The sequence below is a fragment of the Panicum virgatum genome, chromosome 2K, assembly GCF_016808335.1.
Source record: "Panicum virgatum strain AP13 chromosome 2K, P.virgatum_v5, whole genome shotgun sequence".
NCBI classification, from domain to species: Eukaryota; Viridiplantae; Streptophyta; class Magnoliopsida; order Poales; family Poaceae; genus Panicum; species Panicum virgatum.
Genome location: NC_053137.1, coordinates 40,723,828 through 40,794,496, shown reverse-complemented (window position 1 = coordinate 40,794,496; position 70,669 = coordinate 40,723,828). Strand labels below are relative to the sequence as shown.

Below are 70,669 nucleotides of genomic sequence, written 5' to 3'. Positions count from 1 at the left end.
GCTTCGCCTCTGGGCCGGGTACCCTTATGCAACGCCAAAAAAAAAACAAATAGCTTCTCAGCTAAGTTATTAATTAGCTGGGTTCCTTGTTCTGGAACTTGTTCACTGGGTTTAAGTACTCACTGCAGGTTACAGGCTGTCGGCAAAGCCCGTAATTTAGGATGCAAGTTTCATTGAGTCAACCCAACTACCCATCTATTGTCTTATTATTTGGTCAACAAATAGAATCTTCACATTCTCTCTCAAGACCTAGAAATTCTCACATTAATCGAAAAAAATAATCGAAAAAAGAAAAATTAAAATTACCCACAACTGCCATTACAAAAAAATTAGCCTAAAATATCCATATAATTATTTATAAATTATCTAGAGTGCCATTAAAATATATTTTTATTTATAAGTATAAATATATCCATCGTTTTGCATATCAAGCTACATATCGTACATATACTAACTACACAAACAATTAACATATTTTACCACACGTATATCTTATTATATTACCAAAATCCCAAATGCACATTCATGATTATATTATTATTAGTCAAAATAAACAAGATAATTCTAGGCTTTGCGCTATATTAGACTACCACCTGGCCTGCAGTGATCATGATGAGAGGGTGGCCAAAGTTGGGCCAGCGATGAGGATCACAGAGTTGGAGGCTAAGAGCAAGAGTCAGCGCCGCGCCGCAAGCTTCTTCATCCTCCGTGGAGTCTGTAGACTGTCCATCACCTACTGCCTATGGTGATGTCTGAACGTGCATTTCCGCAGGCCCAATGCAAGTACAAGGCCACTGCACGTCCAATCTAATCTTTTTTCGCAATCCTCCTGCATCCCTGTCCTTGCCGAGGGAGGGTTCTTGACATTACTCCAAAGGTTTGTTGCCCATATTGCTACAAGACACTACCGCACCTCACAATTAACACCACAAGTTCAAAAAAACTTAACGCTACAAGCATATCAGGAACCAGGATAATATCGAACATGCCATGATTGGTATAGTAAGCTCATCAGGCTTGAACATAAACATATGTTCCTAAAATTTTGAACAGAATCTTGTGGTCTGCACTATGAAGATTTGTTGGCTTCCAAAAAGTAAGAAATTTAGATCGATTATTCCCCAACACAAACTAGGCCATGGATGCATGGCGCCATGCAACAGACGACAGAATTAAACATAGTAGCAACAGGCGACCAAGAGGATCATAAAATAGGGAAGCTAGCAAAGGAATAACTGAGTCGGTTGAACTGAGCAATGGGCAACATCAAGGGCTGGCAGATAAGAAACATGTTACTAAGAATGGTAGTAGCTAAGGTCGAGGAGATAGGCAGTCGTGACACGATTAGGGTTGTGTGATTGCCATGCGGCCACATCACTAACAAAGAAAGATGTAGGCACCACTGCACTAGCAGCAGAGAAGCACTCTTGATTACTGAAGCAAGTAGCATGTGATGAGAAAGATTTAAGTTTATGAATAATAATTAGATAAAAAATACAAGATATATTTAGAATATCAATACTAGCCGTACAAATGCGCAAATCACCTCACTAGTTACCCATATATCAAAAGTAGTGTAGTTACCCTATAGAGCCGACTCACTAAATTTTTAGTGCTAGTTTGGGTATACTTTTTGGGTAATTGGGTAACCCAAAATTTCTCTACGCTCCTTTCGTCGAGGGTCCATGTCTCCCGTTTCCGTGTCTTCCTTCCTCCAACCGATCGCTTCGTTGAGTATATCTGGATCTCGCGTGCTCACGGCTCGCGGATCAGTCAAGCCATGGCGCTAGGTATGGTTCCGCGTTGGCTGCAGCCGCGGAGGCTGAGCTGAGAGCCAAGCGGTCAACCGGCCGAGGCGTCGCTGCAGCATCTAGAGACCGCTGCTAGCTTACTGCTCCTTGATTGTCTTTTATTTCTTCTGTTATCTTCCAATTCCAATGCTGATTTCACGCAGCGACACCTTCAGGCCTGCTTCATCCCGTCGAGAGGCCGCCTGGCCGACTTCGACGCGTGCGGCCGATGCCAGCGACAAGGTCGTGCTAGCAGGAGCACTCGAGAACGAGGATGAGGCCGTTGGCGTATCTGCGACTCCGCCGCCAGGAACATGGTGATCGAGCGTCGCCTATTGTTGGATGAGATGGTGTTTTTTGGGTCAATCTAAAATCCAAAACCCAAAGTTTCATTGGGTTAATCCAAAACACCAAAATAATTAACTGGGTAGATTGAGTCACAATTTGGATCAACCAATTGCGACCCACTCACTACGGGAGACTGGTACTTTGCCGTGTGTCTAGAGCACACGGCAAAACCCTAAAAACCCACGGGAAATGATTTGTTGTGTGCCGCACACGGTAAAAAAACACACGGCAAACAGCCGTCGGCAAAAAGCAATTTATCAAGAGTTTTCTGGCGGGCACTTAGCAAAAACTTTGCCGAGTGCTCTCTCAGCAAAAAAAAGAAAAGAAAGAAAACGGCCAAGTGACGGCGAGCCACCAGGTCGTCGCCGTCGAGTTCGACACGGCCCTTAATCCCGACTGGGACACCAGCAGCCAGCACGTTGGCATCGACGTCAACTCCATCAAGTCGGTGAGCTACGCAAACACGAGCTCGCCGGAGATGATGACGAACACCAACAAGAACAACCTCACGTCCGGTTCCAAGATGACGGCCACGGTGCGGTACGACAACGTGAGCAAGCTGCTAGCCGTCGATCTCTGGGTCGGCGACACCTTGTACCTTGTCAACGCCACCGTTGATCTGAAGAGTGAGTTGCCGGCGGAGGTGGCCGTCGGCTTCTCCGCGGGGACCGGTGACTACTACGAGGCGCACCGTGTACTGTCATGGTCGTTCAACTCAACGCTTGAAGCAGAAAAGGTGGCTCTGAATCCGACGACGTCGCCACCGGCTCCGGAAAAGACGAAAGATTCTTGCAAAGAATAATGGGACAGATGAGCAGGTAAACGTGATCTTCCTAAGATTACTACTCTAGCTTGCATGCTAAGTAAAGAAAAGTTCAAATGGTATCGTGTTCAAATGGTAGCGTGATGAGCAGGTAAACGTGATCTTCCTAAGATTACTACTCTAGCTTGCATGCTAACTAAAGAAAAGTTCAAATGGTATCGTGTTCAAATGGTAGCGTGTTCAGCGGATTAGTGTACTTTTGATTTCCTTTAGCAGCTTGTCAGACCACTTGAGAGTGCACGCTATCACGATATGGTTAGGCCTAGTTGGTATATGTAACTATTTGTGTACTAAAGTGAACTGTCACTGGGCCGGGTACCCTAGGCCTAATTATGATGCAACGCCAAAAAAAAAAACAAATAGCTTCTCAGCTATGTTATTAATTAGCTTCCTTGTTCCGGAACTTGTTCACTGGGTTTAAGTACTGGACTCATACAACATTGACAGCTAATTGGTTATGTTGACTTTATCAATAACAAGCTAGCTAGTGCGTACATACCTACGTTCATATAGTGGTGATCGTGTGTGTGCATGTATGTATTGTGTTTCTGAACAAAAGAATCCAGCTTAGTCTTATTACCTTGATTTATATATAACAATACTCAGCCCAGATACAAGGACTGACAAACTTTTGTTTGAACAATAAGGAACGATTACCTGTGTTCAGTATTTATACTTTAGCTCGAGAATATGGATTGTATTTGTTGCATTCACAAGCTCAACCTGAATGCAACAGCATGGAAATATTGTTAGGCATGATTAATTATTTCAGCACGAATCTACATAAATGGAAAAAATAGATTATTGGATTCCATAATCTGATGTGAGAAGCTCCCAGCCTGAAGCATTCCCGTTGAAACTGGGAATAAATCATGCGTGTCATCAAGTGAATAACAGTCTTACAACTGACTTTCTTTAAGGGTGTACATAGGGGACGACATAGCTAAGCACCAAGCATCAGTGACGAATCGATCAGGAGTAGGATCGGAGTCTATGGCGCAGTTGGCTGGGCTCCGTGGTTTCCTACTCCAGACACTGTGAGCTGGAGGGAGGAGGTCCTCTGCAATCGACTTCGGGCCCGTTTGGTGGAGCTTTGCCTCCGGCTCCTGCCCATGCCACATCAGCTTTGGAGCTGGAGTTCCACCAAACAACCTGGGCGGTGGAGCGGTTTTTGTTGTTGTGGTAGAGGAGCTGGAGTCGTTTTTTTGCCTTGCATGTTGGAGCCATAAAAAACTAGCTCCATGGCTCCGGCTCCGGCTCCACACGTGAAGCCCTCCGTGAGGAGCTCTGCCAAACGACCCCTTCATGGTGACTTTATCACCGACATGTGGACCCTAGCACCTTCAGACTCACATGTCAGTGGCAAATTCACAGCTTGCGTGATTATAGAGAATCTCAAACTAGCCGGAGCCCACATTTTCAGACTTCTCCGGCTTCTCCTTCTTGGTAGTTCATTTTTCATCTCTACTATTATCGTTTCCGGCCCTTTGCTAATGTGCGCGTGAGGCTACTCGCTATTACTGAACTCATCGTTCATATAATCCAGTGCCGCCGGATCGGGGAACTAACAACACGTGGATCCCGCTTCCGTTGCGTGTTTTCATGGGCAACAGATCACACCCTTGACGAGATTCGTAAAGAAGTCCAAGAAGCTAATAATAAGTAAAAAAATCCGACGAGTTGAAGCAATTAATGTTCAAAAAGTTTAAAGCCTAATAATAAAGACTAAAACTCCAAATCTATATAAATGTTTAATTTTGAAATGCATAATTTGAGTGGATATCGCGTATAGTTCCTCGGGACTAAGATAAGATCTAAAACTATTTCTCTAGTCACTTACTCCCTCCGAATCTAAGATACTTTGGTGTGTCTTAATCAAAGTAGTCTAATAAGTTTAATGAAATTTATAGAAAAGAATATTACTAACATCTAATGTTAACATATCAAATAAATGAATTATAAAAATATATTTTATAATAGATCTAATTATTCTCATTTAACATATAAAATATATGTTACTCTATGTTTAGTACGGCATGGTTTAGAAAAACTAAAAATGACTTGTATTTTAGGATGGATGGAGCATGTGGAAGGCCCAATATATTGATGAGGGCTTTTACTTTATGTGTGTCCCCCAATGAACCACGCACTTTCGTAAAATGAACAGGCAGATTTAAGACACCGTGTCTAGTGCTGGGTCGTATTAAACTTTTCCAAATGGGCAAATGGACATGTTCAAGTAGAACGTAACTATAAAGTTCGCTCGGGCAAAGTTTGCTATATATGAAGTTTCTTGTTTGCTTCCAACAGTAATGACCGTATAAGCAGAGCATTTCCAGCAGACTACCTATCCCTCTCTCTCCAATATCAAAAATTTGCCCTTTAGGTAATGGGAGGTGCTCCAGCAGACTACCAATCCCATTGTCAATACCAAAAAAAAATTGGTAATCGCCAAAACACACCTTCCTCTCCCTCAAATGTAGGGAGTTTCTCCCTCCACCATATCCTTTGAGTAATCTGCTATAACAGTTGCTACAAAAAATATAAAAAATATTATTGATAGTGGAGAGAGAAAATATAATATAAAAAATATTATTGGTAGTGGAGAGAGAAAATATATAGAGTACGAGAGATAAGTAGTCTGCTGCCCTAAGTTATTACTACCTCTAGCCGCAAAAAATATACTCCATGTCGGGCAAAGCAATGCCGCGAGCCCCAAGACTTTATTTCCTAACGAGCACAGTGGAGACCTTGACTTTGTTCAGTTTATACTATATATAGCCGATAAGAGGCAGAGGCAGAGGCAGCCATCCCAATGCCACGAGCAAAGGGTATTCCACTTGACCAATTGTACTCGTCCTTAGTTTCCAATTAAGCTCCAACAATGGCTGCCGCGAGCTCCTCCACCTTCACCCTCACTGTCCTCTGGCTCTACTGCTTGATCTGTGCCCATCACTTCCCTTTCGCTTCCTCGTTTCAATTCAGCCTCGACATTTCAAAGACCGGAGATCCCTGCGGCCGCGAGCTCGTGTGCACGGGCGCCGCGTCCTTCCTTACCACCTCGATCGAGCTGACAAGCAATGCCGGTGGCGAAGCTAGCAGATACAACCGAGGCCTGGTGTGGTTCGCCACCCCGGTGCGTCTCTGGAACGCCGACACCGGCGAAGTTGCAAGCTTCACCACCGCCTTCTCCTTCGAGATCAAGTCGATCAGGCGCAGCCCGGGCTGGGGCGACGGGATGGCCTTCTTCCTCGCGCGTTACGCCAGGGGGTACAGTGTCCTGGGCAACTCCCATGGCGCTGGGTTACTGGGCCTCTTCAACAACGGTAACCAGTTCGACGCGACCGTCGGCGGCGACGGTGGTCACGAGGTCGTCGCCGTCGAGTTCGACACGGCCCTTAATCCCGACTGGGACACCAGCAGCCAGCACGTTGGCATCGACGTCAACTCCATCAAGTCGGTGAGCTACACAAACACGAGCTCGCCGGAAATGATGACGAACACCAACAAGAACAACCTCACCTCCGGTTCCAAGATGACCGCCACGGTGCGGTACGACAACGTGAGCAAGCTGCTAGCCGTCGATCTCTGGGTCGGCCACACCTTGTACCTTGTCAACGCCACCGTTGATCTGAAGAGTGAGTTGCCGGCGGAGGTGGCCGTCGGCTTCTCCGCGGGGACCGGTGACTACTACGAGGCGCACCGTGTACTGTCATGGTCGTTCAACTCAACGCTTGAAGCAGAAAAGGTGGCTCTGAATCCGACGACGTCGTCACCGGCTCCGGCATCTCCAGCTCCTCCGATCCCCAAACTGGAGCCGTCGGAGAAATTACTGTCGAAGGTACTGATTCCTGTAGCGTCCGTGTCGGTCTGGGCAGTAGTGTTTCTCCTCCTATGGATGTGGTGGAAGCAGCCGGCCAGAAGAACAGGCGAGCCGAACGGCGATCCTGCCGGTTTCGACAACATGGGGATGGTCGGGCCAAGCCGATACGCCTACCAGGAGCTCGCCGCCGCGACCGACAACTTTGCAGAGGGGAATAAGCTCGGGCAAGGAGGTTTCGGCAGCGTCTACAAGGGACGCCTTCTGAACGACGGGCAGAAGGTGGCCATCAAGAGGTTCTCGTCGGGGTCGTCTTCTCAGGGCAGGAAGGAGTTCGAGGCCGAGGTGAGGATCATCAGCCGGCTCCGGCATCGGAACCTCGTGCAGCTGTTGGGCTGGTGCGACAGCCCCAAGAAGGGGCTCTTGCTCGTGTACGAGCTCGTGCCGCAAGGGAGCCTGGATAAGCACATCCATGACAACCCAAGGTTGTTAACTTGGTCCGAGAGGTACAAGATCATCCTGGGATTGGGGTCAGTGCTGCGCTACCTGCATCTGGACTGGGAGCAATGCGTGGTGCACGGTGACATCAAGCCCAACAACATCATGCTAGACTCCTCCTACAACACCAAGCTGGGAGACTTCGGGCTCGCCCGGCTCGTCGACCACGGCTCCGACCCCAAAACGACGGCGCTCCTTCAGGGCACCATGGGCTACGTCGACCCGGATTTCCTCAACACCAGCCGGCGGAGCACCCAGTCGGACGTCTACAGCTTCGGCATCGTCCTGCTGGAGATCGTCTCCGGCCGGAAGCCGGTGAGCCGGCAGGACCCGTCGTCCTTCGTGCTGCCCAAGTGGGTGTGGAGCCTCTACAGCCAGGGCGCTACGGCCGACGCCGCCGACCCACGGCTGAGGCCGTGCGCCGCCGCCGAGGAGCGGCAGATGGAGCGCGCCCTGGTCGTGGGGCTCTGGTGCGCGCATCGCGACCCGGCGGAGCGCCCCTCCGTCGCGCAGGCCATGCACGCGCTGCAGTCGGAGGACGCGAGCCTGCCCGCGCTCCCGGCGGACACGTACAACGTCGAGGCGGCACCACTGGGCTTCGCCGTGGCCGAGAGCGGCGGCTTCGTCAGCTCCTCATCCAGCGGCGGCGTCTGCTCTCCGGCGACCGCCACAAGGACATCTTCGTCGGAATAGCTCTCGCAAATTATTCTTTTGATGTTTTTTTCCGTCATATACTTGTGACTACGATTCGGCGTGTTGATTAAATTGCTTTCCGGGACATCTTAGTTGTCTGCATATTTCCACTGCTTTCAGGAGGAATTCAGGTGCTATGTATCCGTGTAATCATTTTTAGAACCATGTGTGTACGCAAAAATGATTGTACAAATCTAGTGTTTTATAAAATTTAGTTTGGTTTATTTGTTACCTTTTGTGCTTGCATTGAGAGTCATGCAACAAGTACCGGAAAACGAGCCAAAGATTCAGGCCAAAAGTACTAGCTCATATTGTAACCGGTACTAATACTAGGCATTGGTACCGGTTGCAACAACAGCCGGTACTCTTGGGCTGCGCCAAGCGCCGGAAAATTGCGCCGCGTTAGAAACCGGTACCAATTGAATATCAAAGACACCGGTTAAAATCATGAGCCGGTTCCGATTGGTCTATGCATTAATGGTACCGGGTAATGGCACGACCCGATGCCTTTGGAGCAGACATCGGCACCGGGTCATACCACAACCCGGGGCCAATGAAGGTGACAAGCCTTAGGTACCAGTTCAAACAACCACCCGGTACCAATCAACTCGCGATATTTTAAAGTCCGGCCCTCGACACCTGAGCTCTCATCTCTCTACCCCTCATTTCTCTCCCTCTCATCTCTCTCTACCTTATCCTCAGCGCCCAGCTCATCGCTGCTCCAGCAGGCCGGCCTGATGATGGGCTCCCTGCCCATGCCCGGGCTGCACCAGCAAGTGGCGGCTGCGGCCGTGCAGCAGCTGGACCAGAGCGGGGAGAATGACTGCGGCGAGGCCGCGGGGAGCAGCGGTGGCAGTGGTACTGGCAAGGAGAAGGCGCGGATCAGCGGCGCCGGGAGGTCGTCGTCATCGTCGGGGAGGAAGAAGGTGAGCAGGCCGCGGTTCGCGTTCCAGACGCGGAGCGCCAACGACATCCTGGACGTCGGCTACCGGTGGAGGAAGACAGCGCCCACCCCAGGTTCGTCATTCGGTTTCTCGATCCATCTCTTAATTACTACTTAGTTTCGCATCACTCGTTTTCATCCGAAGCGCGGGGACTAATGGGGTCGCAGTACTTGCTTGCTCTCCTCTCTCTCTCTTTCTCTCTCTCTCGTGCAACACTAATTGATTTGTGGCTGCAAGGGGCACCGGCCGCCGCCGTGAAGCGCGGGGACTGCCAGGCGCACGGGTAGCTGCCCGCTTGCCACCGCTGGTGGAGCGCGCGGGCCGCCGCGGGAGCCGTGGACCGCGTGGGCCGCCGCCGAGGAGCACGGGAGCCAGCTGTCGGAGCCGGCCGTGGTGATTTTTTCTTTCTTTTTCTTAGTTTTCAGATGCATGTGGGATTGTATAGCTTGTATCTATCTTGTGATTGATTCTTTGAATGATTTGTGGGATCTATGGATTTTGCATCAATCGATTCATATACTTTCGTTGATTCTTCGAATGATTTGGCATTACTGGTGAGCGATGCGAGGGGAACGAGAGGGGATGGGAGGGAATGGGCTTATTTTTTTTGTTTGCCAAAAATGCTTTGGTACCGGTTGGTCTTTCCAACCGGTACAAATGGATGCCTAAGGCACCGGGTGAAAAATCCGGTGTCCTAGACTAAGACCAATGGTCTCGGTTTGGGGGTACCGGTTGTAAAACCGGTGCCTAAGTCCCTCTTCAACCGGTTCTGAAGGCTCATTTTCTAGTAGTGTGATGAGTGTTATGCCCCGATACTGATACGTCTTTTTCCAATGGTAGTGACGGCAGCCACCGATCTCTTCCATCCCCTGCTTCCAGATCTTATGAGATGGGCTAGCTGCTGTGGCGTCATGGTCTCGGACCTCGCCAACTCCATGCTTGTGTATGCGCAAGCATATTCAGGGTTAGGGCCTTTGAAGCCATGGCCAAGTTTTTGGCCATATAGAGCATCTCCACCAATAGTTCCTACTTTCTAGTCTCTATTTTTCTGAGTAGGGGCTCCTCCTACTTTTTGGGACTATGATTTTTACCTTCAACTCCAGCAACATCCCCTACGTTTCAGCCCCTACTCTCCTATGATAGGCGGGAACCGCCCGTTAGGGTCTCATCCAAATTTTCTTACATTTTTTGCCAAGACGCCTAGAGGGGGGAAGGGGAGACAGTGGCCATACCAATGGTGGCGGGGGAGGTCACTACGGCTATGGTGCGCGTCGGAGGTCCTGATGCCGGCGCCGGAGCGCGGCGGGAGGGGCGAGGCGGCATGGAGGTTGGACACGCGGGTGTAGAATGGCCCGCTCGAGGGTGCGGGCGCAGGCGAGCGGCATTGGATCTAGGTGCCGGCTCGGCACTGCGGCAAGCCTCTACTCGCGGTCGCAGCGTCGTGGCGGCCGTGCGAATGCTTGCTCATGGGAGAGAAACAGTAGGGGGAAAAAGTAGGGGCCTCACTAACCACCCATGGGAGAAGGGGACGAGTAGGGGGATTTTGGTGCCTCCCTATTCTAGGGATCCAAGTAAGGAGATGGTTTTTTTTCTCTTAGCCCCTATTTTAAAAGTAGAGATCCAAGTAGAGACTCTACTGAAGTTGCTCTTTAAAAAGTAAAAACTAGAGGTCTTATCACGGCGAGGTGTAGCTGAGAAGTACTAGTACTTTATAATAGTTGAAGGTAGTATAGTCATTTCATCAAGCTTCTTAATTTTTTGTTCCACTTACACTAAATTTGCGATCTAGGAACTTATCCGAACAAGAATAGTTTTGTCAAGGTAGTTTCAGTTTCTAAAGAAGTTTGTTTTTTTACGCCACTAGTGGTATGCTGGTCTGATTGGAAAGCTGAAAAAGTACTAGACGGCTAGAGCGATCAAACTGTAATAGCTAACTCGATAGTATACCTGACCGTGGGTAGTTCGACCCGACAAACCCGAACCAACCTGTCCAAAAAAAATCCAACACGAACCGACGTGGAAAATGCGTGGGCTGGGCATGGGCCTATTTTTTGACATAGGCAAAAACTTGGGTTGGGCTCAACCTGCACATTTAGCCTGCGGGCCGATCCCATGATACGACTTTATACTGAAATACCCCCCCTGCTGTGAAGCCCATGAAACCCTAGTGGCTCAGCCCAATGAAGAGACACGTATAAATAGCTCATTCTAAATTCTAAATCTAATTTTCCAATCCTCCCTTTTCTCCCCGTAGCTATCCCCATCCTGTGGCCACCATCTCTCAAGCCCTTTCCCTTCCGGTCGTCCTCCTCCCTTCCCGCCTCCTATGCACCGGGCGCCTCGGCGAAGCGCAGGCAGACACGGTGGCTAATGGTCACGAAATGTCGGTACACAGGTCGGCCCGTGGACCGGCGGGCCATGCATCGGGCAAGCACGGGCTTGAATTTTCAGCCCAGTGCTTGGGATGTGTCGGATGCGGGCCGGCATAAAAGAACATCGGGTTTCTTTTTACCCAACATGAACCCAACCCTGCCCGACTAAAGATCAGGTCTAATAGGATATTCATTTTGTGACCCATGTACAGTGTCCTCAATCATTAGATGTGGGATGGAGAATGGCTCGTGGATCAATGCAACGATGACCGATAGAATGTGACATTGTTGACGAAAGCTCAGCTATCTTATCGAATCTATTATATTAATAAGAAAGTGTTAAAAGAACCCATCACATTTATTCGGAGGATCTAGAAATTCTCATGTTAATCTAAAAAATAGAAAGATTTGCACTGTTGGATTTTATGAAAATCCAACGGTCTAAACTAATTCAAGGGTCCATATCAAATATGATTAATAAATAGATATTTTGGATTAAAAAGTAAGAAAACTTAGGACATGACCAAAGAGTCCATGCCAAATACGATAAGTAAATAGCTAAATTTGGAATTAGAAAAATAAAAATATTAGGACTTAACTAAAAGGCCTATGTTGAATACAATTACTAAATAGCTAAAGTTGAAATTATAAAATAATAAAATTAGCATTAGCATTAGCATTAGCACTTGATTAAAAAGTTACTATTATCAAAAAGATAAGGAAATTAGCAATTGATCAAAGAATCCATATTGAATATGACTAATAAATAGATAAATAAAAAACTAAATATAGAAAAATTAGTAGTTGATTTGTATAGTGATTAAGAAGCCCTAAATAAATAGTAAGTCAAATGCAAATAATTAAATCCCAAATTTTAGTTAAAAATGGGACAACAGGTTCACAACATTTCATGTCAAATATAGTTAATAAATAGCTAAATTTAGAATACAATTAAAAAATAGTAGTTAATTGGAAAAAGACTAAATTACTCCACTCAACTATAGCCATTACCCCCTGAACTATGCCATTTAGTTCATTCTACACCATAATACAATTTGTACTTTTTGTTTCTTTATACACAAGTTGAATTTTATTTTCAAATTTTGCAGGATTGTAGTGTATCACAATGACTATTTAAAAAAATGTTAAAATTTTTTCTTTGTTATTTTTCATATAACTTTTAACTCCAATGATTAATTTATTATTAATTATCCTAACCTATCAAAATAATAATAAAAAATTATGATGTATTTTTTCTAACATGTTTTATGATATCTACTATCATCTTGTAAAATTTCAACTTGAAGCTCCACCAATGCATGGAGAAATAAAAAAGACAAATTGTATTAGGGGGTAATTTGAACCAAAAGGCATAGTTTGAGGGGTAAAATGAACCAAACGATAGTTTAGGGGGTTATCTAGACTTTTGACTATAGTTGAGGGGAGTAATTTAGACTTTTTTCTAGTTAATTTTTATAAGGTTTTTGAATTAAATGTTAAAAGAAGCTGTCACGGTCGCTGAGAGGATTTAAAATTATCATATTAATTGAAAAACAAATAGAAAAATGATGAGCTAGCCACGAAGAAGCTTAGCCGAATAGTAGCATGCTCTGCACAATTAGAAGATTGAAAAGTTGCTAAGAAGTGATTTTTATCTGGAAAATTATGAGCATATGACAGTCTCTAAACATGAAAAACGCATAGAAAACTAGTGTAACAAAATTAGAGGCATAACAATGATTGCATGGTGGTGCAGCTATGTCGTAGCCTCATAGGCACGACATAATCTTAGCCCAGTTACCAAGTTGATAGTTACTCTAACATGGATTGCATTGTCCCTGTAACCAAAGCATGGCGATCACCACTAGCGACAATGAGAAGAACCGAGACACTGATGCTTTGCGATGTAGCATTAATGTCATTTGTTAATGGTTGAGACCGAAAAAAATTTAGAAGAGAAGGAACGGTTGATGATACAGCCACTATGGAGCGATGATGCGAGACCTATGAAAATTGATGTTTGACATGCATGCCCATCCATTGCAAGCCATGGGTAGTGTTCAAAAGTAATGGCGTGTACTATGAGTGATGCATCAACGATTACCATGGTACAGTGGGCAAAGATTCTTGGGTAAATTTCTTATATGGCCCTAAGAGCAATGGCAGTTCCTTCTTTAGTCCTAAAAAGTTCAAACTCCCTTCTTTGATTCCATTTTTTATCTTCTATTCCCTCTTTGGCCCTACCGTACTGTCAGCTAACTCGCATGAACAGTAACTTATCATTTTTCAACTTTCTTTTCTTGACTAAAACGACCTCCAAAATTCATAATACTTCTTACAATGATACAACTATTGAGATGAATCCATTTTGCAAAAAGAAAAAAATATGTAGCATTTGCGACCCTAAAATTAAAATTCAACAAATTTGACTACTTTTCAAGACTATCTAATTTTTTATGGCATGAAACTACTATTCTAAAACTGAGAAAAAGTGCCTAAGATAAGATGTATTAATTTATAAAATTATCGTATCATAGGTTGCTTAGAGAATTTTAAAGTTCTATTAAAAATTATTTTTTGAAAGAAAGTTTAAATTTTTTTAAATAACTTCATAATTATATAAGTAACATACACTACAAGATAATTTATAAATTAATAAATCTTATCTCCCACGTGCTATTCTACACTCTAGGTATAGCTATACCCAACTAATTACTGAACAAATTTTCAGTAATAACTGTTGCGCGTGATTACCGAACACCATTTTATTGAATACGGTAATTCGGTTTAATAATTTCTGGTTAGTTCGGTCAGCAATTTGACTGCTAGGTGTAGAATAAACACTACACCTAAGGTGTGGAATAGTATTACTGATCTTATCTTAATATTCAGTATTTTTTATCACTTTTAGGACAATAGTTTCATGTCATAAAAAATCAGATAGTCTTAAAAAGTAGCCTAATTTGGTGAATTTTAGTTTTAGGATAGTAAATGCTACATAATTTCTTTTTACAAAATGGATTCATTTCCATTAGGTGTATCACTGTAAAATTTTTATGAATTTTGAAGGTGATTTGGAGGTCGTTTTAGTCAAGAAAGGGAAGTGGAAAACCACCTGTTACCCGTTCATGCAAGTTAACTGTAGGGTCAAAGAAGAGATAGAAGATAAAAACGGAGCCAAAGAAGGGAGTTTGAAGTTTTCAGAGCCAAAAGAAGGGACTGCCATTTCTTTCAGGGCTAGATTCTTAGGAGCATAATGGAAATAGTTATACCTAAGATAATATGAGAGCATGCATTACGGGGCTATGTCAAGGGGTGTTGGAGGATAATGAAAGTATATTATACTTCTGTGGTATATATATTTAACCACTTACCTAAATCTTTTCTACAAGTCTAGGGACAATTTATTTATCACGCACGGTAATTAGAACACTAAAAAATTGTACATCACAAGTATTTTTAAAAACATGTTGAAATAAAATATATAAATATTTAATTACTTTCAGTAAATTCTTAAAAGATGTATTTCTATATAAAGTATTAATTTTTCTTCTAAATTATTATAAAAAATACACCACAAAATGTAATAAAGAAAAAAAATAGAGATTGCACCCGTGTCTGAACCACGACCATTAGGGTAAAATAATTACAAAGATACAACTAAATAAAACTATTTTCATTTAACTTTTTGGAGTAAAAAATTAAAAGTTTAGGAAAAAAAACTAGGTACCCTCGCTATTTGCGTGGGGCACCCTTGCTAGTTTGAAAGATAAGGTTGTCACACTATGGGATTCAGCATGTTTGCCGTGTGCCACCTCACGGCAAAGGGCACACAGCAAACAAACGTCGACAAAGGCAGCTTTTGCCGCGTGCCTTTTATCAGGCACACGGCAAAGAGTTTGCCATGTGCTAGGTTGACCCACCACAAAAAAAAAGTGACACTGACAGCCACTCGACGGCGACGTCCTGTTTGCCGTGTGCCTGATGCCGAGGGCCATGGCAAAGTGTGTCAGCTATTTGCCGTGTGTCTTCTTGGCCGGGCACACGGCAAATAGAGAATTTTGCCGTGTGTCAGCTATTTGCCGTGTGTCTTCTTGGCCTGCACATGGCAAAAGTTGTGATTGCCGAGCGTTTTATGTTTGCCGTGTGTGTCCCAGGCGGCACATGGCAAACACGCTCTTTGCCGTGTGACGATATTATGCACATGGCAAAGGCCTAGGCACACGGCAAATTTGCTGTTTCCGGTAGTGTCATGACATAGGGTTTAGGTACGGTCGCTACCTTCCTTAACCGTTGATGTAAATTTTCTTCCTCCCCTTGATGGAAACCGTTCTTAGGCATGGTTGCTAAAAAAAGGTTGTCGTGATATATACGTCTTGCAAAGAAGCAGCGGATCGATGACGAACTGAACTTGACCAAAAAAGAGCAATTTAACGGGTGACTGTGGACAGCAAGGCAATAAACATTCTGTGTGCGAAGTTCATGCACGCTCGATCAATATTGTAGGATTGGGACGACATGGGAGAGAAATAAGGTGTCCCAGTTTCAAAACAGAGGTGCATATCCAAGTATCAAGATGCTTATAGTGTACGAAGGCATCGTCGTCACCACAACCACTAGTGAACCCTGCTGGTTTGTCCCGAAATGGAGATGTAATCCCCTCCTCAGACTCAAATCAAGCTTGAAGTAAGAAGAAGCAGATTTCAGCCGAACATCAGCAACTCCCGAGAGATGTAGTCGCCAGAGTTCCGGTGGAACATGTGGCGTAGCTGCCTAGCTGGTACTGTTACCCGCCGACGATGTAGGTGTTAGAATAAATTATCCATAAACAGAATCTTAGCTTAGTCTAATCATGATCACTAATCAAATTTAATGCGGAAATCATAAAACTTAGAACTAACCAGAGCCTTGCAATGCCATAGATGCCTCTGTTCTTGTAGATGTGTTGATGTAGGTGAAGTAGACTTGAATCTCCACCAGATTTAGGGCTTGCTTCTCTACTCGATGAAGAACGTGCCGTAGATGTAGATGAACAACAGGGCAAAGCTTCTGCTCCCCTTCAGCACGCTTAGTAATCAGATTTAGAGTGGCTAATCACGTTTAGGGTTTTTTAGATGATGAAAATGAGTCAGCCACCCCCTTAGATTTATAGTGCTACGGGTGCAAGGCCTTGCCCTCAGTTTGGAAACTAATCTGGGCCCACCGATTATAGCCCATTAACTTTCTTAATCACATTTAGGTGGATTAAACATTTTCCTAAAGTTGTTTGTTTTTCCTTAATAGTGAAGATCACTTTTCAAAACTCCAACATTCTCCCACTTGATCGAACGGTTAATAACTTATGTTCGCTTTAAACTTATATTCACACTCAGTACAACGGTAAGACCGGACCAATGCGTCGTCAGTAGTATTTAATTCACTACCGGGACTCCATTACCCACAGTTCACTGCAATACCTTGATAGAACGTTTATCTCTTATTTGGGAACGATCATGTACCCAGAATCAGCTCCAAGACTGCTCGCAAATCCCATACTTAATTTCGCGAAAATTTAAATGGGATGAGCGACAGGTCTTTAATAAGATTTGCTAGCATTAACTCAATCTTATTTCTTTAGCTTTAATAACTTGATCCTGGGACCTTTCTTTCACAACATAATATTTAATCATCAATAGTCTAGACATCATCAATAATTATGTTGTTACTTGAATGAATACCACAATCATAGCAGTACTAATTTGCTGTCCTTAAATTTTATACCGGAATATAACTCTTAAGCTTGATGAGTTAAAAACATACTTTATACAATCTCAGCTTTCATTAATGCTAAGTTTGCTTAGAGCTCTCAATATAATCGCTATGTTCTGCAAGAGTGAAGGATATAATCTAATGTGCACTTTTACATCAATACACTTATACAAAACTCTTAATGAATAGTTCATAATAAACCAGCATGCTAAAGTGTCTTTCTTCTTATCCAGTGGACCACCCTTGGATAACATTCAAAGACATAAAGTTTTCCGGCTTACAAAATGCCAAGTCAATTACTAAGAGACTCATGCATAAGCGTCAGATAGCTGAAGCATAAGGAACGTCTTCCTTTTCTTTATCTTAACTTTACTCTTAGGATATTAGACATAATTTGCTTCATTATGCAAATAGAACAGCGTATCTTAACATTATTCTTTTATTACTGTAGACAACTTATATCTTCAGCAATAATCCTAACATTTCCTTGGTCCAATCTTAGTGTATACTGGTGCCCAAAACATAAGAGGCTTTCACCAAGATTACTTTAAATCTGATTGAATGATATAAAAACTCTCAATCTTAGCGGGATATTGAGATGGCCACTTTCTTTAGTAGAGCATCATCCATTTAAAGTATTAGGATAATAACCTTTTCCACCTTTTGTATATATACCTTTATCCATGAACATTCTGCATCATGGTAAGCAAATTTTCTTTCGGAATCACACTCATATCATAGACCCTTTATAGTCTATTGATTTGACTCCATTAGAAATTTATACTAAAATTCATACTTATAGATTTAAGCTCATAGACTCAATTTATGGCCTCCTTAATAATGATCTTTAAAACAAATGAGGTTCTTTCTTTTATGCCAACATCAATAATCATTACATACCACATCTTGATGTTGAGGTTAATCAACTTATGAGAATTCTCAACAAATATATATGGTAATTTGAGATGGATGTGTATTTAACTAATGGCATAAATTAAAATATTATGAGAATAACATACTTGAATCATAGGTGCAAGAAACTAACCTTGCATCTATTCAAGATATCTCTTCCTCCTTTGTGAGCTCCCACTGACTCCCACTAATCTCTGCATTCTTTTAGGAACACAACAGTTGAGACAACTAGACCGGTAGGAATGGTATCCCTTAGACTTATTAAGGTATCTATAAATAGTATCTCTTCATGACTTATTATATTTTTTTATCTTTAACCATTGGTCAACTTCCTTTACTGATCAAGCCCACACCAACGATGGGTAGAAATGAACAAGAGCAGCAAAGCTTATGGTCAAATATTTACCAAACAGCGATGGCCATAAATGATAAATATAAGCCATACTTCAAATGTCTCGAGCTTTGCTGAACTAGTCAAACAGCGATGGCTAAATGAACTAGTGAACTAGAGCAACAAAACTTTGTGAACTTATCCATTAATCAGCGATGGCCTAGAATAACGAATAAGATCACACTCAAGTTTATTTGAGACATTTGGCAATTATGGAGTATTTCTCCTATCACAATGGTTTTTTTAGAGCGTTCTCTCGTTATATTCACCTTTTATATAAGCCGATTTTCTAATTCAGCTTTTCCTTCATTAATGGGCAAATGAAACATGGTGACACATTATAGATAATGACTGTAGTGTCTCTCATTATTATTTATGAAGCATTAAAACTAATGACCGGAGTATCTCTTATACTTGATGAGACATTCCAATTCTCCCCTTCAAAATATGGTTTTAACTAATAATATCACAGTTTCGACAAGGTCTCATCAACAACTAATTGAAGCATTACACAATATGCAAGAAATATATATGAAAATTCCTTGACAAGATAGTAAAATCAACAATGATGATGTCTTTATTATCTTGGACTTAACAAAAATGTTCAAAATCACTTATGACTGAAACAAATATGGCTTTGTTTAAGCTAAAATATATCATCAAATAAAGACTAGAGCCAAGCTAATAGCTAAAAGCTAATGCGAAGCTTCTAAAGTCTCTTGTTTTTCATCATCACTTGTCGATTTTTCTCCCTTTCGCTCCCCTTATCTTATGGTTCAGACTTAATAACTTGCAGGGAAATGCATCTCAATTAATCCACCAAGCTTAAGGGGAAAATTTAACTTAAGAGAACTTATGAGACAATTTTATTATCCTTATTTTTCAATCCATTCCTTAAAATCAGGGCATTGCTTCATAACGTGACCAGGTGAATGGCAAAACTTGCAATTTCGAGCTTTCAACTCTGTAGCCATATAATATATGCTACCACTTTGCCCATCATAATGTGAGGTACATGACTTATTTATGAGGAAATTTGCATAATCAACCTTATAATTTTCCTCAATGGAGTGTAGAAACTCCTTAGCACTTAATTCCTACAAGGAAATACTCTTCTTATGGCAACTGAGGTCGATTGCTTTATAATCATTTTTTCAAGCTTATTGGAATGTTTCCATTTCTCCATGTTGGAGTTGTACTTCCTTATTTAATTTGCTCATCATAACCCTCAGCATTTGTCGAAGGAGCAACTGGTTCATCCTCACAAAGTGTGTAGTCAAGGTCCAGAACCTTGAGAACAGCACGCACCTCTTTATTCCACTTGGGAAAATTGGTGCCATTAAAGGGCTCAATGGTGCTTAGCAAGCCCTCATAATTCACTGAAAAATCATAAAATTGAAATCTCAATAATCTTATACAATATGATGCACATAAAGGCACAAGATTAACCCTACGATGGTCTGATTAAAATCGTGCTATAAGTTTCAATTTGCATCACCGATGGGGAAAACAAACAAAACTTATCATTAACTCATAATTAAAACAACGACGGTTGAAGTTAATTACAAGTGTACTCTAACCAAACTTCCCGATGGTTTCATTTGATTTGATTAGACAACATCTTAATTGTACATGGTGGAAAAACATATAATTTTTTTCAGTTTAAACAATGCAAACTAATGCAACAGTCATCATTAAGGCATAATAAAACATTAAGGGAATAAACTTATTCTGGAATTGTAGAGCTCAAAACAGTGAAAATGACACATAAAGCATAATGAAGCAAATTGCACTGTAAATAATAAGGCTCATAAAACCTTAAACTTTGCCTTGTATAATCAGCGCATAAAACATCATTAAACTTAATTGCACTGTAATGATAAGGCTCATAATCTTTGGATTTTCTCTCATTTAGCAAGCACATTAAACATTATAAAATTAATAGTGCTGAAATAAAGAGACTCATTGATATCCCAAAAATTGAACTTATTATCAGTGATAAATTTCCCACAATTATTCTTAAAATTATCCTCATAACATCAAGATTATGAGAAATAACACTATTCATAATTGAGAAATATCTACTATAAATAAATTAAGCAATAAACTTATTTGCGAAATTATAAACAATAGAACTCAAATATGAAATAAATATTTAAACAACTTAATGTTCAATTAAGACAAATACTTATGGGAACTTAAAAAGCATGAAACATGAATATTAAATTTGCAATATAGCAAATAAATAAGGCTTCAAGACTTTTAACGGCAATAAGAAAATAAAACCTCAAAACATTAAAATAGTAATGAGAAGAAGGACACAGTTAACGCGCGATGGGTCGCGCTAAGGTGAAGCGCGCGACCCTCTCACTCACCATATCTCTGCGGACCGCCTGCACCTCCCTCCACCTCATGCATCTTTCCCTGACCTTGCCTGATTTCGCTGCCACTCACGTATAAGATGCATGTGGGGATTTTTAACATGCGCTTGTTCATTAAAATTTTTTTATCTCCTTCATATGATCTCTATTTTGAATACGAATTGCACCATTGTATTCTACGTGACGAGATGAACAAAACTAGATTCCACTTGCATATATTTTAAAGATGTTTTACACTAGTAGCAACTTATGTGTAAATTTAAGTTTCATAATATTGAAGGATTTGCTACAATTTACATATATAAGTTGCTAGCATGTATATGTATCAATTTTTGCTAGTGTATATATGTATCAACTTACGTGCATAGCATGTAAGAACTATTAGCTTTTTTGGCTATAAAATACATACTAATCATAATATCTCCATCTTATAAGTTGCTACTGTAGTTATGTCTGTTGCTATAGTATTTTCAGAAAGATCTTAATAGATAAAAAGTTATATAATATAAGATGTCATATTATCTGTGTAGATAAAAAGTTATATAATATAAGAGCATCTCCAGCAGTTTGCCAAATCGAGTTGCCATCTTTGATTTTTGGCAAAAATGTTAAAAATACTCCTCCAACAGCTTGGCAAAAGACTTGGCAATTTTTGGCAACTTGGAAAAAACCAGCCTCCAGCGCGTAAATATACGCGCGCAGCGCGCGGTTGGCATCGTGGTTTCTAGTCAGGTGGGAGGGTGAAAAAAGAAATAAATAACAGAGAAGGGTTCCTGATTTAAGTTTTCAAGAGGTGGAAGGGCATAAATATAATTTTGTTTCTCTCTCAGGGTTCCTGATGTAAGTTAGATCTGGATTTGGCAAGTGAATTATGCCAAATTGTTGGAGATAAGCTCTTTTTTTACTTGGCATATCTTTTTAGACATTGGTAAAACACAAGATATGCCAAGTAAAATATGGCAAACTCTTGGAGATGCTCTAAGATGTCATATTATCTGTGTATAACTAGCTATTTGTTTTACACATAAGTTACTGCAAAATCGAAAAGTTCCATACATATATAAGATAAAAGTTGCCACAAAAATATTTATAATTTATTAAAAAATAAAGTTGCCACAAAAGCATAATTTGTTATAAGCACAAGTTGTAACAAAAATAGAATATATCGTATACATAAGTTGGCAAAAACATAGGATGTCATACACATAAGTAGTAAAAAAGAGTAAGTTGTTGTACATATAAGTTTATATACAATTATCATAAAAATTATTACACATTTTTATAAAAGTTGCTAAAAACAGAATCTATTATACACATGAGTTGCCACACATATAAAATATAAGTTACTACAAATAAAATATATCATACACTCATACACCACAAAACAAAAGTTGTTATTCACATAAGTTGTTACTACAGTGAACCAATATATACACATAAGTTGCTACAGAAAGAGAGCCAATCGTCATATAAGTTAATACTACTTCATAAATATCATCAAAATATATGTAAGTGGGGTTTAGTTTTGTTCGTCTTGTCACATAGAACACAATGGTGTAATCGATTCTTAAGACGGAGGTAATATAAAGAAGATAAAATATTTATATGGACATGCATCTTTTAAAAAAAATATGTAAGGGAAGGGAGGGAGAGGGAAGGACACGCGGGAGATGCCACGTGCATAGCAGGCCGCTCTCTTGCTTTGACGTGTTTTGCTTGGACACGAGGGCTAATGAATGTGACTCTCTTGTAATGGGCTATCAGCGGAGGAAGCCCAGACGGATCTGCTGGGCTCAAGAGTCGCGCTGTCGCGCACCTGCGCGACTAATCGCGGGTTAGATTTTTCCTGAGAAGAAGGCTTTAAGACTTGAAACTGGGCTAAGAAACTCATAAAACAGGTCCAAATAACAAAACTGGCCCGTTAACTACCAAATGCGTGCGGCCGAAATGCGCGCAGCAGCGGCTCAGCCCGGCCCGTTAGTGGCCTGGCCCATTACAGGAGCCAAAACCCTAAATCAGATCGATCTGGGTCGCTCGTTTTGATCTGATGGCTGAAAACTTAAGGTCATCAGGATAAAAGACAGGAGCCCGGTCGGAAAACCCTAAATCACTCTCACTTCCCTTTTTCTCTTTCTCAGGCCGACAGCCGCCACCTCTAGCTCATGCGCCAGCTCTGCAGGTCTGGCCGCCGTGGCCTCATGGCCGTGACGTGCTGTCGCCGGGGCAGCGCCGCCGCTTGCACCGGCCCGCCTGCACAGCTTGGTGCGGCGGGTCACCGGGCGCTGGCCGGAGCCTCTGCGCCATGCCGCGAGCGCTGCGTGCTCCGCGCGGGCCGCAAAGCCCTTCCGCGGCCGCCTCACGCGCGCGGGGCTGTGCACCGCCTAGGCCTGCAGCATGTGCGGGCCCGGCTGCCGCCTGGCTTGCCTGCCTGCCGCCGCTTATGCGCCTCCGTGGGCATGCGTGATGGCCGAGCTCCGAGTCTCCGTGGCTGAGTGTGATGGCCGCTTGTGTCGAGAGGTCCATGCGCCAAAGCACTGTGCGCCAGCCGCCGCCGTCGAGCACCACAGCGGGCCCTCTCGCCGACGTCACATGCGACCAGGTCGCGCGCGGCTCTGTCGAGGGGCTCCGCTGGGGCGCAAATCATGGCCTGGATGGTTCGCTGTACATCGGTGCTGGCGCGCCGGCATCTAATGGCGGCCATGCAACAGGTCTCTCCGGCAGCCAGTCACGAAGACAACTCATGCCGCTACAGCCATCGGAGATGTAAATAAGTTTCCTCAACTCATGATGATTAGGGTCAGATTATTCAAATCGGCATTTCCTTCACGAACTTTGCAATTCGAGTTTGTTCCCCTCCTTCTCAATGCTAACGAGTGCTTAATATTGGGGAATCAAATCTTAATTGCTTGGCGTTAGACAAGGATTCGTGAAACTTCGGGAATTATTTGGGGGAAAAACTTAGCCACCGAAAACCCTAACATTAATTGCATAATTTCATTAAGTTAATCATGAAATTAACCTCCTCATGCCTCGGTCTAGTCATAACTTAGCATTAACATAATTATTTAGATCTAATCCGAAGTACTTAGTCTAATCAGATTAAGATTTGCATTAAACAGGATCTAATCCGAACATAATTTAGGCTAATGACTTCATAAACATGCATCATAATCTGATTCACCCATGAAAACCTTATTGCAGAAGCTTAGTAGATCCAATCTACTAATTTCATGACACTGATTTGCACATTACATTATCAAATTAGGGCTTAAAGGTACATAAAAACCAATCTGCAATGCACTAAACACATGATTATGCATAAACAGATCTAATCTAATATTAACAGAGGCTTAAAACTTGATGGCTCTGCATATTAGGATCATGATAGAACTAGGATGGCTCTTGATACCGATTGTTAGAATAAATTATCCTTAAACAGGATCTTAGCTTAGCCTAATCATGATCACTAATCAAACATAATGCGGAAATCATAAAACTTAGAACTAACCAGAGCCTTGCAATGCCATAGATGCCTCTGTTCTTATAGATGTGTTGATGTAGGTGAAGTAGACTTGAATCTCCACCAGATTTAGGGCTTGCTTCTCTACTCGATGAAGAACGTGCCGTAGATGAACAGCAGGGCAAAGCTTCTGCTCCCCTTCAGTTAGAGTGGCTAATCACGTTTAGGGTTTTTCAGATGATGAAAATGAGTCAGCCACCCCCTTAGATTTATAGTGCTGCTGGTGCAGGGCCTTGCCCTCAGTTTGGAAACTAATCTGGGCCCACCGATTACAGTCCATTAATTTTCTTAAGGGGACCTCTAATTTAGAGGTCGCCCGTAAACTGGCTTCTGTACGGTCGATTTTGTAAGCACACTGGATTCCTTCCGTCCGGCCAATCCTAGGCTTCCTAGCATGTGCCCAGTGCTGCAGTCCGTACCGTCTCCAGAGTTCTAGATGCTCACGTCACCTTGTCTCGCTTCCCCCTCTCTAGCGAAATGATATATAGTGCTATATTTATATATTATAAAAAGGACTAACTTAATCTATACAAATAAATAACTGAACCAGACTTATACAAACAATTCTAAATAAAACTTTTACAAACAAATTTGAAAGAAAAAACTCTAAACAGAAAGCTTTCATAAAAGTTTGGACTAGAATATTTTGAGATCAAAAATTTTTGGAGAGAAAAGTCGTGGTGCAATATTTTTGTACAAGAAAAAAACTGGAAGCTAAAAAAATCCAATCAAAAGATTCTGAGATATAGAAATTGGAGATAAATGTTTTGACACAAAATTTTAAGATAAAAAAATTTAAAAGAAACAAAAAAGTTGAATACAAAAAAAATAGAACACATAAAAGTTTGGACTAGAATATTTTGACATCGATAAATTTTGACGAGAAAAGTCGTGGTGCAAAATTTTTGTACAAGAAAAAACTAGGGAGACAAAAAAGTCCAAGCAAAAGATTCTGAGATTGAAAAATTGGAGATAAATGTGACACAAAATTTCGAGATAAAAAATTCGAACACATAAAATTTATAAAAGAAAATGTGAAAATTGAAGCTGGGAAGAGCACGGTACATATGTAGAGTGGAGCCACTAGCACCCCACGTGCGTGGGCAGCGCGTCGACCGCGCGGAGCGCTCCGTGCGGTCGACCGCCAAACCAGCATGGGGTTTTCTTAATTACGTTTAGATGGATTAAATGTTTTTCTAATGTTGTTTGTTTTTCCTTAACAGTGAAGATCACTTTCCAAAACTCCAACAGCAGGAAGCCTGCTCGATGCTGTGACAGCAGGAAGACTGCGGTCATAGTTTCGCCGGAGGCCACCACCGCCGGTGGAGTATTGGAGTACATCTGCGATTGGACTCGGGACAACTCGCCGAGAAGTGGCGCCGTCGTCGCGCGCCTATCTTCCGGAGACTCGCTGCCGAGACGACCTCCCCAGCACTGTCAGGTGGCCGTGGCCTGGAGGATGAACTGGTAACGGCGCATCCGTGTGCTCCAGGACCCACATGGCGTGCGCTATGGACGGCCGCTCGCTCCGCGCCGGCTGCGTGCACCAGAGACCGACGACGAGCACGCGCTCCATCTGCTGGTCGCTGTTGGACTCTACAGCGGCGGACCTCAGCGCTGGGCTCGCAGCCTCAAGAACTCTTGTGTTCTGGCCTGCGTACAGCTCCCACACCCAGGATGGCAGCGGCTTCGAATTCCTCCATGGTCCAAGGCCAGTGACCATCTCCAGCAGGACAATGCTAAAGCTGTAGACATCGGACTCCACGCACCTCTTGCCGGTCTCCACAAACTCCGGCTCGATGTATCCTTTCGTTCCCATGACAGTTTCTGTTGTTTGCGCCTCGGCCCTGTGGTCGAGGAGGCGGGCGAGCCCGAAGTCTCCAAGCTTGGCGTTGAGCTCCTCGTCGACCATTATGTTGCTTGGCTTGATGTCCCCGTGCACCACATATTTGGTGCCACTGTTCTCCGTGTAGGTAGACTAATGCCTTCCCAAGACCGATGATGATCCTGAACCTATATGTTCATCATGAACGTACAATAGAATTGAGTCATTGATCAGTTATACTTGTAGTACTATTTATATATAAATAACATTGCTAGCTTGATACGAAAACAAGTCCGAATTAGCACAACATGCAGTGACAGGACGAACAGAAGAGGGAAAGAGAGTTTCAGACAGTGTCGTCACATCCGGTTGATTAAAACCCACTGCCCTTCCGCCTCCTCCCCGCATCCCACGGGAAAAAGCAGACGCGTGTCGCACCCCCGCGAGCTTCGGCTCTTTTGCAAAAAAGTCCTCAGTTTTTCTTAAAATCACAAATAAATCCAGATCGTCCCGACAGTACAGTACTCATGCTCATATATTTATCATTTAGGTCCTCCAACTAATATTTATGTTGACACAGAGAAGAAACAATTGGATGATGCTGTCGCATTTGCAAAAACCTCCCCGCGAGGTAAATTTTCAGTTTACCCCTCCCGCAGCCTCCCGCAACCTCGATCCCCTTTCCAGCTTTCCTCGTCGCGTCTCCCCGCCGCTCTCTCCCTCCCTCTCCGGCTCCCCGCCGCCGCCTCCTTTCTCTTCGGCTCGCCTCCCCGCCCCTCACGCCTCCGCGCGGCATGGGCCGGCGTGGATCTGGCGGCGGGTTGCGGCCTACCTCCCGCGGCTGCTCGTCGGTGGGCGCACCCTCGAAGTCGTCGTCCTCCTCCTCTGCTCCACCCTCGGCGCCTCCCACTGGCCGCGGCCCCCGCTTGCTCCCTCGGGCGTTGAGGCGGGCGCCGCCTCCCCGGCAGCCTTGGCAGCCGCCTGCTCCTCGGGAACCGGCGAGGAGGGGCGCGTCGCCTTCTTCGGCGTGGATCCGGCGGGCTGCAGCCTACCTCCCGCGGCTGCTCGTCGGTGAGCGTGCCCTTGGCCTCCTCCTCCCTCGGTGCCTCCCCGCCGGCCGTGGCCCCTGCTGCACGCGCGCATCCAAGGAAGATGCAAAACGGGTTGAAAGAAGTTGAACGGGATGTCGTCCGCGCCGCCGGCCACCACCTCGGCCTCGCCACCACCCAGGCCGACCCTCATGAGTCCCGGCGTGGAGTGGAACTGCAGGCCCAGTTTGACCTATCGGAGGCCTCAAGTTCACTGTCGCTTGCTCCAAGCTGCAAAATTTGGCCACAAATTTTGGTTTCAGTGTTCAGATACTGAGATATAGCAGAGAATTAGAGATGAGATGTAGGACGATTTGTATGGGTCTTTGCCGACTTTCATACCTCAGCTGTGCATCTCCTATGTGTCTTCTTGCTCACTCTCGCCATGCGTTTGTTGCAGCTTCGGAGGGAGAGGATAGCTGACAAGATGAAGGCGTTGCTGGAGCTGGTCCCTAACGCCAACAAGGAAGACCAAATTTTCCCCTATCTTTTCTTTTCTCCTTTCTTTTTCTCCTTTTGCCCATTCTTTTGAACGAAGTAGCAGGAAGCTTTCCTTGAGATGTGGTGAGGGTGCACTCATTTCTTTTTCTTTTTTCTTTTTTGCGCTGTGTTGTGATGTAGCATTACGTTTTTCCTTAAATTTAGTATTTGGCTGATACACTATCTTGACTTGTTATAGTATAATGTGCTATGCTCTCCTATGTGTAACATTGGTAAAATAAAAGGTGCATTACGGAATAGAAAAACATGGTAGTTGGGGCATATTGTGCATTTGGCCACTTCACTGCTTGGCTGATGCCACACGTGTCGGACCTCCATTGGGAGGATGTGTTTTAGTAATTAGTAGCTTCTAAAGATGGTCTAGCACTTTATTTTCTTTTTTAAAAAAAGTTGGTCAGTAGTAAAAAATCTGCTGCCAGTAAGGCCGCAAAACTATTACATGGCATTATCTAGGGGAATGTTGATCACTGGAAGCCACAAGATTCCTATGAGGGGAATGGTAGGTTAACTGGCTAGACTTTAGTGTAGGATTTGTCCAGTGCGGTCAAGGTTAACTATTACATGACATTTTATCTAGGGGGGTGTTGATCACTGGAAGCCACAATTAAAATTCCAAACATTTCTTTGGGCTTGCATCTTAGGTGGCTGCATTGCTTGAGCTTCTACCAAAAGGAAGAGGCTACTCGAATAAAAATTGGAGAGGATTATTGTTTCATTCAATTGGAAGATTGGGTTTCTTTACCTCTCCTTTTATGATGTGATGTGATCTACAATTTGTTGGAAGCAAATTGATTTTTTTCTTGATTTGTTTGTGACCTTTTTGGTTTCAATAAAGGAAGAGGAAGAAATTGAAATGTGTTTGGAAATTATTTTCAACAGTATTCCTCTCACCCCCAGCAAACACTAGATTTTTTGTTTCTTGTTTTGTCTTGCTGGCTAAGGTGTAATTTCATTGTGCATTCTGTCAGATGTGAATTGTGCCATGGTCAAGCAGAGGGATTTCATTCTAGATTCTGCAAGGGAGAAAGGTTGTTTTCAGTGACCAGGGACATCTCTTTAACATTGTTTAGCACATTCATACTCATATAATAATATGATTTGCAGGTTTTATCAGAAGAAGGCCATGTAGAGAAGGAATTAGTACTTCAGAAGAAGGTTAACTCGATTGGAGACAGATAGCCACAAATCGTCTGTGGATCAGATCATCGGATGGAGTGGATGCCGGAATTGGTGAGACGTCAACAAGGTCCAGGAGTATCAGGCTAGGCCTCTTTGCTCCATCAAGGATCACAAGGCTTTGAGGTATGACCTTTTACCTCCTCTTTTTTATATTCTTAACATGTTTATAAGGAGTAAAGATGGAACTCAGACCAGTTTCAGTGATCCTATATTCCTATATGGGTCATCTGATTTGAATTCTAGCTGAAAAATAGCAAACTGAGAGGAAACAAATTGAAACTTACCTATATTTGTTTGTTAAAATGACAATTGTGTACAGTCGTTTGTCAATGGTGTTCAAACTACAATTTTTTTTGCTAAATTCAGACAATGCAGTTGACAGTACTGCTACATTGGATTTGATCAATACAGTACATGACTATGTATCGTTGATATTTAATGGTTTGACCTTTCTCAAAACTACAAAGTCTTCATTTCTCTTTTTGTTAAATGAAATGATACTTTTTTATTTTTTATCTAATTATCATGCAAATCGGAAACTTTAGGATACACGTTTTGTATGTGACACTAACTCCATGTTTAGTCTTTGTGCCGTTCTTTAGCCACAATATGTTATTCCTCAGTTTACTGAAGAAATTCCTTGAATTTACAGTGCAGGTACTCTCACATCTCAGCTTGACCTAATCGAAGGGCTTCTTGGTATCTGCTATCTACATTTAGGCAGGCGCGTCAGCCAACACAGGATATTGATTTCCTGCATGTACCTGCTTATTAGCTTGTGCTTTGTGGTTATCTGCTTTTTCATTTGGTGCTTTAATTCAACAACCTGTGTTTTTCTTGTGATGCTCTTTCGCTGCTTGTTTTCAAGTGGGGTTTGTAGAGAAAGGCCCTTGGCTGATTGGATGAACAAGGAGGGAATTAGTTCCACATTAGCCTAGCGGGTTGTTGTTCTAAATAACTGTGAGGTAATCTGAAATAGCAGCAAGCTCGACATAAGGAACTGCTGTCAGGCTCATTTCTCTTTTTCCCTTGGGAACAATCTAGCATGCAATTCAAAATATCTTTGATCTGATGCAATAGTTGGTTGGGTGAAGAGAAGAATAAATTTTATCGGATTATATTGTATTTTGAGTATTCCATGAATTTGCACTATATAATTTGATGCCTTGCAGAACATTGTTTTAGGGTTTGCTTTATGATTGTTTGCCAAAACTAAAACAAATTGGTTTACATGAACCACTTAATCGTGTAGAAGTTTGTTTAGTTGAACAGTGCTAAGGGTTGCTTGGTTCTTATCTGATGTGCTGCAGGAGGATGAACTAGGATTGCCAGTGGTGCCTCGAGCATCACTTCACTGTTAGAATGAATAATTGTCTAGGAAGAACGAATGATCGCACAATTGCTATGAGAGGCTTCAGAATTTTAAAACTGGCTGAAACTCCCAGTTTTATCATGACGATTTTTTGGTTTTCCCCACTTCTGACAGAGCATGTAGTTGCTTGTGAGAAGAAAGAATCTTGTTTTGTTTTCTGACAGGCACGAGATGGTTGCAAGTGTCACCTGGCGTTTGACAACAGGAACTTCTTCAAAGCACAACCCAGGAAAGACGAGGTTCTCTTCGTTGTGGCCCAGTTTCCTACCAAGCCCTATAAGTATTCTCAAGTTGTAGGTGCAAGAGAGAAAAATAAATGGTGTCTCCGGCATAATCTATTGCTGTCAAAATGGTTGGAGTCGTGTGCTTGTGTTTGACCGCAGAAAACAAATGAATTCAAGGATAGATGTATTCAAATGTCAATTTGATGAATGACATTACTAAAAAAATCAAATATTTGAAGTGTTGGTTGATGCACCATGCCAATTCCGATCACGTTTCTAAATAATTTAGATTCATTCATGTTAGACTCTAAATGAAATTAATGATGGGGCACGCAGAGCGCGCATCATGTTCTAGTGGTCTCAATAACTACTGCCTCTGTCTATTCTATATCTATACCTATTACTAAAGTGAGTAAAATTTTCACCTAAATTTTTGGTTTGGTACGTTGGTTTGGTCCGTCTGTGTTATTGACAGATAAGCCTTAATTCATTCCGTATGCGAGTCAGATCAAATCTCTCTGTCCACGACTCGATCACGTAGATCCCTATAAATTAACACACGGGCACCAATACGTATCCGATACTTATACCAACTTTATCCATAGTAATGCACGGGCATAATTGCCTAGTATATTAATAATGGAGTGTTACAAGAAGTCATCACGTTCACCGAGATGATTTAGCATTCCCACATAAATTTACATTGTTGGCTTTTATGAAAATCTAACGGTCTAGAGTAACTCAAGAGTTCATACCGCATACAATCAATAAATACCTAATTTCATAATTAAAAATAAATAAATAAAAATATGATCAAAGAGTCCATGTCGAATATTACTAATAAATAACTAACTCCGAAACTATGTGTTGGCGCACAATCTGACCAACACACCAACGCGCACGGTCGCGCGGCGCGAGGAAGAGCTCGATGCAGCACTTCCTGCGTGCAGCGGTCAGACCGGTCGCCAGGGTAAAACGGCGAAATCCGACGAACGCTAGCCCGGGAGGGACCCAATCAAGACAGGAGCATGTAGGGTTGTTCTAGGGTCTGCATGCCACCTAGAATGCCTTCAGACGTCGCGGAGACGAAGGAAGAACAGCATAGAGGAGGTTGGAGGAGCTAGAGTTTGGAGATAAAAAGTAAAGGCATAAAAGATAAGAAAAAGTAATGTGTTGTTGTTGTTTGATCGATTGGATGCCTCAATCGGTCGTTACCCTTTATATTTATAGGGTGGGATGGGCTTGCCCCGCAAGAAATCCTATTACAGATCTTAAATCTATGAAAACCGCTAGTCGTACTAGGACTCTGCTTGGACCGGTCAGACCCACCGGTCAGACCGGTCGGTCGTGCCAGACCGGCTACAGATGTCTCGACCGGTTAGACCGCCTGATCACACCAGTCAGACCAGTCTCTGCCAATTTTGGTCGTCAACATATGCCCCCATGTTATTTGGCAAAGCTTGCGTGCCAAAGAATACTCCTCTGGGCCAAAATTGTTTAAGGGCAATGATCAACAATATATCGTCTATTTTTTTTTGCTAAGGGCGATAAAAAATTATCGGCCATGACTTGCTTCTTTTTAAGCTGATGATGAAACAATTTGCTTTGGTCTCCAAACTTTCTTCGTGGCTGCTGACTTTGTTGGCTCGACCTCTACTTGTTGCTCCATCGATTCTTGCTTGCGCAAACATTGTAACCTTCTTTTCTGAGTATGAGATAAGCCTGAGGGACACCACCTCGGCTGTAAATATTTTGAATCTTGCTTTATACTCTTCTCACCTTCCTTGCTGCAATTAAGATCTCTTTTGACCAGATTATCACTAGTAACAACCGGTCTTGGTGATACACAACTCGGATACATAGAAGGATATTGAATGTAATAAGATTGTATATGCATCCTACTATAATCCAAAGGTGTGTAGTAACTGGAATATGGCAAAAAATATGGAACAATCGGCCCTGAATATGGCATAACACAATTACCTTGAGTATCCAATTGTTCACGAGATGTTGACATTGACTATGTATCTTTGGCTTCGTCTGGCCGTTCCTTTTGCTTCTGGATAACTCCCTCCTTCTCATATTTAGCCAAGAGCTCTTTGAAGCTCCGTCTTGTTCTAAATTCACCTCTGGAGGAGTTTCCGGACTTACTGGACGCACCGGTCAGACCGGTCTGGACACCGGTCAGACTGCCCTGGGGACCGGTCAAACTGGTCGACGAACCGGTATGACCGGTCAGTTTGCTATCGGTCTTCTTTTCTTTGTCTTGCCCCCCGAGTGTGAAATCTTTGTTACAGCTCGGAAAGTCTTGTTCTGCAGCGTCTTCTTCTCATGTCACTCTTCTCCAATGATTACATTCTTCCCTTTTGTCGTTTCGGCTTGACTTGGCCGAACTAACACCTTGGGATTTTTCAACTCGAGCACATGCGTATGCATTAGAAAAGGATTCTTGTCAATTTGCATTGCAGATATAACCAATCGTCCTTCATTTATGACCGATTGTATTTGTCTACGGAGAACATTGCAATCATTGGTAGCATGAGAAAAAGTATTGTGTAATTTACAATAAGCACGCCGTTTCAACTCATCCACCAATGGAATAGTTTGAGAGAACTTAATTTTCCCAAGCTTTGCTAACTCATCGAAAATTCTATCACACTTAGACACATCAAAGTATATTTAACTTCATCATGCCGATTTTTAGGAATCGGTTTTAAAGAAGCACAAGTGCTTGGTTTGTCGCTGGATGACCATACAAATTCAGCGGCGTAAACCTCTTTAGACTCATCGTCCGAAGAATCTGAATTATACTCAAGAGCATGAGTATTGGGACGATGATGCCCAAGACTCTCTTGAGATTCTTTGCTTTGGCTTTCTGCAGCCAAAGCTCTTTGATGCACTTGATTAACAGCAAAAAAGTCATGGCCCTCTAATTTCTCTTTAATGTGAGATCTCAAGCCATTAAAAGCTAAATCTGCCAAAAAAAATTCAGCAAGATTCACATTAAAGCATCGGTTTTTTGTGTCGCGGAATCTTCTAATATAATCATTAACAGATTCATCGCGCATTTGCTTAACCGATGTCAAATGGGACAATTTAAGCTCATAATTTCCAGAAAAAATATGATCATAAAACTTTTGCTCTAATTGTTCACATGAAGTAATGGAGTTAGGAGCCAAAGACTAAACCAAGAGAAAGTGGTTCCAGTTAAAGATAAAAAAAAATAAGCGAACTTTCAATTCATTTACAGAACTAGCTTCTCCTAATTGAGCAATATATTGGCTAATATGCTCAAAGGTGCTTTTATTATCTTCTCCATTAAACTTAACAAATTCAGACAACCTAAAACCAGCAAGATAAGTAACTGTATCAAAAGAAATAGGATACGGCTTTTGATAAGATTGAGTTTTGCCTCTAACATCTACTCCAAGATTTCCTTTGATCATTTTAGCCAAATCATTCTTACACTCAGTAAGTAATTTCTCAAGATTAATCGAAGAATTTGGCTGTATAGAAGTAGATGCAACTTGCTGGTTTGAAGTCGCATGACCAGGGGAACTGGTCTGACCGGTCGATACGACCGGTCAGACCAGTTGAGGTGAACCGGTCTAACCGGTTGATGGGGTCGGTCTGGCCGGTTGCTGCCTGTTTTGCCATCGTTGCACATATCGGTCAAACATCTCGTCCGTGATAGGACCGATATGTGGCATGGTACTTCTGGGGGGTACCTGTGGCATGTTATAAGCATGAGTGGAATATGACGGTGCAGAATTTTCCAACTCATACGTTCAGTGAAAGTTAGCCGAACTAGGGATGCTTGTAAGTGGATCTAAGTATGTTTGCTGAGCCACCAACGCATTTGTTGGCATTACTGTTTGACCACTAAAATAATGCATCGGCATTCCATACTGAGGTTGACTCACAGGTAATGTTGCCGATGGTTGAGGGACAGGAATTTCAATAAATGCAACAGTAGAAACAGGCGATGTATTATCAATTACTGGTTGTTTACCGGCTAAAATCAGCATCTTATCAATAATTAGATTAACTAATCGCACATCTCGCTCAGCGAACAAATTTTCAACTTGCTCCATGGTAACACTGGAATATGTTGCACTTACAGTGGGTGTTACCTCAGATGCATCCGTGGAAGTAGTAGATGAAAGAGTCGGCAGAACGAATTTTTTCTTTTGGATAACACCCTGCCGAGTCTTCTCATAGCATGAGATCAGCTTCTTCTTGGCTTCAGCTTCTAATTCCTTGAGCTTGATCTCCAAAGCTTGGCGCTGATCCTCTGGAATCTCATCGTCCTTAGGATCAATAGTGTTCTTGGGGTCGATCTTAGATTGATCGTCGGCCATATTTGCCAATGATGACTTCTTCTTCCCCAGCGGAGTCGCCAAAATATGTTGGCGCACAATCTGGCCAACACACGAATGCGCATGGTCGCGCGGCGCGAGGAAGAGCTCGATGCAGCGCTTCCTGCGTGGAGCGGTCAGAGGGACCGGTCAGACCGGTCGTCGGGGTAGAACGGCAAAATCCGACAAACGCTCGCCCACGAGGGACCCCGTTAGGGTAGGCGCACGTAGGGTTGTTCTAGGGTCGGCAGGCCACCTAAAACGCCTTCAGACATCACGGAGACGAAGGAAGAACAGCAGATAGGAGGTTGGAGGGGCTAGAGTTTAGAGATAAAAAGTATAGGCATAGAAGATAAGAAAAAGTAATGTGTTGTGTTTTGATCGATTGGATGCCTCAATCGGCCGTGACCCTTTATATTTATAGGGTGGGTGTAGCGAAAATGGCCTCTCATGCCATATTTCAATATAATGTTTTGGCGATTGATGACGCACACAACACTTGAACTAATGAGTTTTGCTTAGATGATATTTTCAGGCTTTTAGGTTCAAGTGATGACAAAAAGAAGATAGATAGGCGTAGCTAGACCCGAAGGGCCGCCCCTACGGGGCCCGGTTAGCGGACGGGGGTCGATGGGGAGCCGCCCCACGCGGGTCTCAGGGGCAGCGCCCTGAAACCTAAAAGAAATCAAGTCACCGGTTAAACCGACGCTAAGAAAATTACATACGTCAGTGCATTGACTTGGAGCACGTCTGGGAGTTTTGATAACACCGGTTGAACCGACGCTAGGAAAGTTGAATACGTCGGTGCAATGAACTCAGCAGCTGAGGCAAAATCTATACACCGGATGAACCGACACTAGATATTGGTGAACGTCGGTGCAGTTATCCAGAGAGTTAGTTTTTCAGCAACTACACTCACCGGTTAAACCGACGCTGCATCGTTTAATTACGTCGGTCGATTAAGGTAGCCGTTGAAGTATAACGGCTAGTTGGAAAATGTGTTCACCGGTTAAACCGGTGATGACACAAAGTGGATCATCGGTTTAACCGGTGATAGCGCTTTTTGTCAGCCTTTTTCCAACGGCTCTTTTGGGGTGTGTGGGCTATATATATGCCACCCCACAGCTCATTTGAGAGTGCTGGAGACCAAGGAAGCACACAAGAGTTAAAGATCATCTCCAATCACCATAGAGCTTCATTGTACATCATATAGCCTTAAGCACACTTGTAAGAGTGCTTAGTGCTTGTAATAGGGATTAGTTCTTGCGAGAGCTCCCTTGAGAGAAGTCTGCGGCAAGCAATCCTTGTGATTCGTCGTGTGACCCTCCTACTTGGTGTGGAGAGGCAACGACACTTTGTACGGGGGAAGAGGAGACCCCCTCCTTGGTGGAGAAGCTCCGTAGTGGATTTCGGCCGGGTGACCGAGAGAGACGGTGGCGGTGCACGAGACTCGGTGTCTTGTGGGCACTTGCCTTTGCTTGCCGGCATCGCCTTGGTGGCGTAGTGCAAGACGGTGATCGGAAGAGCCTCGGTGTCCCGTGGACGTAGGCGTTTGTGTTGAACCACGTTACATGACCGTGTCTACTCGGGAGTTTGCGTCCATCTTGCACTTACCTCTTTACTTACCGTATTACGTTTCCGCATTTACTCTACCTTGCGTGCCTTTACTTTCCTAGTTAGTTTGGTTAGGATTGACTATAGGTTGCAAGTATTTTGGGGTAAGTAGAGAGTAGCATAGATAAACCTTAGTCATAACTAGCATGTGTAGGACGTGTTAGGTTTATCTTATGCAAGTAGTTTGCGCCCTAGGTTAAAAAGCGATTAGCGACCCTATTCACCCCCTCCCCCTCTAGGGTCGGACACCCCGGTGATCCTTACAGTGGGATGGACGGCCCGCAAGAAATCCTATTACAGATCTTAAATCTATAAAAACTGCTAGTTGTACTAGGACTCTGCTTGGACCGGTCAGACCGGTCGGTCGTGCCAGACCGGCTACAGATGTCTCGACCGGTCAGACCGCCTGATCACACCGGTCAGACCGGTCTCTGCCAATTTTGGTTGTCAACACTATGCTAATTGTACTTGACATGATCAAAGGCAGTGACTACTCCACTATGCTATTTTTTTTTAAACAAACAAACTTATAACATATATTATAGAAGCAACATTCTTATAGACCAAGCGCCTAGCAATGGCCACCGCCACAACAAGAAGGGAGTGGTCACTACCGGACTCGAGATCTTTGCCGAGTGTCTGAAACACACGGTAAAGCACATAAAGCACTCGACAAAGGGTTTGCCGAGTGCAGCACTCGCAAAATCCAGACGGCAACAGTTGTGACGGCAAAGCCGGCTTTGCCGTGTGCCAAATAGCACTCGGCAAAATAAAGTAACGAGGCCGGCAAAGATGCTGGTAACTGAGACTTTGCCGAGTGCTAACAGAAAGACACTCGGCAAAGACCTAGGCTTTGCCGAGTGCTCAGGCTATAGCACTCAGCAAACAGCTAAAAGAGCTAAAAAAATATATTTACAAACACAGATCTGCATCCATGATTACAATTTTTTAAACAGCCAAAAGAGATAAGAAAGTAATATACAGACTTGTATGTTTCTGTTACCACCTTTGAGCTATTGCAATAAAATGAACAAATGAGTACTTATGCATTGTCAATGATTCAATCCAGTAAACTACTATCAGCAAGCAAATGAGAATACAGGTTTGCAGGCTTGCTTATGCAAACTATTCCATCCTTTCTCAGCTCTTTTCTATAACCTGCATCACAATTCCTTGTATAAGGTGAAGTTAAAACAGTAACTAAAGCAAAAAAATCTGATCATTTATTTCAGTCAGTTCAAGAATAAACCATCAGATTTATCAGTCAGCTCAAAAATAAACCATTAAATTTATCACACACAGACCATTCACGACTATATTAGTTTATGCAAATAAATTTGCAGCATATAAAAGTCTCCACCTCTACACAAGGGAAAGATAACCATCACAGTTATTGGTGATATAGGCTTCATGTTAAAAAGAACAGACTAAGTAGTCATTCTTCTCTAGCCAAACATATTGGAGCATAACAATGAAGTAATGGCATGCATTCGTGACAGAAAAGAAATGCTTTTCAATTCAAAAATTTACTAACCCAATGATTTCCTAGTGTTCTTCGTAACATTGATTTTCTCAGCATCATCAAGGACCAAGTTCATGTACTCATCGAATACCTGGATGGGTACAAAAACAAGTGCAAGAATGTCAGGTTATTACTAAGTAGAAATGCACACAAACAGTAGTAATAATTTGAGGGTTAAGTGACACAATTAGAGCATAAGTAAACGAGTTGTTACATGAAAAAGAAAGGTCATATGCATGGAGAAAATTCTTGCCAGCATAAGTAAACAAGTATATCTATATTAATGATTGTTGAAATCACCATAAACTAAAAAAAAGCATGCTACCTAAGGGGATTGACCCATCACCCATTGCTATGCAAAATTTCTCTACAAACCCCAAAAGACTAACCAAGTACTTATGTGATTTTTTTTATTGTCACTCGGCTTTCATTCTTTATTTTCCAGTCTCATGAGTTAACACAACAAAATAAAAAACAAATGTATACTCAGTTACTCACAGTGTTCCATACCATACTAAGAAAAGTGAATCCAGCAACTCCTAAATGAAGGCATTCTGCAAAGCATGTTTCAGAACTGATGCAGTCTTTCAGGTCACAGAGTTACACCAGATTAGTAAAGGCTGGACCAAGCAATGTAGGGAAGGTAAACGGACCCTTGCAAAATGTCCTGTAGATTCACACAAGAGACAGCAGCAACAGCTCCAAGCTCCACTTAGCAACACCAAACAACTGAAACTTTAGTTCTTCCTAAAGGAGAAAACAAGATCACATAAGTGCAAACTTAATTCTAGGCTGACTAGCAAGCCAGAAGTAACTATAGATGACACTATTCTTCAATTTGCAAAGAAGCTAACACATTTTTTCAACTGTCTATTTATAGGAAAAGTAACACATAACCTCAGCTCCTCCTATTTCAGTAAGTAATATGGCACAAATAAATAGCCATCATCATCAAGAGAGTCCTTTTTGGAAGTTACACTTGCAGGCCATGTTATACAGTTGTCTAGTCGAACCTAGTTGCCATGGCACCGATAAGGCGACTAGTCGCGACTAGTCGTCGATCAGGTCGATTAGTCGACCCTAGTCGGTCCTAGTCGTCCTATATATCCCACGACATATATGTACATGTATATGTACTTATATACTATATAGCAAGCAGGAACACCACAATGATAGTCAGTTTGGTGACACTTACTTGTGAGATTTGATGTTTGAACTGTCCAGAACTCCATATTCTTGTCCCACACAGTACAGGCTAATGGCTAATGGCTAATGGCTAATGGCTAATGGTGCAAGTTATATAGTCAACCTAACCCTAATGACTAATGGCTAATGGCTAATGGCTAATGGTGCAAGTTATATAGTTAACCTAACCCTAATGGCTAATGGGCCTAATTGAGCCTAGTACAGGCGGCGGGCTGGAGTGCTGGTCTGCTGGACATCTTTTGGTTTTGGCATGATCGTCCAAGTAGCTAGTCGGACGACTAATCGCGATTAGGCGACGATTAGTCGGACGATCAGACATCTGATCGACAAAAACTAGTCGTTTCACTTATCGAAGCCAGCGGAGCGATAAAGTCGACTAATCGCGACTAATCGCGATTAGTCGGACGACTGTATAACATGGTTTGCAGGTGAAAGTGGTTGGGGTACTTAGCAACTTACAATAGCAGAGCCTTCAGGATAGGGACATAATTTAGCACTTCATTGAGAAAGGTATTAGAACAACGAAAACTTTAGCCTTTTGCCGTAAATAAGCACATATTCACACTTCTTGGTTGAAGCTAATTCAGATTATCTATCAATTTTATCCACATTTCATTCATCAATTAGATTGTTGCACTACTGATTCTATACCATGGTCAAAAGAAAGAAAAATGTCCACTCTAATATGAATAACAACCTATAGCTTCAGTTTGCCATTACAGTTTGCCAGTTAGTTTAGGCTATTTAGCACGTGCTCCTACACATCTGCTGCAGCGCTGCAAATCCAACACATTCTGACAAGCTCAAAATGCACCTTCTTTTCTACAAGGAAAACTCCTAACTATCTGAAAACTAGTTGTTTTTCCCACCGCTGAACACCCAACAAGAATTAACTCTAGAGCTGTGCACAGAACTGTTTGTTTAACTCCAGAGCTAAACATGCACTAGGAGTTAAAGCCAATAAGATGCCTAACATAAGTTCAGTGTGTGAGGATTTATTCAGCAGGAGCAAGGTTCAAATCCAAGGCATACGGGATAGCTATTAAGTATTGCAAACATCATTTATATGTATTGACACACACCTAATATAGTGATCTAGCAGTCCTAAATCCTAACTAATTGAAGAAAAATATGCTTCTGCTGCTATTCATATCCATTTTTGCACAAGAACATTTGCACAAACAAGTGGTGTGTGTGAATCAGACAAACCTGCAGCGTCTTGAATTGGAGTGGTCATGTTCATGGCGGAGCATCGCTGCAATGGCTGTGGCACTTGTCCCCACATGAAGCCGTCTGCTGGGAGAGGAGAGAGCGGATCCTAGAGGGAAATTGGTTAACATAGATAAGGGGGGAGAGAGAGGGGTGGAATGCTTGACCGATGAGGGAGGAGCCGAGCTAAGAAATTGTCACCGCCGCCTCACGATGTCCAGGTAAATCTGCAGGACAGCAGGAGTGCCGCCTCGATCCGCTGCCGAGCCGCCGCCGCCATGGTCCACAAGCTCCTCACCGGACCACAGTTGAGATGCTGCTACCTTGGCCGCTGCGCCTGCTCCGCCGTCGCGGCCCTGCTGCCACTCAGATGCCGCTGGACGGCAGCCATGGGCCCATGGCGAGAGCTGAGAGAGGGTGCGGGGGCGCAGCAGCAAGCACGCCGGCTCTTCAATGGGCAAAGAGCACGGCGAGGTGTAGCAAATCGCGACGAATAGGCGGCGGCGGCGGCGGTGTCCTGGAGCTGCGAGATTAGGTTGAGAGGGTAAAGGAGGCGGCGGGCCGGCGCGGCAGCAGCCTGGAGGCGGCACGGAGGCGGGGTGTGGTGGCGCGGCGGCGGCTTAGAGGCGGCGCGCGGCGGGCTGGCGGCTATAACCTTCTAAATTTTTTATCACAACCATATAACCTTCTAAATTTTTTTATCACAACCATATCATGATATCTTGACAAATTTCATAATTTTCAGAGATAGTTTTCTTTTTATAAAATTTTAAAACAATTCCGCCACACGTTCGTGGTCATGATTCGTGACCAAGATGTTCGAAATTTCCTTTCATTTATTGAATATGGCCTAACATTGGAGTCCATAACACGAATATAATTTTTCCATTCATTTTATTCCACTATTCAAATCACTTGTACAAAAATTTGACTTATAGCTAGAAATTTCTTTTAATGAAATAAATTAACTAAATGTAGCAAACAAGCCGGAAAAGATACCAAATTTTAACATAGAGTACCACTTAAGGTACGAGGAAAGCAAAAAAAAGTTTGGAGGATAGAAGAGACAATTTTTTTGGTTTGCCGAGTGCCACCTCAAGACACTCGGCAAAATTAGTGGTTTGCCGAGTGTAAAAGAATACACTCGCCAACCGTGGACTTTGCCGTATGTAAAAAAACACTCGGCAAACCATGGACTTTGCCGAGTGTTTTTACTTTGCCGAGTGTATTATATTTTACACTCGGCAAATGGATTGTTTGTCGAGTGTCCGATGAAATGCACTCGGCAAACTCGTAGACACTCGGCAAACATGAGATTTCCCGTATGCGCCCATCCAAGCACAATAAACCACACATAATATATCATAATATACACTAGAAGAAGAAGGGGACCAACTCACCCCCATCTCACCACCGGCGAGACGCCAGAGGAGACGAAGAGGGCCGGAAGTGATGGGGGTCTCGATGAGGTGCAGTATAAGGGGATGGGAGAGGCTAAGATTAGGAGAAACTTCACGCACGAGGGTTGCGAATTTGCACTCTAATATTTAAATAGGCATTGGGTATATCATTGTCTGGAAAACTGATGGTGTTCGGTGATGAGAAAATTTAGGATCCTACAATATCTATATTTTTTTACACAAATGCCTATAAACAATTTGATCTATATGAACGAATCAATTGATTTGTGAGAAAATATTTAGATTCACTGGATGTTAAAATTAGAAATATATGAACTACAAATAGATCTCTTGATCATGTGAATTTACGGTATAAAACATTTGACAAAAATAAAGCATGCGGACGAACGTCGAGTACAACAGATAATATAAATAAGTTTTAAATATTATGGAGGTTTAGAAATTACCATGCTAGTTGAAAAAACAAAAGAACATATACCACTGAATTTTATCGTAATTTAATGGTCTTGATTATCCTCTGACGTTACTCGAATCTTGATTTACCTTGGTGATATAACTTGGATGGCCTAGAAATTTACTTGCTCTTGAAACAACAAAACAAAATTATTTAATAAATAGATTCATTTTTCAAGTTAAAAAACGACACTAATTGTTAGTATGAAAAGTTAGATACCCACGCTATTTGCACATGCCACTACCACTTTGCTAGTTTTGATTTAAAAGAAAGATATAATGCAAATTACAACAAACTAGTTAGCTAGCTAGCTAGATAGCGTGCTAGTTGGCGGGCATACCTGTCATTCCAACCAAGAGACGTCTCAGTGCTGTAGAGATGCTTGTCGTGGCGATTTTTTTTAATACAATTTTTTACTCAAATTACAAAAAAATACTGTAGATTCCAAAAATTTCAAAAGTAGGTCATAATCGTCTGCTGGTTGGACGAAATTTAGATTTCGTCCAGTGGGTAGACGAAATTCAGTAATTTCGTTTAACCGTTGGACGAAATCTAAATTTCGTTCAACCAGCAGACGAAAATGCATGAAATTACGATTTATTAGTGTTTTCGTTTGGGCTGTGCATGACGAAATTTATATTTTGTCTAATGGGTAGACGAAATTAAATTTCGTCCAACCAGCAGACGAAAATGAATGAAATTATGATTTATTAGTGTTTTCGTTTAGCTGTGCATGACGAAATTTATATTTCTTCTAATGGGTCTATTGGGCAGACAAAATTCAATTTAATTTCGTCTCTCACTAAACGGAATTTTTTTATTTTTATATTATTTTTTATACAGTACACTATGGTTAGCTACAGGAGTATATCGCCGTTTGAACCGGCGATAGCCATACCTGGTGCAGATGTCTGAATGTTATTGCTGGCGCTTCGAACGTCCGAAAATATTGAAGTTTAGATTTTCGAACGTCCGAAAATATTGAAGTTTAGATTTTGGACGTCTGAACGTCTTAACAGATAGACGGTCCACACTTGGATAGAGGACAGTCCACCATAACAGATAGACGGTCCACACTTGGATAGAGGACAGTCCACCAGCTAATGTTCGAAGTGTCACAGAACGGCAAACGGTCCGCACCACTTAGCAGACGGTGCACCCCATAGCACTGATAGGTTCGAGTGATTTGAATGGCAAATGTTCGAAGCGAGCGCGGCAGTGCGAATCAATGAGTGTTCTTTTCCGTGCATGGCGTGCGAGCGCAGCACTAAGTGCTGTGGGGTGCACCGTCCACTAAGTGGTGCGGACCATTTGCCATTCTGTGACACTTCGAACATTAGCTGGTGGACTGTCCTCTATCCAAATGCGGACCGTCTGTCTGATAAGACGTTCTGACATCCAAAATCTAAACTTCGATATTTTCGGACGTTCGAAGCGCTAGCAATAACATTCAGACATCCGCACCAGGTATGGCTATCGCCGGTTCAAATGGCGATATATTCCTATAGCTAACTGTAGCATACTATATAAAAAATAATATAACAATAAAAAAATCCGTCTAGTGGGAGACAAAATTAAATTGAATTTCGTCTGCCCAGCAGATGAAATTTAATTTTGTCTACCCATTAGACAAAATATAAATTTTGTCATGCACAGCCAAACGAAAACATTAATAAATCGTAATTTCATGCATTTTTGTCTGCTGGTTGGACGAAATTTAATTTTGTCTACCCATTAGACGAAATATAAATTTTCGTCATGCACAGCCAAACGAACACTAATAAATCGTAATTTTATGCATTTTAATGAAATCTAAATTTCGTCCAACCCGCAGACGATTATGATTTACTTTTGAAATTTCTGGAATTCACAGTATTTTTTTGTAATTTGAGTAAAAAATTGTATTAAAAAAATTCTTGTCGAGGATACCTCCAGAGATGAGCTCATAAACAAGGAGGAGCCCATTGCTGCTGTCGCACCACCCCAATAGCCGGACAAGATTCTTGTGCCTTAACCTGCTTATGATGTCGACTTCCGCTTCGAACTCCATCCTCCTCTGGGCTTCCGCATCTGTCATTCTGACGGCGGAGATGAGCTTCTTCACCGCGAAACGGCGGCCGCATTCATCACCAAGGTAAACCTCGCTGGATCCCCCTACGCCGAGCTTCCGCTGCTCATCAAATTTGTTGGTGGCCTTCACCAGCTCGCTGTACTGGTACCTCCTGGGGCCGTGGCCCAGTTTCTTCCTTGCGCATTTCTCGCGCCAGAGCGAAACCATCTTGAGCTTACGGGCAAGGATCAGTAGCAAGACAAGGCACAGAAGGCCTGACACCGTAGCAAGCGCAAGCGTTTCCGCACGGACACGGAGCTTGTTCTTGTTCTTGTTCTTGTTGGGGGCTTTTGCTCCGCCGCCGGCGCCTGGGGATTGGGCAGGCGCATTCACCGTCGTCCTTGGGGGCGGGGATGCGACGGCCTCCAGATTGGAGCTGAATGACCAGGACAGCAGCTGATGCAGCTCGATAAAGACGCCCGTGGCCGCAGAGAAGCCCACCGCGACGGCCTCCGGCAAGGACTCCCTCAGGTCGACGATGGTGCTGACGTGGTATGAGGCGTCGCCGATCTGGAGGTCGACCGGCAGCAGCATCGTGTCGTTGCGATAGGACACCCTGGCCTCCATCGGGAGGCCGGAGGACAGGTTTCGATCGGCCAGGTACGTGTCCTTGGACGCCGCCGAGAGGATGGAGTTGACGTCGATGCCGACGTGGCTGCTGCTCTTCACTTGTCCGTTGTTGGAGTGGGTGTCGAACTTGACCGCCACGAACCGCTCGTCGCCGGAGGCGGTCGCGTTGCCGAAGCGGCCGCCGAAGAGCCCCAGGGTGCCACCGGCGCTGTTGGGGGGAGTCACCGAAGAAAGCCATCCCGTCGCCTGGCGCGCGGGTGTCGTTGACCGGCTTGATCTGGAAGGAGAATGTGGTGTCGAAGCTGGCCAGCGCGCGCGTGGCGCTGTCCCAGAGCGGCACCGGGCGCGCGTACCACACGCGGCCGACGCTGCCACCGGCATCCGGCCCAGTGGGAGTCGTTGCTGTAATTGAGCTCCGAGGCGTGGTCGCTGGTGGAGAAGTCCAAAGTTGAAGGAAACTGAGGCGGCAAGGCGGACATGATGGATGAACAAGATGATGGTGATCAAGGAGCAGGGTTTAACTTTTCGGCGGAATTTCACCGAAATTTCGGTTTTTTTTCCGTTTCCGCTAGTTACCGGAAAAAGAAATTTCGGTATTTTTCGATATATTTCGTTTTCAAATTCAAAATTCAACAAATTTCGTCCAAAATTCACCGAAATCCACCGAAATTTACTGAAATTTCGGAACGAAATTTCGTTTCCGCTAAACACCGAGATTTCATCGGAAAACGAAATGGTTAACCCTGTTAAGGAGTAGCAGGGGGCGGCAGAGGAGACTCGGGAGGTCGGGGAGGGCCATTAATTTCTGATCTGTGTTTTGCATTGGGTAGCGAGCATGGAAGGAAGAATGAAGGAGTAGGTGCAGCGCATCGTCGGGTATGAGCAGGGTGGTCGATCAAGTGGCCCACAAGGAAGCACGGGCGTGTTGGCATCTTTCCTTTTTCCTATTGTTCTCACTCTCGGCGCAGTAGGCCGTACACCATTCTGCCAATAGCAGTCTTTGGTTGCAGGTGATTATGGGGGAAGGAAGACTTGACTTGACTAACGTCTCAAATCATATTTATCTATTACTAATTTAATAAATTATATTAAAATAAACAAAAAATCAATATTAAATACAATTAATAAATACTTAATATCTGAAAAAATATTAGGCCATTGTTTGTGATTTTGGTGGATGTGTGATAACATAATCAATGAGACTAACGAGTTTGTAAGATAATATTTATAGATTTTTAGGTCCCATAAATATAATTTAATGTGTCCAATTCGCTGTCGAGATACCCAAAATATAGTAAATATATTTAAAGCATCCAAATGACAGCCGCGACGAGTTGGACAAAGTCACCAAAACAAATAGCACCGCTTAAACCGACACCCTTTCTCCGATTAAACCGACGCTATGGGAAAAGAATGCGTCGGTGCATTGGACCATGCATTGCTGAGATAAGTAGTAGCACCGGTTAAACCGACAGTGCATCATCAGACATCGATGCATTGACCTTGTTATTGTCTAGAGAGCATGTCAAGCGACCAGGACCAAAGCCTTCAGCATCAGTTGAACCGATGGTGTGTCGGAATGAGGCGTCGATGCAATGACGTCAACAGATGGAGACAAGTGCAACGGCAATTAGGCAACCCTATAGTGACCGGTTAAACCGGTACAGATGAAGATAAGTGCAACGGCAATTAGGCAACCCTATAGTGACCAGTTAAACCGGTACCCTATCAGCTGTTTAGCCGATAGTTGGTGAGTCAGCAGCAGCACGTGTTAGAAGCTTCAACGGCTAGTTTCAAGCCATGAGTTACCGGTTGAACCGAAGCCCCCTGCAGTGGTTAAACCGACGCTTTACACAGAAAAGCTCCAACGGCTAGTAACGGCTACCTTGAGTTGGAGGGCTATATATATATATATATATATATATATATATATATATATATATATATATATATATATATATGCTTCCTACCGGCCAATTTGGTGTTGCTGGAGTTGAGAGAAGTCTCATATACATTGAAGAACACCTTCAAGCCATCCAGGAGCTTAATGATCACATCCTTATTTTTTTGGAAAAGAAAAACTTTATTGATTTTAAGAAGTTACATCAAGATGATACAACGACTTAAAATTTTCCCGACCTATGCCAAAACGGCACACAGCCTAAAAAGATCTGAAACACAAAAGGACATACTAATGACTGTCAATCCTAAGACTAGACCGTCATCCATGTGCCCGGGTAAAAAAAATCATTGGCCACCCACTCCAAGAAACGAGATGCAGCAACAACCACCTCCCGGAAAGTAGACTGTTGAAGGATAGCCAAAGTACGGAGTCAGTGTGTAGTCGAGTATATTACCTGCAAAAAAGAAGAATGTTTGTTTTCAAATACGACATCATTTTTGCAGAGCCAAACAGACCAACACAAGGCTGCCGCTCCTACAAGGACTAGAGCTTTGTAATTTTTGGGTATTCCACTGAGTCAGCTTCCAAACATATTTGTAAAATTGCGAGGTTTGGAGAGGCCCCATGCTGCGTACACCGTAGCCCAAGCCATTCGTGTAAACCGACAGTCAAAGAATAGATGTTGTATCGTTTCGTTTTCATGACAAAGACAACACTGTTGATTGCCTTGCCAGTTTCATTTTGCAAGATTATCCTTTGTGAGAATTACACCGCATTTAAGGTACCAAAGAAATATTTTAATGATCACACTTTTGAGAGTGTTAGTGCCAGGTTAGCTCTTAAGTGAGTAAGAGAGCATGGTGTTGCCGCCTTGTGAGCTGGTTCTAGAGTGAACTATACATGTATCTTGGTGCGCCAGCCATCCTTGGAGTCTTGGTAGCTCGCCAACTAGTCATCGACTCTCCGGCTTGGTGAGGAGAGGCGTTGAAGGCATTGTTCGGAGAACGTGGAAATTCCATTCTTCATGGAGAAGCTTCTTAGTGGAAAGCGGGATTAATGTAACCAGGAACTTGGCGTGAGCTTTGGTGGGAAGCCTTTGTGGTAAGTCAAGGTGTCACCAGAACAGACTTGATTGCCGAGAAGTAATACTCTTAGTGAATGCTTCAACAACATGGACTAGGGGTAGCATTTGCCTACCGATACCACGGGATACATCATTGTTTCAATAGTTTGCTTCTCTTCATCCCCTCTTTATGTTTTTGCATTTCATATTGCAACTTGTACGTCTTTACTTTCTTAGTATAGTATCTTGCTAGAATTAGCTATAGGTTACAAAACTCTTTTGGGATGAGGGTTTCACATTGAAAGAACCGTAGTTGTACATCTAGATAGTTTGTTTTAGTTTAAGTTTATGTGTAAACTAGCTAGTTTGAGCCATAGGTTAAAGTTTTAAGTTGCCTAATTTATCTTTCTCCTTCTAGGCTACGAGCATCCGATTCTTTTCATTTCTATACCTTAGTTGCACCCTCGAAGGGATCTTACCTGTATTGCACCAATAGCATGATAGGTCGCTTCCTTTTAATGAAATACGGCGGGAGCTGTCGTACCCCGGTCTACGATCAAATATAATGTGTCGAAGCAACTCCGGTCTACCACCAGATCAAATGTGTCGAAGCAACTGAATAGGTCCTAGTTTTATCAGGGAATGTTGTTGTCCTCATCATGGTAGATATTCCATTATCCCCGTGGGGTTGATTGCGGCTAGATTGTTACGGCGCTACCAAAGCTAGCAATCGATAAAGCGAGGCAGGCTCTTTTTCATTATATCAGGTTCATTGGTCATTAACTCATGGACTATCCCGACTGCAAAACTGATTTGTAAAGCCTCAAATCGTCGATATATCGACTTTTCGGGATATCCACTACCAGTTATCGATTAAATCAATTTTCATAATTATTAAATAGCTCGGAATCTACCGCGAGTTTGGATAGATTTGTATATGTTTGTATCTCGAGTTGGAAAACCATATGATCCCCTAAAAAATAGCGTTAGAAGCCTAGTTGGGGTTCCGGATCAATCCCTTATTTTCTTATTTCAGCTGCCAATCCTTTTTTTTTGTTCCTTGGGGAACCCTAAAATAGCTGATCCAAGTATAAATAATAAAAAGTAGTTTTTTCGGTTTCAATTGATATTGGAAAGCATAGTTCTTTAAATAAAGAATATTTTTCCTAGAGTATATCATTTATTTTTTGTTATTATCATTTCTATTTTTATTATTTAAGAATTGTATTTGGCGTGGACTCTTTTGTTCAACTATTTTATTCCAAAATTCATATAAAAATAACCTACTAATTTCATGTTCTTTAAATTATGAATATTCTGAGATGCCGTGGAAAAAGCATATGAATATTCTGAGATGGCGTGGAAGGTGAGAGGATGCACCTTAGACAAATATGGCACATTTGGCATGGTTCTTGGTGCAGCGATTTCTTTTCTTTTCAACAATCACAATTCCAAATGGACAAAGGATGTTTGTAGCGATTGATTTAAATGGATTTGACTTTTTACCTTTTCTATCACTATTTTTACTCTTCAATTTAACTTCTATCTGTATCATAATTTTTTGGGTAAAGTCCATTTTTAGCCATCCAACTCTTGTCTCGGTTTGGTTTTGGCCATCGAACTCCAAAACCGGGTATCTTCGACCACTCAACTATAAAAACCGGTCACATTTGGCCATCCGGCTGTTTTGGTGGCCAGTTTCGCTGACGGGGACGCCGCATGGCAGTGGGGCCCACTTGTCAGCGTTACAACCCCTCTCTCTTCCCTCTATCTCCCTCTTTCTCTCTCCTATCTCATCTCCTTCCTCCTCTCTCCTTCCTGCTCGCCGGTGCGGCCTCCGCCGGCGCCCTCCCTCCCTCCCTCCCCTGAGCAGCGCAACGATCCCGTCCTCGACGGCGTGGTCGGCCGCCGGGGCAGGGGGTGCGGCGGCGTGGGGAGGAAGGAGGATGCGGCGGCGGTGCCCAGGGCTGCCCGTCCGCGCTCCCCGGCCCGTCCACGGGGCCCTCCTTCCTCGACGCCGTGGCCTCCGCAGTCGCGCGCTCCACCTCGTCGGTCTCGAACGCATCCGGGTGCCCGACAAGCTTGGTGGCGCGGTCTCCGCCATTGGGCGCCGGCGCCGCGGGCGCTCCACCTGCGCCACCCGTGTCGCGGTCGATGGCGCGGAGCTCGTCGTCCGCGGCGCTGACCTTGTTGCCCAGGCCTCCTCTCCATTGCACCGTGCGCCCCTCCCACGGCCGCGGGCGGGGCGGCGAGGCGGTGGCGCTCGCAGGAGGGCGGGGAGCGGCGGTCTTCCGCACCCTTCCTCCTCCTCGCCCACGGCTCCTCCCCTGCTCCGAGCGGAGCTCGGCCGCGGTCCCCTGGCAGTGTCGTGGGCGGACTCGACCGCGGCCCCTCGCGCGCAGCGCGGGCGGAGCTCGGCAGTGCCGCGAGCGGAGCTCGGTCGCGGTCCCCTGCCGGCGCCGCGGGCGGACTCGCCCGGCTCCTCTTCCACCCGGCCCGCCCCCACGGCTCCTCACGCGGCGGCGCGGCGGAGGACCGCGCACGGTTGCTCGGCGGAGGCCCGTGCGCTGGCGGCGCCGGCGGAGGCTCTGAGCTCGCATGGTGGGGAACGGGTCACGGCGGCGGGTTTGGTCTGTTCGAGGACGAGCACCACCGCTGGTTCGCCTGCACGCCGCCGCGGACCACGCCTGCGGCCGTGGGCAAGGAGGAGGAAGGGCGCGGAGGACCGCCGCGGACCACGGAGCCGCCATGACCGCCGAGCAGAGGAATTGGGAGAGAGAGGAGAGAGGGAGAAAAGAAAGAGGAGAGAGGATGGCTGACAAGTGGGTCCCACTGCCATGCGGCGTCCACGTCAGTGAAACTGGCCACCAAAACAGCCGGATGGCCAAATGTGACCGGTTTTGATAGTTGAGTGGTCGAAGATACCCGGTTTTGGAGTTCGATGGCCAAAACCAAACCGAGGCAAGAGTTGGATGGCTAAAAATGGACTTTACTCTAATTTTTTAATTATTTTACCATGAAATTGAGCTACTAACTAATTACTCCCTCCGTCCCATGAAAAGTGCAATCCTGAATTTGAAAAAAAAAATCCCACAAAGAGTGCAATTGTAGAGATTGGATATCAATTACCTGCCTAATTAAGTGATTAGATTTGAATTGCATGCCAAAATTAACCATATGTGGCAAACAAATGAGGGAGGGTACGCGAGTCTTTTCACGCCACCACTAATTTGTCCGAAAAAACTTAGAATTGCACTCTTCATGGGACGGAGGGAGTATGCACTTAATGGGTTCATAATTAAGGAATTTGCTTCCAGATACAGATTGAAGTCGAATTTTTTTTGTTTCTTTTATTTCAATATTTGTTATTTACTAATTGTATTTGCATGGACTCTTTTATTTAGCTATTTTATTTCTCAATTCGTATAAAAATCACATATTAATGTCTATGTTTTAAAATTTCGAATTTACAAAAATCTTTATATTTATTTATTCAGCAATTTTTCCCATTTTATATGAAAATTTCCTTTTTTTATATTCTGAATATGCTAATTTCCATCGCATATAAAGTGAGAGTATGCACCTTAGAGAGGATACGGCACACTCGTATGCTCATGGTGGAGCGATTTCTTTTCTTTTCTCTAATCGTAGTTCCAAACGGACAAAGGATGTTGGTTGTTGGTGCCAAATAAATTGTCACCAAGCAGAAAAGAGAAATTATCACAATAATTTATAAAATTTTCCAATAAAATCTCCCCGTGTCATAAAAAGAGTGTATTTATTGGGTGCAACAAGGCTTTGAAAGTTCCAGCTATTAATTTGGCCATTGGGTTGGATTGGAATTTTGGGAAGATGTGCTGCTGAGCACCGGAGCGGACATCCAAGCTAGACAAACCAACGCGAACACGTGCGCCGCGGCACCAAGCAGCGAACGAGCGCTGGAGGTAGCAGGCAGCGCACATGCAGCGTCAGTGGTAGTAGCGAACAAGCATTTGACTTGCTCCGGACGGCTAGTTCCGTGCTGTACACTGCCTTCTACTCTATTCTCTCTTTTTTTTTCTGGGACAGCGGGTGTATGGGGTGAGTGATTGGGCGGGGGTTTCATATCCATATAAATGTAGAACAACTCAGATTTATAACTAAATCTCAAAAAATCTCTAAGTTTAGGTTTACAGTAGAAACAAATAAAAAGAAGACTGTTTCGCTGTCATTCTAGAACATATAATAATCTAAAAAACTAATAGCTCTGTTCATATTCTTCATCGAATATAGCTATTATTCTAAACCATAAAACATCTTCACTGATAGAATCCAATGGTGACACCCTGAAAAAATTGAAAAAATGAGAAAATTTGTAAGTCTTGTGCTCAACTTATATAAACTGATTTTAAGAATGAACAACAAAAATATCAACAGAAAAACTTACATGCATGGTTAGTATTTTTTTGATGTCTACAAGGGTGTTGTACTTTTCGTTGCATGCATGTGTCGGTAGTAGGATATGCATTCCCGTAGTGGTTTTGCATCTTCCTGTAGCAAAAAAGACTAATCAATTTGAAATGAACTTTGAAATTATGAACTTTGTACATGCACACAGATAAGCTTGTTGTTTCCACAACTTTGAAATTTGGAACCATAAATTTTATAATGGAATTAGCTGCTACAAAAAAAATTGAAAACTGGAAAGTATGATTTTTGTACTAGCCCAATAATAAACTTTGTACTACCACAATAGTAAACTTTACTGTTGCGCACCCAAAACTTTGAAATTCAATACTATGAACTTTGTACAAGCTGAGTAATGAACTGTAATAGAATTGGCAGCTCCAAAAAAGTTGAAAATCAGAAAATTATGAATTTTCTACTAGCACACCAATAACTTTGTACTACCATAGTACTAGACTTTGCAGTTGCCCCTCCCCCTTACTAGCTCAGTAATGAACTTTGTAACCTCCCCCTCCTTAAAAAACTTTCAATTCTGAAACTATGAACTTCATACTAGCACACTAATAAACTTCGTGATCCAGAACTTGGAAATATCAACCTATGATCTTTGTATATATAAAAACATATTATGATTTCTCATGAACTGTGAAAGAAAAAATCATGAAATAACTACATTCATTACTTTACAGCATGATTTTAAAAAAAGATATGGGTACCAAAACCTGTACTCACTGGTTTGAATAGGTGTTGCTTGTTGCCATCGTGGCTTTGCATGAGTTTCATAACAAATATACCACTATCGCAGCTGTTGGGTGTGAAAAAAAGGGCACAAAAAAATTCCACATGTTACTAAAATTGCTGATGTATATTAGAACGTAAAAAAATCTTGAAAATAGTGGATATGTTGTTTAGCAGCATCAATTAAAGGAACAGAAAAATGAGAAAAATACAATGTTGGAGAGAGAGAGAACTCAACTGGTTTTTTGACCATGTGACATTGCGAAAGGTAGTAGTCATCTGAAATATATTATGTGTTGTTGACCGAGGGTATGCGTACTTAAAAGTCATCTTAAAATTGAAAATTACTATTTCAGCACTGCTTCGGACTGAATCTAGTTCCAAATTGGGGCACATCAAGGTAGTATGTTCAAAAATCTAAAAAATAGTATTCATAGACTCCGTATTGGCGGAATTAAAAAACAACTAAGTTGTTCATAATTGGTCGAGATAGGCAACACATGTATTATACTACAAAAATGCAAAGAAAAGCTACGTCAGATTTAAGAAAATTTGTATAGCAGCAAGTGAATTGAAAATAGCACATACCGAATGTGATAGTTGATTTAGGAACAATTAGGAAAAAAAATAGTGTTTACAAAGTAGAACCCCAAAACTTTGCTTTCTAAATTCATAAACTTGCTAGCAGTCCATTTTGAACTTTATACTCACAAATCAAAAGCTTTAGTTCGAACATTCTCAAATTTGTATCCTCAAGTTCAATACTTTGCACACTGAATTCAATAACATTGTACAAAGCGCATTTTAAAATTTGTACAAATACACATGCTAAAATTTATGATCCAACTAGATAAGCAATTTATAGTCACTGATATAAAAAGTTCATATTTAACAACTTGCTTTGTACCTCTAAAGACACATGCCAAAACTTTGAACCCACTACTTGAAAACTTTGAATGCAGCTACTAAGTAACTTTCAAATCATGTGTAGAAAACTTTTGGACAAAAAAAAGGAAATTTAGAATATTCAATCAGGAAGTAATGAGCAAAAATTTGGTTCGTCTCAACATTTGAAGGCACATGCTAAAACTTTGAACCCACTACTTGAAAACTTTGAATGCGGATGCTAAGCAACTATGAAATCGTGTATAGAAAACTTTCAAATCATGTATACTATCATATTATAAACTTTATAAACCTGGATCAAAAACTTTGTAGTTCAAAAACTTTGCAATCACAGCTGCAGGAAATTTGTACTAGCACATTTCAAACTTTGTGCTCCGTAGGTCAAAAAACTTTATAAACAAATGTTAGAAACTTTTAACTACATTTCATATGAGGGTTAGTCAGAAACTTCATACATATTGGTTGGATACCTATCTACATATGTAACTTTTAAAAATCATAAATACTTAAACTCTAAGTCATAACATATGTGAGAAAAAAAAGCAAATGGATAAAGTTCAGGTTTAACTGGAAAAATACAAGGTCTCTTGAGTAGGTGAATTAAGACTCCCAAGTGTAGCAAGCTTACTCATAGCAGGTCAAATGCCCTCAGGTTCAGCTGTTGGGTTAGTAGGGGCCTAACTCTGGGGCTTCCACTGTGGAAACTCGTGCCAATCCCTCCACTCAATCCAACTGCTCCTCAGTAGGAGTTACCACACACCCTTTTCCAGAAAAGTAGATTTCAGCAAAAATCCATAGTATAATATACAAATGATAGAAGCAATCACGAACAAAGATTTTATATCTGCATAACTGGCTATTGCTTGAAAGTTGAAATAATCAAGACTAATAACTATCATCACATATAGTACCGGACATCTTATGCTACTGTCTAACAGAGATAGGTAATCAACATCGAACTATCAGTACAACAGGGGGGGGGGGCATTTTCTTCTTAAGACTTTCTGGTTTTCCTCTTTTCCTGATTTATAGCTTGCAACTCAAAAGCAACTTCATAGAGAGCACAATTCACTAAAAACATATATCCATTCCCTTAGTTCTGATAGCAAAATAAGAACATCAAACCTATTAAGTAATAAACCTTCCATACAGAGAGCACTATCTGATTGAGAACTTAGCATTATATTTGATAGCTCAACTTATGACAACTGCTCACCAACTAGATATTATCAGAAGTCCATAATCTAATCGAGTTGATCCCAGTTAGTAAGTTTTTGCTAAAATCTTTCGCAGATGCAAAAGGGCTGATACATAAAAATAGTGGGTTAGGGTCCTTAACTCCTTAGTCCTTACCATTCTTGTTCAGTTTAAATTGAGCGATAGTGTTGATATAGGTGCGGGGCAACTGAACCACACAAAGCACCCTGCTCTATTTTATCTTCTGTTTTTAGTAGATTTACCTTGACACAGATAACAGTCATATTACTAGTTTTTATTGCTACTCAAATAGTCAAGAAATAGGCAGTCCCCATTAAACTATTTCTGTTAACATGAATTTCAAAAATGTTCTGCTTCATCTATTGGTCATTCCTTGCACATGCGGGCTATAAAAAGTCTCAGTTTTTTTTTCCCTTTGACAACCATGCAGTGAAATGAAATAAGCGGATGTACAAAAATAGAACAATCATCGAATGGGACGCTCACGGGGAGCATGAATTCCCCCAAAAATTCATCAAAACTACCACGATTACTGACATGAATTCCAAGGAAACTGTAATAGCGAGGAAGGGGGAAACAACAACAGAAAGAAAAACAAACCAGCGAATGAAGTGCAGGCCCACGTGGGGAGTCGTCCTTCCCTTCCTGCATTCAAAGTTTTTAAGTAGTGGGTTCAAATTTGTAGTGCTGCATACAAAATTTATCATCCAACTAGATAAGAAATTTATAGTCACTGATACCAAAAGTTCATATTCAAAAACTTGCTTTGTACCTCTAAAAGACACATGCCAAAACTTTGAACCCGCTAGTTGAAAACTTTGAATGCCGCTACTAAGTAACTTTCAAATCATGTATAGAAAACTTTTGGACATAAAAAGGAATTTCACAATATTCAGTCGGGGAGTAATGAGCAAAAACTTGGTTTTGTCTCAACATTTGAAGGCACATGCTAAAACTTTGAACCCACTACTTGAAAACTTTGAATGTGGATACTAAGTAACTATGAAATCGTCTATAGAAAACTTTCAAATCATGTATACTATCATATTATAAACTTTATAAACCTGGATCAAAAACTTTGTAGTTCAAAAACTTTGCAATCACACTGCAGGAAATTTGTACTAGCACATTTCAAACTTTGTGCTCCGTAGGTCAAAAAACTTTATAAACAAATGTTAGAAACTTTTAACTACATTTCATATGAGGGGCAGTCAGGAACTTCATACATATTGGTTTAGACTGTTATAAAAAGTTTGCACACTCAATTCGAGAACTTTCTACAAGCGCATTTTAAAATTTGTAGTCCTATATACAAAATTTATAGTCCTAGTAGATAAGAAATTTATAGTCATTGATACATAAGTTCATCTTCATAAACTTGCTTTGTCTCAACCTGTAAAGAATGATGCTTAAAACTTTGAATCTACTATTTAAAAACTTTGAATGCAGATACTAAGAAACTTTCAAATCATGTATAGAAAACTTTAGACAAAAAAAAAAAGAATTTCAGAATCTTCAGTCTGGAAGTAATGATCAAAACTTCCTTTGTCTGTATCTTTAAAAGGCAAATGCTAAAACTTTCAACCCGTGAATATATCAAGGTCGTGAGATAGAACTTTGACCCTATCAATTCACAACTCTAACCTGGTACGACTAAAACCAGATTCATGTATTTTTTTTAGGGAGAGGCTTTGGGCATATAATATTTAAAACAGTCATCTTTATGTTGATAATGGAATTTACAATGAAAAATGAAATTTCATTGTCATGAGCCATAGTGGAGAAAAAGACCTTAAATGGTTCATGCATTGTCTATTTCAATCCTTAGAAAAAGTAACTTCGATCTATGTATGATTTTCAACGAGTTGGGCCTCTTATGTGGCATTAGTTTCAGTAGATCATAGGAACAGGATTTAGGGCTAATTTTTAGTGTAGATTGTAACATATTGATGAACTAAAAATAAAGTTGTAATTGTGAAAGGTTAGTTTCATACACTAATGCAAAAACTTTTCTGTGCCTGAACCCAAATCAACTCCACAGAATTTACTCAGCTACAATAAAAAGATCACAGTGAGAATGAGGAGAATACACTTGTGTAATTTCTTTAAGTTCCTAGTTTTTTCATCTCTGAATTTAGAAACTAGGGAGATCTATTGTATTGTAAGAGCAAGTTAGCTTAGTCTTCCATGCAGTTCCATATGATGAATTCATCTCAATATCCTATAACGCTTAGTATTTGGGCAAACGTAAATTGAAAAATGATGCAAATTCAGTAGGAGTATCTTCAAAAATCATTAACTAGCATGTGTTCTCAGTAGACATCAATGAAACTTTCATTAGTACTGGGTTACAAAGATTGTGGCCGATAACTACACTAGTGCTCTGGTTTTATACGTGCAGATGCTGCAAAAAAACAGTGCATTGTGGCCACATATTGGGCATCAAAACTAGTAAGCAATATCTATGGTGGTGTGAAGTGCTGAATGAATGTTAGAACTAATCTTGATTTAGTTTCTGCATGTGCACGTTTGTTAAGTAGTACTTGCATGTAGTCAATAATGTCGTGTAGAAGTGTAGAAATTTGCATTGCAGCAGTGAGTGGTGCCGAAAGAAATGTAACGGCGATGCATGTGAAACGAGCCGTGTGATCTGCGAAGCGGCCGGAGAAGCGGCCGGAGGCTCCAACATCTGATGCATGCAGTGTGACCTGCATGAGATGAGCACGGCAGGAGTGCATGCCCTGTTAGTTCGGGTCAAGGCCATGATGAGATTTCGTGGCAGGAGAATAGGATGGATAGGCTTGCATGTCATCTGCACGTTTGCATTAGTTTAGGAGAGTATGGCGCAGTCTACGCATGGATCAGACTAGCCGGTTGTTATCCTTTGCATGTACTTCAGTCTATTTATATGAATGAAAACGATGAGAGCTGTGTGGCTTGCGTCGACCAAAAGAGACTTCTTGTGCTGCTGTGTTTCTTGCGTGTGTGTGTGTGTGTGAGCCACCAGAAAGGCTAGTGTGTTTGTGATAAACACCTAGAGAGGGAGTGATTCCAACAATTGGTATTCAAAGCCAAGTTGATGAAGACGATGCCGCGTGAAGATTCGTCATCAAGCAGCAAAACCATCATGAGCGGTGGCTTCGGCAACTCGACGGCGATGACGGGGAGGCTCCCGTTCCCGATGCTGACAAGGACGAACTACGCAGCGTGAACTGTGAGGATGAAGTTCCTGCTGCGGACCAACGGCGCATGGGGCGCTGTTGATCGTGAGAAGAAGCCACCAGGAGAGGCGGTCGATGAGGTCCAGGACCAGCTGGCCTTGACGATCATCTCCCAGTCGATCGACGACGAGACGCTACTGCGAGTCACAGAGAAGGAGACCGCCGCTGATGTGTGGGCGGCACTGCACTCCATGCATGTGGGCGTCGAGCGTGTTCGGGAAGCAAGGATCCAATCCTTGAGGTTAGATTTTGATAATCTTAAGATGAGTGATGCAGAGTGCATGGATGATTTCGCGGAAAAGTTCATGATGCTAGTTGGACGCATTCGTGAACTTGGAGATGCGATGGAAGAAAAGTACGTGGTGAAGAAGCTGATGCGGGCTGTCTCCACCAAGTTCATCAATATTGCTTCATCGATGGTGCTGTTCAACGACATCAACAAGATGACCATGGAAGAGGCCATTGGGTCATTGAAGGCACATGAAGAGCTACTCAAGGGAAGGGAGGTCCAAACAGAACAGCAGCTCCTCATGGCAAAAGGAGAAGACTCGGTGCGAGGTCGAGGTCGTGCACAAGGCAGCCACGACGGAGGCAAAGACGAGCAAGGTAAAGTGCTACAACTGTCAAGATTATGGACATTATGCTTGGGAATGTCCTAAGAAAGGAAAGGAGGAGAAGGCGCTGCTCGCGCAAGGCTACGCTAGCGACGAACCTGCTCTTCTCTGAAGTTTGTGAAGGCCTAGGGAATCAAGATTAGGGGGAGATTGTTAGAACTAATCTTGATTTAGTTTCTGCATGTGCACGTTTGTTAAGTAGTACTTGCATGTAGTCAATAATGTCGTGTAGAAGTGTAGAAATTTGCATTGCAGCAGTGAGTGGTGCCGAAAGAAATGTAACAGCGATGCGTGTGAAACGAGCCGTGTGATCTGCGAAGCGGCCGGAGAAGCGGCCGGAGGCTCCAACATTTGATGCATGCAGTGTGACCTGCATGAGATGAGCACGGCAGGAGTGCATGCCCTGTTAGTTCGGGTCAAGGCCATGATGAGATTTCGTGGCAAGAGAATAGGATGGATAGGCTTGCATGTCATCTGCACATTTGCATTAGTTTAGGAGAGTATGGCACAGTCTACGCATGGATCAGACTAGCCGGTTGTTATCCTTTGCATGTACTTCAGTCTATTTATATGAATGAAAACGATGAGAGCTGTGTGGCTTGCGTCGACCAAAAGAGACTTCTTGTGCTGCTGTGTTTCTTGCGTGTGTGCGTGAGCCACCAGAAAGGCTAGTGTGTTTGTGATAAACACCTAGAGTGGGAGTGATTCCAACAATGAAAAGCAGAGCACAGGTAAAATTGCGATAGCTAACCTCAATAGGGGATTTAGTAATGGTCCCAAAAACACTGCACAGGTTCAGCACAGATAGCCTGCGTCTAGATAACTGAATCATCGTAGCTCCCAAAACATGGAACCTGGAAAAAAATTCCGCTGTCAGCAACGAACATAGAGGCACACGAACCCAAATAAAAAATTACGGCGTGCGTAATGAGTTCTGGAGCCTCGTCCTAGTTGTCAACCGATGTGAGCGCTGCGGAAGACAAACACCATGGACAGGGGCGAGGCTAGATCAGAGAAGACCCTGGTGCCCGACTTCATCGTTTATACATTGGACTCGAAATTTCCAAGCAAAGCTTTAATAAACAACACTGTAATCTGATTTGAACTCTGGTGCCTGTGCAAAATGAACGTGGCTTCGCCCCTGGCCATGGATGTCGCTTCCATCTCTTCCCAAAGACGTGAGCGCACGAGGGAAGGAGCTCACCTTGACGAGGATGCAGCACCTTCAGTGCACCACTGGAGTGCAGGCCCCCGCGTGGAGTCGCGCCTCCCTTCGCAGCGCTTCCAGTCGCCGAGGATGAATCGCAGTCGACCCCGCTCTGGAGCGCTCCCCTCGTTGAGGGCGAATCGCCGGGCAGCGTGATCCCCTCCTGGATCCCGGCGCGGCTCCTCCTCGTCGAGGAAGAATCGCGGGCGGCGTGGATCCCCGCCTGGCTCCCGGCGCGGCTCCCACTCGGCGAGGACGAATCGCCGGGCGGCGTGGATCCCCACCTGGCTCCCGGGGCGGCTCCCCCCCCCCCCCCCCCCCCCCCCGCGGCGAGGACGAATCGCCGGGCGGCGCGGGTTCGCGCTTCGCTCCAGGCGCAGCTCCCCCCGGCGGCGAGAACGAATCGCGGGTCCCTGCTTCGCTCCAGGCGCGGCTCGCCCAAGGCGAGTATGCGGGACGACGAGGATGACGGTGCAGCGATATTTGGGGGTAGGAAGAAGGTTATTTTGATCAATGCCATTATAATTCGGCATTATAATTCTTCAAGTTTGGAGATCTGCCATTACAATTCACGTTCTTCTACTGAAGATATGCCACTGTGTACCTATCCGATACACTCGGGCCCACGTGCAACGTATGTATAGAAGCGTTGTCTCCGTATTTACAAAATTGCCACCCCGTCTCTCTCGCTTACAGCATGGGCCCATACGTCAGATTCTTCTTCTTCCTCCTCCCTTCCTTGTCTGTGCACCGCGGCGTGGAGAAGCTCGTACGCCGCCGCTCCTCCTCCGCATCTCCCTCCTCCTCCTCTGGTCCTCGGTCGCCGCCGCTCCTCCTCCGCATCTCCATCCTCATCCGGTCCTCGGCCCCCGCCGCTCCTCCGGTCGCCATCAGCTCTGGCCGCCGGCCGACGCCGTTCCTCTCCTCCCCCGACAGGATCCACGGCGCGGCGCGATGGATCTGCTCGCGACGGCGCCCCACGTCTCATCCTTCTTCTCCTCCTCCTTCCCCAACCTTGTCACCTCCCTCTGCGACGGCCGACGGCCGCACCGCCTCCACTCCCCGCAGCTCAACGGCGACGGCGGGACGCGGGCCAGCGCTCGAGCTCGGCGGCGGCGGGGACGCGCGCACGCGCACGAGCTCATGTCAGCTGCAGGACGCGGGCCTGCGCAGCGGCCGGGACGCACGCACGAGCTCTCGGCGGCGGCGGCGCCCGTGCCCACGCCCGAGCACGGTGGTGGCTCCCGCGCCCACACTCGAGCTCGCGGCGGCGGGGGGGGGGGATCTGTGCACGAGCTTGGTGCCTTTGCGGTGGCGGGGACGAGGAGATACGGCGCACGGGGAGGCAAAGATGGCGGCGCCGTCCCGCGCCACTCCTCCGGACGGAGCTCGCCGGCGCACGAGCTTCTCCACGCTGCCGGCGCACGAGCTCCTCCACACCGCGGGTGCACAGACAAGGAAGGGAGGAGGAAGAAGAAGCATATGACGTGTGGGCCCAGGCTGTAAGCGAGAGAGATGGTGGTGGCATTTTTGTAAATACGGAGACAACGCTTCTATACATACGCTGCACGTGGGCCCGAGTGTATCGGATGTGTACACAGTGGCATATCTTCAGTAGAAGAAGAATTGTAATGACGTGAATCCAAATACGTGAATTGTAATGGCAGATCTCTAAACTTGAAGAATTATAATGGCATGGATCAAAATAACCCGAAGAAGAAATATCGGGAAGATGAAAGGGCGGTGCGTGGAGGGGGAATTGAAAGCGGTATCGGTAACGGCACGGAATTCGAAAATAGAGAGAGGCGCGTACCGAAAAAAAATGAAAGATGGATAGAGAAGGTAGACTAATATGAGCCGTTCGCTGCGATGCGTCCCGACGCACGAGCGTCAACTAAGGAATTCGAAAGTCCTGCGTACTAATCGTGTCCAAGCAACGAAAAAAGGCAGAGCAAATTCAGGGGTTCTCCAGGCAGGCATCCAGCCATTTGGAGAAGCTCCTAGTATCATGTTAGTTTGTTGTCAATAGATTGAAATATGTTCTTTTTTCGAGAGATGTAGATCGACATGTGTTATTAATGGAAGATGCATGTATTCATATGCGTGGGCATACATCTCTACTGTATTTTAAAAAAAATAAGTAGGATAAAATCTCTTCTTCTAATATTTAAATCTGATTTTTTAAAGATAACTCTCTATCTTCAATGAAACTAACCTAAACCGGAGGCTCCTGTCTATCTACCACAAGATATATGTAGGAGAATCACAGGCCCATTGAAGCCTTCTGCTCTCCACCCCCGCCGCCGCTTCCACCACCACGATCGGCGGCTGCAGCACTGCTTGCCAATCCTCCACCACCACCCTCCTCTCCGCCCTTCCTAACCGGAAGGCACTTGCAACCCCCACCGGCCATCCAACCCCACCCGGCCAGCGGCGCTACCGCGCTGCCCCACCACCGCTTGTTCTTGTCAGATCTTATATGGTGCTTGTTCTTGTCAGATCTTATATGGTTCCCACGAGGCATGGTAAAATCATCTTTTCACAGGGCATTCAACGGTAAAATCATCTTTTCTGGATGGAAAATCCAACAATATTATGTAAGGAACCAAAATTGAAGTCAGTGTCAAATAGGGAATGGAAAATTTTTAAGGGTCCAGTAGTTTCTCAGGTATCAAATGAGGAATTCTCTCAGAAGTCTAGAGGGCTTCAACACATAGTTGGCTGCACGTGAAACCTTCCCTCAAGAAACAAAGGTCACCGAGATAACAAAATGCGTGGAAATTCTTTTCTGATGCACAATGTTGCGAACTAGTTGCAAGAAGAAATATAGAAGATATAAGACCTGACAAGAACAAATTAAGAGCTACCGAATGGAGCAAATAACATCAATTTTTATCATCACCAAGCTATATGCGCAGCACTGCCACTGCTCGCTACTTCAAACTTTATTTCAGATGATACATTACCGAGTATTTGAAGTATCCTTATTGTGTCAAGATACTCTACGACAACAAAAACAGAGCTAATCCTCCAGAATACATCTCAGCGCCCCACCCAAGAGCCGAGCAATAGAAAGTTCCTGTATAACATGATGTGAATCACGTGGTAGTCTGAGTATCGAGATCATCCCACCCACTGGAATGTCTTCACAGTACCAGACATTAAGCCTGAAAGAGTTCCAAAAATGAGGTACCTAATTAGAATAGAGATTAGTGCTGGTACTAAAACACTGTACTGAGATCAATCTTCATGATGATACAAGGCGATCCACAACAATCACATAAGGAATTCGCCAAAACAAGATTTATAAATTGGGAACCCGGTCATTTTATTGGTGCTTTACGAGCAGTAGGTATCTTGCCGTTCCTCATAATTTGTAGATTATTATGGTAGGAACTAGGAAAATATAGCTAATGACTTCATATGGTCTTGAGAGAACAATAGTCACCAAGAAGCACCCAGATGCAGAATAAGAACAGACCCCAAAAGGATTATGTAGAGTGGCACACAAAAATATCCACAAAGGGATGCTATCAAACAAATGTTGTGAGCTAAATTGTGGGCTTGTGGCAGAAATATCCCAAATGAAACTACAAACATAATCCCTGCAAAAACAAATTTATGACTTGTCCTGCCAACACTTAAAACAATTGATACCAACTACCAGTATCTTTGAATGTTTATATTAGACATGTGAAAATGATGTCAAATTTGTCAAAAATAAGTACATCAATATTATTATTACTTCACTAAATAAAATAAATAAGCATAACATGGTTGAGAAAGTTGTGTTCTGAAGACCAATTGTGTTGGTTTCCAAATCACTAATTCAGAGATCAGACCCCAACAGATGCATCAACGGTTGCCAGACCATAAGAAGTATGGATAATGGCTTCTAAAGTAATACCCCAAGGATCATATGCAAATGAGGGATAAGTAAAATGACAACGACAAGTAGTACTGATAATGTGACCAGGAACAGATCAAATGACAATACTGAAATTCACCAATACACCAAGATGGACAGTAGAGGAACAGGTATACACTACAGTTGGATCAGGATGTACAGATGAAATAATATGGTATGTCAGTATATGCGGGGTAAAGCCCTGCAACCCAGTGATATCTAGATGAGGACACAGATGGCAAACAACAGACTGATCCACAACAAAGTAAATTTTTGTTGCAATAGATTAATACAGTTCCTAAACTGTGATAGTTCCAAAAGGGAAAAAAACTGGCCATATGGAACATATGAAATTTTAAGTTTAGCCCACCGGTTAACTGTTGGGTCAAATATCAGGTAGGCTCTATGTTCAACGCTACAACTTCAGAGAAGCAGACAGAGGCTAGATCTGGCCACATGGCTAGACATTGCAATGTCAATCCATGAGTCTACCTGGGCTGCATGTTTAACCTGTCCTCTCATTTAGCAGAGTCCAGCTAGTTCGCACAAAACACTATCTGAGTCCCACTAAAGGAATTCTAAGGCAACCAGTAGCAAAGATCTTAGACTGAGCAAACATGGTCTACCATATCCGATTTCATCTTGCTCTGAATTTTTGTTGACACTTAATGGAACAATACTCAATTAGGTTCAGTTCTCTAGATGGTCTCTAAATTGTTCTTTAGTAGCAATTCCATCAGAGAAAATATTACATTAACATATGCTCAGATCAGATAACTAATTGAATATTGCAAATATTACCATATGCTCAAAAAGGTCACTGGAAATATAAACTGGATTAGGACATTGGGTTCAGCTAATATGGTATATCCGTGTATGCGGGTAAAGGCATGCAATTCAGTGTTATTTAGATGACAACAGATTAATCATAGACAACTAATTACATCGCAACAGGCTAATATAGTTCCTCACTCTTGACCCCTCATGAAAGCATAACAAAATGTAACATATGAAATGTTTAAGTAACCCAGTGGTAACCAATTGGATCAAATAACAACAACAACTACTTAAACACTGCAATTTCAGTGAGAAGCAAACAAAGACCAGAATCTCTTGACAGCGCCTTGTATATTGTCTTTAGTGTTATATCCTGAAAGCAAGACAGTGCCTTGTCTATTTTCATGATGTGCACAGACACTCCCAAAGTCACATTTAAATATAATAAAAATATTGATCTTAGATTGAGCAAACATGTTAAGATGCACTTCCTCTTGTTCTAAATATTGCATTAGTAGAAAAAAATATCATCTTAATAGGTTAATTCAGCACCAGAGAAGAAATTACAGGTTACAGGGGAAATGTATGCTAAGAATAAATCACCAAGAAAATATTGCACATGTTGTCAAGTGGTCAAAATTTTATCAAGGATATATTGAACATGTGCAAGATTACTTTATCACATGACATCTCCCCTTTTGAAAGAAACAGGATATATCAAAGAGTAAGCAACTAGGAGCCATATACCTAATTAAGCGATCGTGTACATCAAAAGCACTTTCAAGTGACTGATTGTCATGAAAGCCACCTCAGTGCTGCGACCACTCAATACTCTTGAGGTCAATACCAGCCTTGGCCATCTCGTAGAGTGGGCTCATGTCACGGAGCTTCTTCACCTGATGCACAGTGAGCTCAATTGCCCTGTCAACCTCTTCCTCGGTGGTAAAGCGGCCAATACCAAAGCGAATTGAGGTGTGCGCCATGTCCTCCTCCACCCCAAGCGCCCGCAGCACGTATGAGGGCTCCAAGCTGGCACTAGTGCAAGCGCTACCACTCGATACAGCAACCTCCTTCAGCCCCATCAGCAAGCTCTCCCCCTCCACATATGCAAATGACAAGTTGAGGTTGCCTGGGTAACGGTGCTCCATGCTTCCATTGATGACAACCTCATCGACCTGCGCACGGATGCCATCGAGCAGCCTCTGCTGCAGGGCACTGACTCGCCTATGGTCATAATCCATCTCCTGAGCCGCAATCTCACAGGCAGCACCGAATCCAACAACTAGCGGCGTGGGCACCGTGCCACTGCGGATGCCACGCTCCTGCCCACCACCACTCATCTGCGGCTCCACCCTGATACGCGGACGGCGGCGAAGGTAGAGCGCCCCGACGCCCTTGGGGCCATAAATCTTGTGCCCGGAGAGGGACATGAGGCCAATCCCCATCCTGTTGACATCAATCGGGATCTTTCCCAGCGCCTGCGCGGCATCAGTGTGGAACGGCACGCCTTTCTCCTTGCAGATGCGCCCAATCTCCTCGAGCGGCTGCACGACGCCGATCTCGTTGTTGACGGCCATGACGGAGACGAGGCCGGTGTCGGGGCGGATGGCGTCCTCGAGCTGCGCGAGGTCGACCAGGCCGTCGCCGCGCACGGGGAGGTAGGTGACCTCGAACCCCTCCTGCTGCAGGTAGCGGCAGGAGTCGAGGACGCACTTGTGCTCGGTCTGCGTGGTGACGACGTGGCGGCGGCGGTCGCGGTAGAAGCGCATGACGCCCTTGACGGCGACGTTGTTGCACTCGGTGGCGCCGGAGGTGAAGAAGATCTCGCGCGGGTCGGCGCCAACGAGGGCGGCGACGCGGGCGCGCGCGGCCTCGACGGCGGCGTCGGACTCCCAGCCGTAGAGGTGGGTGCGGGAGTGCGGGTTGCCGTAGCGGGAGAGGTAGAAGGGGAGCATGGCGTCGAGGACCCGCGGGTCCACGGGGGTGGTGGCCTGCATGTCCATGTAGAGCGGGCGGCCGGAGATGCGGACGCCCTTGACGGTGACGGACTGCTCGTCCTCCTCCTCCGAGGCGGACGCCGCTGGCGCGGCCGCGGCAGCCATGGAGAGGTGCGCGCGGGCTCCGGCGCCGGCGCCGCGGCGGAGGAAGAGTGGGAGGAGGCGGCGGGAGAGGGCCATGGGTTGGAGTTGGGGGCCGCCGCCGCGGAGGAGCAGCTCCCGTTTCGGCGGAGGGGCGATTTGGGAATTGCTGGGGAGACGGACGGAGGGCGGTGTGGTTTGCGGCGGGAGGAGCGAGGAGGATAGGCACCGCACGACGCGGCGCTGGCGCAGCGGTGGAAATGGAATTGGATAGGGGAAGGGAAGTGGGCCACGCAACGGCGAATCGCATTTGGGCCGAGCCTACGGGCTACGTACGGTTGTTTCAGGCGTTTTTTTATTTTTTTATTTTTCAAAATCGTTTTTTACATAAATATATTTTCGGTTTCATAATTTACTGATTTATACCCCTACCGTCCACCCGTAGGTTGTTTCAGGCGTTTTTTTTATTTTTATATTTTTCAAAATCATTTTTTACATAAATATATTTTCGGTTTTATAATTTACTGATTTATACCCCTACCGCCCGGCTGGGCGGTAGGGACCTTAATGTAAATAGAATTTATTTTTAATCGCATTTTGGCCCCTGGGGGAGGCTGCCGCCCGGCAGGGGGCGGCAGGCCCCTCCCGCAGGTTAAACCTTGACCGTCAGTGCGGCAATAGATGTGGTTTTAAATATTTTGGATAAAAATAAAAACCGTTAGTAAAGTAGATGAATATGAAAAGTATAATTTAGCAATTCATACACATACGCAACTGAGAAAGAAATAGGTGATGCATGAGAACGAAATAAGTATAACATGACGACATGTCCATAAAAAATACAGAAACAACTAGAAGCACCTCCTAACCACCCCCGGCCATGTCGACCTCTTTTACGATGTGCGTGGACGTGGTCTGTAGGGTAGGTGTGTCGGTCTGGAGGCCCTACGTCTCTACCTGGACGTCCGGTGGCCACAGGTGTCTGGAAGGTAGGAACGGTCTGTTGGTTAGGTGTAGAAAATAACCGACTCCAGTCTTCGAAGCTCGCCTCAAAGGTATCCTGTGTGGCCCCTATGCAGTAGCAATTAAGATATATTAATCATCGTCTTATAAGTCATATATTTGAGTACATATTCATCATACGTACCTGTTGGTGGTAGATACGAAGAAGGACCCATATCAGAAAGCTGGTGGTGCGATCCTATAAACCGCCCCCCTGCCGAGTGGCTGCCTGGCCTACCGCCCTGCCACCGGGCGGCGGGGTACCTGCCGCCCGGCTGCCGGGCGGCAACCTACCCCTAAGGGCCAAAACGCAATTAAAAATAAATTTTATTTATATTAAGGTCCCTACTGCCCGGCAGGAGGGCGGCAGGGGGCCGGCCGCCCCGCAGCCAGGCGGTAGGGGTATAAATCTGTAAATTATGAAACCGAAAATCTATTTCTGTAAAAAATGATTTTGAAAAATATAAAAATAAAAAAACGCGTTGTTTCAGACAGCGGCAGTTCGGCCCAGTCGTGAAGGGAAGGTGGCTTTTGATGTATGCATCACTCCTCGAACGCAAAGTCTATATGGCGATGGGTCGCGCCAACAACCCAACGCGCCACCCCCGCGGCCAGCAGGCCGACGCGAGCCCAGACTTCCTTTTCGACCTGTTTTGACTGCCCCACGCTCCCCTCCCGTTCCCCCAATGGGCAACGGCGGCCTCCTGCGGCAAAGGACCGGCCGGCGAGGAGCGGCGGCAGAGGACCGGCAAGGAGCGGCGGTAGTGGATCGGGGTCGCTTGCCCCCCGTGCCACTGCGGATTCAATGTGAGTCGTAACCCCCTCCTCTCCCCCACCTCTCACCCCTGCCCTCCTCCCCCGCCATGGTGCCGCAGCCGAGCTCGCGCAGGAGGCGCAGGAGGTAGAAGGGGCCCTATGCCGCACTCTATCATCGTGCCCTCCACCCGTAGTTGGCTTTGTTGTCGAGGTAGAAGGGGGGCTCGCCCTGCTGCCCGCCATCGCCGCCTCCACCCGCACCCCCATGCTGTACAAGTAGGCGGCGAAGTTGCGGAGGACCCGCGGCGTGCTGTAGAGGTAGAAGGGGCTCCATGACGCTACCGCCATCGACGCCTCCACCCGCACCCCCCTGCAGTGCAGGTATGCGTCAAAGTTGCGGAAAACCCGCAGCGTGCTGTAGAGATAGAAGGGGCTCCGCACCGCTGCCGCCATAGCGTCATCCACTCGAACCCCCTAGTAGCACAGGAACCCATCGGCGCCATAGCGTAAGCAGTGCTTAGGCGCCGCGCCCGTGCTGCTTTTTTTTGCCGCTGGCTGTGGCGGCGGGGAATCCTGGATTTTTTAGTGTCAAGTTATGTGAATTTTTTGCATACAAAGTGCCTGGATTCAGCTATTAAGAACTGTAATAATGTTCTCTATTAGGAATTTATGAAAACCGTAGCAAATCAGTTGTTTTCATATAATATACGAATTTGAAGAAACGTCTAAAAATTGCAAATAAAATATAATACAAATTGTTACACAGGTCGTACATATATTGTGATTACATATTCAACATAAATTGATAGTTGTATAAAATAGCTTCAAAATATACCAAATATGGATCTAATTTTATAGATATCTTTGCAAAGAATACAATGGTGCAAACAAAATTAAAATATGATGTGTGATGAGAGAGTTATGCTCATTTGAAAATAATATGTCTATTTCTTAATGGTGATATCAGCGATGATGTCAGCCGAAAGTGATAGTTTTCCCAAGACGCAACCAACCCGGAGTCCCAGGCCAACCATGCATGTGCATGCGCCTGAGGAGGGGGAGGTGTGCTTCCGTATAAATCAGACGTGGGAGCATAGAATAGGGTCGCGCGGTCGCATATAGCGCGACCCGTCGCGCCTTATCCCGGTCCCTTCGAAGTGCACTCCCAGTTCACTTTCCGGGAGCAACAAGGGTTTATTTCCAATATGGAGTGATGTCCGGCTCTATAGGTAGCAAAATATAAGAACAAGTATATAATTTGGAGATAACTAGAAGAGGATCAAGAGCCCTTTATTTCATATTTCTTCTTTCTTGCCTGCTTGTCTTCCTTATACTATTGTTTTCCTCTACTTGCCCCCAACACCCTCCGCACCACCCAAAAACAAAAAAAAAACACTACAACCCCAATCTACTCCTCACAGTGATCGCCTATCACATGAGCCTCCCACCCCTCCCCCCCAAACAAAAATAGCACAGCCCCAATCTACTCCTTACAGTGGTCGCCTATCACATGAGCGAGGACCGTCCTTCTCTCCACCCCTCCCCTCCGATCCCCTCCTTCCTTCTCTTCCCCTTCCCCTCCACCAAGCCACCTGGCCTCAGCTGGCTCTTCCTGCTCTTGCCCCTGTTGTGGCCTCCCCTTCGCCGATATCACCTTTCATGCCAATGAGGACCACCCTCCTTCCCCTGCATCCAGATCTACAGGAATCATGATGTCATTCTTCATCTTCTTATTTATCTCCGATGAAAACTCCCATCCTAACCCTTCCCACCTGTTGTTCTTCGCCACCCCAGCTAGCGGTGCCACTGCCTCACTGCCTCATCACCTGCCGCCGCCACCACCGGGTTGATAGCCATCCCGAAGCTACACATGTGTACAAGCGTACAAAGAACACTAGAATTTTAATTGCACATGTGTAAAGAAATAATATGTCTAAAAT

The 70,669-nt window shown here is 43.9% G+C and overlaps 6 protein-coding genes and 1 long non-coding RNA gene across 26 annotated transcripts; 4 read left to right on the top strand and 3 right to left on the bottom strand.

Moving 5' to 3' along the window:
• The first annotated feature begins 5,780 nt into the window (after positions 1 to 5,780).
• Positions 5,781 to 9,445, top strand: LOC120676689 (L-type lectin-domain containing receptor kinase IX.1-like). The gene has a single exon (XM_039958019.1). It carries the CDS (start codon positions 5,846 to 5,848, stop codon positions 7,970 to 7,972), a length of 2,127 nt encoding a protein of 708 aa, XP_039813953.1. The 5' UTR covers positions 5,781 to 5,845; the 3' UTR covers positions 7,973 to 9,445.
• On the top strand, positions 8,610 to 9,206 carry LOC120676699 (probable WRKY transcription factor 51). Its single transcript, XM_039958030.1, has one exon. It carries the CDS (start codon positions 8,710 to 8,712, stop codon positions 9,031 to 9,033), a length of 324 nt encoding a protein of 107 aa, XP_039813964.1. The 5' UTR covers positions 8,610 to 8,709; the 3' UTR covers positions 9,034 to 9,206.
• Positions 9,446 to 22,826: 13,381 nt separating the features above from the next.
• LOC120676668 lies at positions 22,827 to 26,242 on the top strand. Its single transcript, XM_039957997.1, has 2 exons — positions 22,827 to 23,483; positions 25,464 to 26,242. The coding sequence occupies exons 1-2, from the start codon at positions 23,218 to 23,220 to the stop codon at positions 25,513 to 25,515; spliced, it is 318 nt and encodes a 105-aa protein (XP_039813931.1). The 5' UTR covers positions 22,827 to 23,217; the 3' UTR covers positions 25,516 to 26,242.
• A 509-nt stretch (positions 26,243 to 26,751) lies between these two features.
• Positions 26,752 to 30,678, top strand: LOC120676675. Of its 5 annotated transcripts, none has more exons than XR_005675952.1 (4): positions 26,752 to 27,136; positions 27,554 to 28,682; positions 28,759 to 28,956; positions 29,486 to 30,678. It is a non-coding gene; the product is annotated as an uncharacterized LOC120676675 (long non-coding RNA). The 5 variants fall into 5 exon arrangements; XR_005675958.1 differs by having other exon boundaries at positions 26,754 to 26,916; XR_005675950.1 differs by having other exon boundaries at positions 26,990 to 27,457.
• A 6,617-nt stretch (positions 30,679 to 37,295) lies between these two features.
• Positions 37,296 to 45,401, bottom strand: LOC120676575 (L-type lectin-domain containing receptor kinase IX.1-like). Of its 15 annotated transcripts, none has more exons than XM_039957926.1 (5): positions 40,339 to 45,401; positions 38,577 to 38,670; positions 38,422 to 38,497; positions 37,936 to 38,014; positions 37,296 to 37,559 (listed from the first exon to the last, which is right to left on the bottom strand). In XM_039957926.1, the coding sequence occupies exon 1, from the start codon at positions 45,272 to 45,274 to the stop codon at positions 44,081 to 44,083; it is 1,194 nt and encodes a 397-aa protein (XP_039813860.1). In that variant the 5' UTR covers positions 45,275 to 45,401; the 3' UTR covers positions 37,296 to 37,559; positions 37,936 to 38,014; positions 38,422 to 38,497; positions 38,577 to 38,670; positions 40,339 to 44,080. The 15 variants fall into 15 exon arrangements, with proteins under 15 accessions (XP_039813860.1, XP_039813872.1, XP_039813845.1 ...); XM_039957938.1 differs by having other exon boundaries at positions 38,434 to 38,497; XM_039957911.1 differs by having other exon boundaries at positions 38,422 to 38,477.
• A 6,568-nt stretch (positions 45,402 to 51,969) lies between these two features.
• On the bottom strand, positions 51,970 to 60,742 carry LOC120695299. Its single transcript, XM_039978585.1, has 6 exons — positions 60,207 to 60,742; positions 59,754 to 59,856; positions 55,768 to 55,812; positions 53,038 to 53,110; positions 52,286 to 52,389; positions 51,970 to 52,184 (listed from the first exon to the last, which is right to left on the bottom strand). The coding sequence occupies exons 1-4, from the start codon at positions 60,740 to 60,742 to the stop codon at positions 53,102 to 53,104; spliced, it is 693 nt and encodes a 230-aa protein (XP_039834519.1). The 3' UTR covers positions 51,970 to 52,184; positions 52,286 to 52,389; positions 53,038 to 53,101.
• A 2,301-nt stretch (positions 60,743 to 63,043) lies between these two features.
• On the bottom strand, positions 63,044 to 67,212 carry LOC120676563 (cysteine desulfurase, mitochondrial-like). 2 transcript variants are annotated; one of them, XM_039957902.1, is made up of 2 exons: positions 65,641 to 67,212; positions 63,044 to 63,402 (listed from the first exon to the last, which is right to left on the bottom strand). In XM_039957902.1, the coding sequence occupies exon 1, from the start codon at positions 67,068 to 67,070 to the stop codon at positions 65,703 to 65,705; it is 1,368 nt and encodes a 455-aa protein (XP_039813836.1). In that variant the 5' UTR covers positions 67,071 to 67,212; the 3' UTR covers positions 63,044 to 63,402; positions 65,641 to 65,702. The 2 variants fall into 2 exon arrangements, with proteins under 2 accessions (XP_039813836.1, XP_039813833.1); XM_039957899.1 differs by having other exon boundaries at positions 63,044 to 63,376; positions 65,641 to 67,211.
• Positions 67,213 to 70,669: the final 3,457 nt, after the last annotated feature.

Excerpts from the sequence above, each read along its gene's own strand:
- LOC120676689 (XM_039958019.1), top strand. The coding sequence starts at position 5,846 with ATGGCTGCCGCGAGCTCCTCCACCTTCACCCTCACTGTCCTCTGGCTC.
- LOC120676668 (XM_039957997.1), top strand. The coding sequence starts at position 23,218 with ATGGCCGCTTGTGTCGAGAGGTCCATGCGCCAAAGCACTGTGCGCCAG. Across the intron at positions 23,484-25,463 it reads CCGCTACAGCCATCGGAGAT|TGAAGATCACTTTCCAAAAC; the intron begins GTAAATAAGTTT and ends TTTCCTTAACAG.
- LOC120695299 (XM_039978585.1), bottom strand. The coding sequence starts at position 60,742 with ATGCCGAATTATAATGGCATTGATCAAAATAACCTTCTTCCTACCCCC. Across the intron at positions 59,857-60,206 it reads GGTGCTGCATCCTCGTCAAG|GTTCCATGTTTTGGGAGCTA; the intron begins GTGAGCTCCTTC and ends ATTTTTTTCCAG. Across the intron at positions 55,813-59,753 it reads TTACTAAATCCCCTATTGAG|GAAGGGAAGGACGACTCCCC; the intron begins GTTAGCTATCGC and ends CTTTGAATGCAG.
- LOC120676699 (XM_039958030.1), top strand. The coding sequence starts at position 8,710 with ATGATGGGCTCCCTGCCCATGCCCGGGCTGCACCAGCAAGTGGCGGCT.
- LOC120676563 (XM_039957902.1), bottom strand. The coding sequence starts at position 67,070 with ATGGCCCTCTCCCGCCGCCTCCTCCCACTCTTCCTCCGCCGCGGCGCC.
- LOC120676575 (XM_039957903.1), bottom strand. The coding sequence starts at position 45,274 with ATGCCGGTGGCAGCGTCGGCCGCGTGTGGTACGCGCGCCCGGTGCCGC.